This window comes from Phalangium opilio, unplaced genomic scaffold, assembly GCF_054372755.1.
Source record: "Phalangium opilio isolate 3A_F unplaced genomic scaffold, DU_Popi_V2 ptg000037l_1, whole genome shotgun sequence".
Lineage (NCBI taxonomy): Eukaryota > Metazoa > Arthropoda > Arachnida > Opiliones > Phalangiidae > Phalangium > Phalangium opilio.
The window spans coordinates 3,564,647-3,636,735 of NW_028324160.1; the positions used below are offsets into that span (position 1 = coordinate 3,564,647).

Here is a 72,089-nt window from a genome sequence, read left to right on the forward strand (position 1 = left end):
GGTCAGAGGTAATAAAGAATTACGTATTTTTCGCCGTCTCCGTCAGCAACGTCTTCAAAACGTAGTTTTAGTGAACCAATAAGATAATTTAAACTTTTGGTTACGTGTGGAGGGAGGGGCTTTTTACTGGGCTATGAGTCGGACTGAAGTAAATACTAACCGTTCCCCATTCCTACTTCTAAAATTAAATCTATCCCTGATCGAAACAAGTGTGTGATTTTAAGAATAAAGCTGGCAATTTTGGCAAGAAAGAAGGCCTAAATAGGAACTGTTTCTCTGGACCCTGAGTGTTATCTTGTTCATATAAATTAACGAACGCAACCTGAGGAATATGATTTTCAAATCAAGAGATATTGATTGCTTAACAATTTGGTTCTTAGTATGACTTCAAAGCATAGTCCCCAAATTCTGCTTACTAACTTCAGCAGGGTTGTGCTCAGAGTTCACATTCTTTGAAGGTTGCACGCTTGGGCTCTTTCGAACCCTCTTTCATCGATATTTCGCAAAAAAATCGAAGAATTCTGTGGCACTGCGTATCAGTCAAGTCGTGCGAATTAGGGTCACGGTTGTTCCAATCGTTCCAATTTTTATTTTCGTCACCACGCAATGGCACGCATCGCGCCGAAATCTTGAAATTCGTTATATCTTGGTCGAATTCTCCTACCGTATTTCTACACCACATTTCTTGGAATTGCTCATTAGTAACCCTGGTTCCGTCCAAGTATCGCCAGTCGCCTTCCTTATTTATATCGCTTGACGCGATATAAACATGGGCGTGCCTTGTATCTCCAATTAGAATCTGGAGTTTGTCTTTAATCTCCTTCGTGTTAACTTTAGCCAAGTGAGCGTTGGGATTCAATCTGTTGCATTTGCCTTCGGCTTTGATCCAACTCGTTCTATCACCTTCGAGCGAGTAACATTTGCCTTTCACTATCACACCCTTTCTCTTTTTGCAAATTTCTTCCGGCGGTGTGTGCTATTGAACGTAATTATATTTGGATACTCGCGAACGAGTGTTCCTTGTGACAATCGAAATCCGCTATCCGGTAACCCGTTTGGTAATTTTGAGAAATGGTCCCGCAGTTATCTTTACCACCTCCATTAGGTTCATTTGTGGCCCAAAGGCTTTCGTGGAACCCATTCCCGTCGATGTTCTTCCATCCGTCCCGCGTGTTATCTGACTTCGAGAATCGTATTAATCCGACGAACATTGTTTCAGCGTCACTTTCCTTGGCAAGGTCGATCAGATGATTTCCTGTTTCCCGGTTATGGACTACGGCTAATTGCGCGTGGGGTTTTGTCGTACACATTCTTGATCCGCCATTAGCCAAGTTGCAACGTCGCGTTCAACCCAGTAGCATTTGTCACCGAGAATCTTACATGGAAGAGCGCTTCCGTCCATTGAACTTTTTCGTATTCAACCCAGTATCACGTGTCCTTTAAATAGACTCCTTTGTCGCAAACGGAAGGCATGTCATTTCCGTCGTATAGTGATGAAACGATGTTCTACATTCTACGGGGATGAAAGGTTTCCTCGGATCTTCATTGGCAGGTACTTCGCAAAAGAATGGGACTATTAGGCGTGTCGCAATTCGCGTCAATCAATTCAACTTCTCCGTCACCGCGCATTGCCGCGCAATTTTCAGCCCGCCCTCCGTTAAAACGACCCTTATACCATAGTTTTCCCAATTGATCCGACGTAACATCTGATTGGTCAAGGTATGATCGCCACTCACCTTCCTCGTCTAAGTCGCTCGCTCCCATAAAAAAAACGCTTAAAGGAATAGCGCTTCTTTCAGACTAATTTCATGAGACCCTTTAGAATCTCCGGCGTGTTTATTTTAGCTGAGCGAGATTTACTATTCCTCCTGACGCATCGGCCCTAAACCAGTTCAACATACTAGTTTCGAGCCAGTAACATTTCCTGTATACACGGACGCCGTTCTCGCAAAGTGTTTTGAATGAATAGCTACAAGAAGAGTCAACGTTGTTTCCTCTCGCACTCAAATTTCAAGGGTAATGATTCAACGTGGTTAACCTTGGATATAACGGAACCAAATAAAACTATTCTGTTCGGAAAACACCCCTCTGCGCTTTAGTGATTATTTGCAACAGTTATACGTAAAAATTATTTTCACGAGGTCACTATCTTCATGATTTCAACAAAGACATGATGACGACAAAGTTTTGGAGGGGCCCTTGGCCACCTCTAAATGTTTTGGAGGGGCTTGGGCCCCACGGGCCTATAGAACTCTATGCCAATGTAACTTGCGGTAAAAGTTGTCGGCCGCTACGAAGTTAACGCATGTTTTTCTCGAAGTTTGTGGCGTTGGATCCGTAAAGGCGCTGGGCCATTGGACGAGGTTCGGAGGGCATTCCATAGCTATGACATTGGGTGCCGCTAGGACATTCGGAGCTTGGTATATTCCGTCCGACCATAACCAAGTCTTCAAATTACCACGATTTAAGTAAGAGGACGGGTCGCTCATCATTTTAATCCCGGAACGAAGAGGCGAAACCTGCGTACCATTGGGGTACGTGGAGTTTCCTGTTTTCACTTCGTCACCTAAAGCCTGGTTTTCACAGGCCCAAAACGAAGGAAAAACCGCGTTCTGCGCCGCTTTTTCAGAGATAACTTGCCGCAAAATTTTGCGTTTTCTGGGCGGCAAGGAATAGAGGAATGCGTGACGTCATAGGCTTGGTTTTGATCAGCTCGCGAGAGGTTTATTTTCGACGCCATTTTTTTAATTGAAGGCGTTTGTGTGGTCGAGTTAAATGTATAGTTAACGATTTGTTAAAGGACTTTGGCTTAGTTGTTATTTATATGATAAAAAAGATCGTTTTTACAAAGACAATAAATTCTAAGTAAATTGATAGGTAGCTATTGGTGCATTTTCGACATAACTGGTAAGCCTTGGTCTCTACGAGCTCTCACTTCTTCGATATTACAAGTTTTAGTGCAAACGTTTTGTCGCGTGTTTTTAAGGAATTTTCCGCAAAATTTTGTGGATTATTTTTTACTGTTCCGTGAAATTTTCGGCAGTGAAAACCAGGCTTAAGGCCCTCAAGGGTTTTAACGTCTGGCCCGAACGGCCCAAGGATAGGGAGGAACCCAATGAAGTGCAGGGGTTGAAGGCCTCCACTATTTTCTGTCATTAATCAAACTGTTGCGATGCCCGTCAAAGTATAGCGAAAACCATTTTGGCAAAACAAAAGGCCCTTTGAACAGAAATTCAAAAAATACATTGGGGGAAAGAGAAAAAACTGTTATAATCAAATTTAAAAGGTATCTTCTTTATTGGCTTCGAGAATTCTATACTGAAATTTTTTACAACGAATGATTAACACGGAAAATTTATGTAATGCGCGTATTTTGGTTTCATTATTTAGATTTCTTGCGTGATGATAACTAGATGGTTAATTTGCGCTGACGTAACTAGGGTACTGGATTTAATTTTGAAGTGTCATGCATTTCTTGAGGAAATAAGTCGCACCCTTTTTAACCATTCTGTCATTGTTCTAATAAGTTGCGTGTTTGCTGACTAAACTTTTGATGGACTGTATCATACCTTTTTATTACCAAAATCGACTGAGAGCGCTGTTGCGTCAACTGCGCACAGGGAAGTATAGGTCAAGGTACATCTTTCATCCCCGAGCAAGAACTTCTATCGCTTGCCGAAAATGGCACCACAGTTTTTGGTACGACCTCCGTTGGGTTCGCCTTTCAACCCTAGTTTCTCAACATCTAAGGTGTCGTCGGAGTATCTCCAAACACCCTCTATTTCACTGTCGTTCATGACCAACCACGTTGAACCTGATACCTTGTTGGCCCTGACTACCCTGGTGTAACACCCGTATTTGGCTCCCCTCCCCAAGCAATGTAAAAGTATCGAAAAGGTATTTTTCCTACTGAAAAATACCTCTTAGTCATCTCAAGAGAGATGCCCCAAAAAACCCACGGGTCCCGCGCTTTGCGCGCTGACCACGTGATGTAAAGTTTTTTTGCCTATGGTTCTCCCAAAACCCCTTTTGTCCGCGAGAGGCGTTAAGCCGGGGTTGATGGAGAGGAAAGGACAGTTCTAACCAAGAGATGGTTGAGAGAGGTTAAAAGGTTTTCTTTTACTTAACTCATATAAATAAACTTATGTTTTTTTTCTTATATCCTCAACGTGCGGTTGGACTCAATTATTTTGCAGTTTTATGGCAAATAACCCCCTTGCGCTGCTCAATACGCGATTGCCAGCTACACTGGATAATATTTCCAGTATCTTGGCGTTGTGTACCATGGCTAACCGAACGGGCGATTGCTTCTCCGTTCTGCAACTCCTATCCGCGTCCGCGTACGTCACGCGTTCGGAATGCATCCAAAAGCAAACTGGTCATTGTGGCAGAATACCTGTTTCGCAACCTGGTAGTATAAAGTAAAAGTGTTTAGCTGTTAGGGTTAGTTGACTTACGAGGCATAAAAGAAGATTTAGGCCTACCTGGTTTTCGACAGACTATCGCCGATTCTTTGTTACAAGGGTTATTAAATGCTCTGGATATACCTATGGGAAAATTGATGGCTTTCCAGTTGAACTTATCCGTGGATTGAACCCAAATGGGAGTCAACGGAGTTTGACTCTGCCCCTTTTTTGCAAAAGATCCAAGTATAGTTGACCGTATCATTCCTGGTATAGTCCGCCAAACCGGCGTTCATCTTCTGACAAAGGTTTAGGGTCGAGGTGTTTCTCAATGTACCTCGTGTTCTTTCGGGATTGAATGGGCTTCTAACCGCTATAGTGTTGTCAAAGTTCTTTAGAGTTGACGAATCGAATACATCAATTGCCACTTGTCCCGCGACAGGTAACAGCAACGCTAATTTCTGTGAGTCTGACCTTGGTTTGGCTGCAGACGCTTCCTCGAACAAGAGAAACCTTGGTTTGAACGATCTCTAATTTTGATCCACATTTCCGCTAAGGCGCAACTAATCCTCCCATCCTTCGGAGTGAGCGAAGAAAATATAAAAGCGTATAGATTCGTCAGTCTGACACCATGTAACATTTCTTATAGACCTTTTCACCGGTAGAGCGGGGATGAAAAGGGGGGAATTTCGAGAGGTGAGCATGCGTAGAAAGAATGTTTGGGGGCAGTGCAGTACTTTTAACCATTCCTTTTGCCTTATTCGAGTTTATTTTTATAAAACAGTGTTGTATTACTTGTTGTAAAAGTATTAATTGAACTTCCGAGGTAAAATTTTATCAAATTCAATTGATAGACGTAAAATTAGGGCATTTAATGAAATTCTACTCACTAAATTGGGCGCCAGGGCTTACGGGCATTTATACACAGCGCTCTCGGCACGGCATCGGCGGACATCGCCGTCTATTCGCCGATGAAGCGATGATCCCGTACCGTCGCCAAGGCTTAGTGAGTTATAGCGGCCTACTAATATCAATGCACCGTTTCCATTAGAACTTAAACACTTTATTTCTTAACATGGTTTTAATTGTACTATCTCGGTTTTAAATACTAGGCATTTTATTTTAATATTAAATTTCAAAAGCTCTCCCATACGTCCATCGTAGTTTAGTTTACACGTTTAACTCCATAGAAGCGCTATAACTCATGCCCCCAAACATAGCAACTTCTCATGCGCGGCCCTTAATGTGAATAGGTCTATTCGTTCTGACTGCTTGCATATTAATTACAACCCAGTCTCATTAATAACGACTCTTAGCAGGAGCAGATGACAAAGGAGTCTCGGACGCTAGCTTCCACAATATAGAGGGCAATGGGACCCGCGTACGTCACAGCTGTAGCGGTATCGTTTGCCATAGAGGCGCTATCAGACATTATAGCAGACGATGCTTTTGGTGGATTATATCTGGCACCAAAGTCTGCTGGGAATTTGTTTTGTAATAACGGACTAACGGTGGCTACTGAGGTTCGTCTTATCCGATCGCGACATAAATATACACAATATAATTACTTTATTCAAACAGCCGTAATCGTTGGTATTAAGATAAAGATAAGACTACATTTTGTGACCTTAAAGGTAGGAATTAATTGACTACTACAAGAGGTTGGAAACGAAATCACTGTCTCTTAATTTTTGGGTTTTAAAAGATCATGAGTGATTTCTTTTCCCAACCTCTTGTAGCTATCATTTAATTCAAGAATACATTTATAAAAATAAAAATTTGGCACTGAAACACATTTTAGTTTTTTAATAGTGTACATACGTTACTCGCTGGGCTTTTCATTATCAACTTTAGTCTAAAAAAAGATTAAAAAGCCGTTGAAATCCATTTTTTAACTCTAATACTCGTTAAGCCTAGGCTAATTATAAGCAGACGATACGTATTTTGTAAAGAGAGGCTCCAGACGCGATTTCCCACATCTCCTTTCGAGACTTTGCAGCCACGCTATTGGTTGGAAGATAAAGCTCTAATTTCCTACGAGAGGTGGCACTGGCGTAATGATTTTGGTTAATAACCGTGACGTTCGCGGATCCCATTGCCCTCTACATTATGGAAGCTAGCGTCCGAGACTCCTTTGTCATCTGCTCCTGCTCTTAGTGACAGCCAAAGAACTTGGAACATATAGCCCCCTAGAATTACACATCCACGCTCGAATTTTTCAATTTCCAAGCCCACTTTTTTTTAAACGATAACTTTATCATTCGTTGGTAACGCCATCTATAATGCTTGAGACGAAATAATTATCTGTCGTCTGCTTTGCTGAAGCTGAATTTTTCTCATTTGCTTTAATTGCTTATGAATTTGGGCGCATAGACGCGGTAGTGAAAATGTTTTTAAATATTGTTTTGATATTATTTATTGTGAAAAGTAGGCCTATAATATTAAATATGTTTTGAAGCAATTGTAGGCTTAGCTGTTGTTATTAATGTCCTTAAAATAATATCAATTTGGTAAGCTTTTTTCTAACAGCTTCCATTTTCATTTTTTCATTAAAGGGTTTTAGGGTGAGGCTATTGCCACACATTGTGTGGCAATAGTCACCGTGCTATTGACACACATTTTCTGTGTGGCAATAGCCAAAGGACTATTGCCACACAATGTGTGTCAATAGTCACCGTGCTATTGCCACACACACACAAAATGTGTAAGGGAGTATGTGTGGCAGTAGCACGGTGATTATTGCCACACAATGTGTGTCAATAGTCACCGTGCTATTGCCACACTCACACAAAATGTGTAAGGGAGTATGTGTGGCAATAGCACGGTGATTATTGCCACACAATGTGTCAATAGTAACCGTGCTATTGCCACACTCACACAAAACGTGTAAGGGAGTGTATGTATGGCAATGGACAAAGTACTATCATGCATAAAGAATGCGCGTGAGGAAATTTGTTTTCACGCTATAGGATCGGCAACTCCCTATCTCGAGCGACAGCTTATTCTGTATATACTCTGTTACAACATCGGTTGTCAGCACGCGCAAAGCTAGGTGTGTTTATTAACCTAGCCTTGCGCCTGCTGACAAGAGACAAAAAACTTCAGGATATTTTAAACGATTTTAAATCCTGAAGTTTTTTGTCTCTTGTCAGCACGCGCAAGGCTAGATTACATAGAAACCTAGCTTTGCGCGTGCTGACAACTGATTTTGTAACAGAGAATAAGCTGTCGTTCGAGATAGGGAGTTGCCGATCCTATAGCGTGAAAACAAATTTCCTCACGCGCATTCTTTATCCATGGTACTATTGCCACACACACACACAAAATGAGTAAGGGAGTGTGTCAATCCTAACAGTGCTATACTATTGGCACACAAAATACAAGCGCGGGTACTATTGACACACACATTTGTACCTTGACAAGTTAATTAAATTTTTCCATTTACATAAAAGTCTACAGGTTCTAGGGTCCTGTATAATTATTTCAGATGTCTGGGGTCACTATTTTCAAGGCGGATTCGGAAATGTCCAATAAAATTGTTTGCGTATTTCCGTCCCTTATCCAATTAACTTTGACAGGCGTGCTACCGTACTGATAGGCCCATCACTATTAACACACACAAAATGTGACCTTCTATCTTAATGTAAAAATTTAATTAACTTGTTCATGGGGTACAAGTGAATGTGTGGGAATAGTTGATTGGCTACTGCCACACATTGCGTGGGAATAGGTGATTGGCTACTGCCACACATTGTGTGGGAATAGGTGATTGGCTATTGCCACACATTGTGTGGGAATAGGTGGTTGGCCTCAGCACTGCTGCCACACATTGTGTGGCAATAGTCACTCCCTTCGTTAAAAATACGAATAACTTTGGAAACTAGAAAGTTCAGATAATGTTTTCAACTTTTCATCCAATTTCTTGGGGAAAATGTTTTCACGCATCAGACACCTTTTTACGAGGGATTAAATTTTGAGAGCAATTGTTTTAGAAGCAGTACGACCATCATTTTCAAGGTTTTGCATCCGCAGGAATTTTTTGGTGAGATCAAGAATTTTCACTACACTCTCCGAAGGATATATTAAACTACCGTGATCTCTAACAATTAATCCTCTGGTCGACGTGGTCGTAATGCAGTAGTCGTGAAAACTCTTGCGATTAAGAGGAGGTTTTTCTTGTGCAAGTTTGCATTGATTGCATTTGAGGACTTTGCGCAGTTTCCGTACACAAATCCAGCCAAAATAGTGAATGATGGTGTCTCTCAATAGGTTTGACCCATCAAAATATAAATGTCCTCTGTTAGCTTGGAGAAAATTTGTTGATACCTCAGAAAAATTTGGTGACTCAGTATTATCACGAGCCAAGACATTTGCACAACCAGAAAGGGGTTCTTATAAGCTGCTTTAAATTTTAAAATCGTGGGATTGTTGTTCCATCCACCTTTTTGTCTTACTACTCCGAAAAAATATCTAAATGGTTTTGAGACAGTTTGTACGTTGGAAGGTAATTTTTGTTTTGATTAAACAATATATTAGTAGATATCAACAGATTTTGATGACCCTAAACTATCGCTCTTTTTGCTAGCCCGACTATGTTTTCCATAATTAATGATTAAAAGTGTGAAAACACCGTTGGAGTCTAAAATTTCTTTGATAAAATATAATTCCATCTCTTAGGCGTGGGTTTGTGGGTACACGCAAAGGTAATGTAGAATAGCGGTTTTGCCCAAGTGACAAAAAACTTATTTTGGTGACTTTCCGATAGTCAGATATTTGAAAATGATTGCTAACAGGGTTGCCACAGTACCTGGAAAACCTGGAAAAGTCAGGGAATTTAAAAATGGGTTGAAAAGTCAGGGAAATTGATTTAAGTGAGTAAAATTTCTGGGGATAAGTCTTTATTGAAAGAGTAATGAAAGTTTTCTCCTCATCCTCTCTTCTTAACACAGAGTGAACTCTTGAGCAATCCTTAAAAATGCTATCTAGAATTGTTTTTATGTCAAGTAAATGCCTTTAAAAAACCTCTTACACTGTTATGTTTCTTAATCATTTTAAGGTAACAAATACATGGGAAAACTCTATGTAGAGGGTTTATTTAATTAAAAGCACTTAAAACGTGGTGAAAAAATTTACGTTTTCGGCCTAAAAAGGTCAGGGAAAATCTAAGAAAAATGTCAGGGAAAACCTGGAAAGGTCAGGGAATTTGGTTCTGAAAATTCTGTGGCAACCCTGTACAAATCGCGGTATTTTTCCCTGGAGACCAATTTGATTTTCCAATGGCATTGAGCCATTTTACTAACAAACTGGGCTGATCAACCGGATATCTTTATTTGAGTTGCAGTTAGTAATAAAAATAATTTGAAATTGTGGAACAATTTTCGCGCTTTGCTTACTTATGCCAGGAGGACTGTTCCCATCTGGAACTCCAACTCAAAATACGTAAGTTCCTAAAACTTTAACTCGGATGGAGGGAAAGAAATCCACCAATCCCTATCTCTTTAACAACCTTTTTACTATATTATCAGTGTATAAGTTCAAGTTGGAGCTGTAAGGCTTCACAGCCCTAGCTCGTCAATTGAATGGAGCAAAAAAAAAGAAACATTTTTATTTCTACGTGTATTTTTACATTCCTCAATTGAACATTTTTTGCCCATTTTATACTTGCACACTTTGAAATTAGCGCAAGAAAGTGTTTTTCTCAATAATAAATCGTTTTATTATGTTATTAAACGTTTAAAAACAATATTTAAACATGTAGTGTATTAAACTAAAAGCACTTTGAAATCGCGCTATTTCCCGCCAAAAAGTTTGAAAATGTTTCATTTTCGCGCAAAAAATAAAATATAGAAAATTTTAGTTATGCGCCACACACATAGATGGCGCTACCGACGAATGATAAAGTATACTTGTTGAAAAAACCGGGCGCGCGAAGCGTAGATTTGATGTGTAATTCTAGGGGGCTTATATGTTCCAAGTTCTTTGGTGACAGCTAACATGTTTCTGTTCGGCGTCGTACTACAAACTGCCTGGTTCGTGTTGGAACCGGCTAACAACAAATACAGAAATATGGTAATTTAAGTTATTTTACGCGGTGCTATGACTATTATTATTTATTACTAATCAACAACAATTATTACATTACTTTATGAAATTTTAGGTAAAAGATTGATGCAAAATTGCGGAAGTTTATAGCAATTATCATAAGTTCGTACGATATGATCCATAAGTTTGTCACTGGTTACTGAGAGATTGACATGAAGTGACGTAGGTAAAACGTAAGACCTGTAAGTCTCAAGCATTTCGTAGTAGAATAAGTAGTGTCATACTTATGGAACATATATTATAAACTTGCAATGTAAAGGCGTTAGATAAGTGGCAATAAGTCGCAAGATGACTTGGTCCATTTAGCTAGCTGAACTTATGCAATTAGATGATCACTGTGCCTTTTAATAACGTGGTAAAACGAGATACATTCTTCAGGTGTGGTCATTTAAGCATCTTTAAGCATCTGGAGAAGAGGTTAGAGAGTCTCTCTGCCAGAAAGACGAGTAAAGCCAGAGCGTGTCCGATGGTCAAGATGGCGAACGCACCTTGCAGGTCCACTATGACCAAAGGTCTTGTCCCACTCTTTTCCTGGAGGTGGTCCGTGTCAAACATGCCCTAAATCCTTTCCCACTCAATCGTGTCCTTACGGAACTTTTCCAGGATACCGCAATCCTGCAGACGAAGTACTCTAAATCATAAACAATAAGAATTAAGTTTTCTATTTAATGTAATTGTTGGCCTTTTAAAACCGTAGTAGAGAACGCGTGTGGTCGCTTGTTTCCGCACAGTTTTTTTTTCACATCTTAAAAACCTATAGCCCGTTTCCGCACAGTTTTTCATAACCCATTTCCGCACAGTTTGCAAAACATTTTAAAAACCTTAAACTTATGATGCTGACCCATTGGACCGAAAATAGCCAAAATGTGAGGTTTTATGATTATAAAATTTTCGATGCTATTTAACAATACATTAATTTTTAATGCACATTTAACAAACCGAATTAAAAAAATGCTCCTTTTACTTCTATTTTTTTTAACAAAAACACACTTGGTTTAACGCTTACGTCTCAATACACTTTTTTATCGATAGTGATATTGCAATGGTCAAATCACAAGTTTAATAGCATGCCCCTATTGTAGCCTAACCTAACCTAACCCGAACCGAACCAAACCAAATCAACAAAAAAATAAAAGAAAAATTTATTTGCAAACTGTGCGGAAATGGCCCATTAAAAGTATGCTGAATTGGGCTATGATTCTCGAAAATTTTGCGGAAATGGGCATCCTCGAGAAAGCGAATCAATTAGCAAGCTGACAGCGTAGCAAATTCTTAGGTTCATTAATAAAAAGTGTCTTTGAAAAGAATTTGAAAGGAAAATGATCAAAATTAGTTATCTAACAGATATTGGTTTGAAGTGACAGATATTTTAAAATTAAAATTCGTTTGAAATTTCATGGAGAATACATAAAATTAAAATTGCCTACAGCCTACTACACGTATTTGAAACTCAAGCCGTGCACTCTTGCTTAAGGTACGTCCGCACTAGGCCACGCACGCCGAGAAAAACCACTGTCCGCACTTGGCAAATTTTCGCGCCAACCGCGCTGGGCGAAGGAGGCGTAGAGAGAAAAAATGTTCGCCATGTTGAACTTTTTACGTCGGTCTCGCCGGCGTTGGTGGCGTACATCCAATCAGCGAGCGTCTCTGGCTCACGTGCGAATGTCGTCTGCTTGAAAAAATATATACGGTGTTTATTTGAATAGTCTATCGTCGTGAGTGACTTAAATATGGCCATGTCCTTAATTACCCTCGATATTAATGACAAATAGTCAAATTGGGTTGGTGTATATCGACAGTATTCCACAAAAAGATAATCCCTGTATCTTTGGAAATTAGGTTTTTGATATCGCCATCTATTTCCCTATCCTTAAAAACTTCTCTAATCCGTATTCTTCGTTTATTTACGTTTTGTTTACGTTTCTGAATTAAAAGCAGTGAAACTATTTAATTAACTGCGTGAGCTAATCGTTCTACTTTGCTACAAACAGGCGCTATTTTAATATAGAAGGCAGACAATATTCTCACGTGAGCCAGAGACGCTCGCCGATTGGATGTACGCCACCAACGCCGGCGAGACCGACGTAAAAAGTTCAGCTTGGCGAACATTTTTTCTCTCTTCGCCTCCTTCGCCCAGCGCGGTTGGCGCGAAAATTTGCCAAGTGTGGACAGTGATTTTTCTCGGCGTGCGTGGCGAGCGAAAATTTACGCCAAGTGCGGACATACAAACTAGCGGATATTTTAAATCCTGAAAATCCTTAAGTTTTTCGTCTCTTGACAGAAAGCACAAAGCTAGGTGACATAGAGACCTAGCTTTGCGCGTGCTGACAATCGATGTTCTAACAAGGTATATACAGAATAAGCTGTCGTCCTATAGCTTGAAAAAGAAATTTTAACTTAAGGTTTTTAGCAAGCATATGGTGTATTTTTAGAATAAAAAATTAAAATAACATTGTGCATTAATTAAGAGCTTACACCATATTGAGGGGATCTCGAAGAGGAGAGCCTTTTGGCACTTTAAAGATTGAAAGAAAAGTATTACTTCACTATTAACCAATCACAGCTCTAAAAGGGAAGTACTCATGTTTTTCACCATCAATTGACAGCAAGAATTGATCACTCCATTCAAGCAGAAGTTTATGACTATTTCCCAGGGAAAATGGAAGACTCGCGGAGTTTATATTCGAAACCGTCAAGCTCTGGTACCGATCAACTTTCTACCTAATATTATCTCGCCAGATACGGTTAAGCGTGGTCTGTAATTGTGTAAGAAAATAGAGACGATCCAAGAACTGTTTCATTAGATCTTCCCAGATATTTTGATAATAAGGATATTGTGGGGGGGATGGTGAGTGAGATTGGTCATGGCCCACTTGATCACGCACCCACGGACGCTAGCTTTTCGAGATATAGAACCCCTTCAAAGAATTCTATTACCATGGATAAGCGCGAGTTACTTGATGTTAATTTCGTATTCCTTTGAATTCAAAGGAACCAAAAATTAACATTAAGTTTTATGGGAGATTGTACGTTTTTGGGATAAGTCCTCTGCCCTAAAGATCAAAATGATCTTAGTCTTATACTTTCCAGGATAAGAGTGATCAACTCACGCGTCAATGAGTGCTATCAGAAGTAAGATAAGAGACAAGAAGTATCGAGGTAACCGAATTCTTCACTTGGCAAAAGTGAATATTCTTGATAACACACCAACGGTTGCCCCTCTGGTAGCGGGTTCTGAATTTTCCCCAAACCCGTGAGACGCTCGCGGCGGTAGACGACCGAACTAGATTCAAGCAGCCGCGTCCGTGTTCCGCGGCTTTTGGTTGAGGCAGAAGTCCATTAAACTAGCCTAGGAAGTAAACAATTACAACAGCTGGTATAGCGTACATCTCAGCTGGGGTAAGAATTCCTTTTAACTCCATGGATGGGGGTTTAGGGCGTGCCAACTACGGGGGCAGCGGGGGCGAAGGCCCCCGCTCAAATTTTCAACTCTATGGGACTTTAACATTAGGCAGCCATTTTGCCCCCGCTCCAGTGGGAAATTTTGGCTCATGTTGGCACGCCCCTTTAATTTTCCCCCTTTTTCTTAAGCCTGTTTGAAATCTCGAGCTGGCTTGGTCTCGTCGCCATCTAAGGGATAGGATCACGTGACTAACATAGTTGATTGTAGTGTCATCTGTCGTTGAGCGACGAAAATAAATCTTTCATTTTTCTGTCTGGATTAGAGTCTGCCCCTTGGGGTAAAACGGGTTACGCGCATGGCAAAATCAAGCCAATCAGGTTATGCCTTTCTCGCCTCCAACCCGAGCACGAGATCTGAGCTGTTATAAAAATTTAAAAGATTTGTTGGTTGGGTCTATGGCGTTGGCTGTTCCCAAATTCACAGCCCCCATCCCTTCCCCTTCTATGCTAGAGAGGGCACAGTTTTATTGAACTCCTCTCTAGGAAGTCTTTCTTGACGTGAGCGGGCGTGACTTCTTCAGTCCATGAACGCTGAATCTCTAAAAGGTAGATTTTGCTTTATATATATATAAAAAAAAGGAACGGCCACGGTCGTGAAATATTTTTTGGTTCAATAGGTTTATGAAGAGTCATGAAAAACCGAATGGCCTTGACTGTTCCCAAATTCACAGCCCCATCCCTTCCCCTGATTCTAGGCTAGTGAGGGCTTGGTTTTGCAGTGGAAGGGGGGCTTTTTCCGGTCCCTTTAGAGATCCAGCGTTCATTTTCAGCCAATTACCGTGTCTCTCCCAATAGTTCAAATTTTGGCAAACGAGTCGCGCCTAAACCGGAGGTCTGAATAAAGTTATCGCGAGGTGGCGAATGTGTCGCCCTTCTTCAGTATTGCAACACAAGAGAGGGGAGTCCCAACCCCCCCTCTTTTGGTTACTTCCTAGGCTAATTTAATGGACTTCTGGTTGAGGGGAAGGGGGTAGGCGCGATGGAAGCGGCATAAAATCCTCAAATTTGTGCCAGGATCTATTACCAATGCTAGAGCACTTTACTTCTACTCCCTTATCTTACTTCTGGTACTATCGCCAATTTCATCTTTACATGGCAGCTTAAATTTAACTACGGTATATTACCAGAAGGGGTTAATAGAAGAAGAATGACACTTTGTTTCCTCTTAATACTTCAGTTATGTAACGTCATTCTTCTCAGGCTCATGCACCTTTTAGTTTGCTTTACCGCTCATCAAACTTCAGATGGGCATCGCAACTATTCTACATGTTTGGCACTAAATCCCCAGCAAGCAATCAACCCACAAACCTTGATTGTCTTGACGTTTGACAAAAATCCACAAGCGCATGCGTCTGACCAAATAGTTAAAGGCTAATAGAGTAATGATGAGGGAACTATTTATCGCGTAAGTGATTCGGTTTAGTAACTTTGCTCCAAATGTTACGATGTTGGGAAGAATGGCGTTACAATTACCCCGATTTGTGGTGCACTTCTCTCGAAGAGAAGTATTATATACTTCTGGTAATACCAGATCCCCAGGATAGACAATAATAATTTCTGAAAATTGATAGCGAAGTTACATGTTTGCTTACCAGCGTGTCCCAAAAAAAGTGTTAAAGAGTTGGTCACTAAGAAAGTGAAAATTATGTTCTCCCAAGCGAGCGAGCGACCCTTGCATGTTCTCTCGGCCCCAACCGAAGGCATACTTCTCGTGCAAGACCTTCAAGACACCCGAAGGTACCGATGTCGCCCCGGAACTGATCGGGTCTCGTCTGACTCCGTCGCCCAAATGACCCAAACGGCCGGTACTGATCGCCTACAAGTATACGAAAAGCATTTTAAGCCTGGCGTCGGCTGCTTTAACAAATCCTAACGGAGTCCAATTTTTTTGGTTCAAAGCTGTTTTCCGGTTGTCACGTGACGTTTTTAATCGAACCGTCAACGAATCAAATGGCAAGGGAGTACGTTATATCTTAGTGCATCCGTTTCGTAATGGCGACAAAAGCATGGTTTTCACTCGACCGAATAAACAACTTTGCAGCTGGACGTCAAACGTCAGACTGGTTTTTTACGTTGTCGCCCATCGTTAAAGCGTTTTCACTTAGCGTAGTTCTCGCAAATAATGGAACCAAGGTTTAAAAGATAAACTGAACATTGCACCAATTGCGGCCCATCTTTCATTTTTGGTCTTTGCAATCTTTGTGGCTAATATCATAAAGATATGGATTTCGTTTAGCCACTCATGACTTAGCGTGGCCAAAATAACCGCAAACGGAGAGTGACCGTATTTTTCCAGTTGCAGGTAGTTGAACCTTAAAGCACTAAACATTTCTGGTTATAACCACACTTAAAAGATAGTTTTAGGTGATGTTAAAAATGGGCCCTTTGCGGCCGTATTCTGCAGAAAAGTTAAGCTCCTCCTTCTGCCCTTGGCTCGCTGGTTTGACCGTCAACCACTGCCCTTGGCCTTTTCATTGGCTATGTCTACCGATGACGTTCCATGCATTGGCTCAGTGATTGGTGCAAATTCCGCGCAGACTCAGATGTAAACTATCAAATTTATACACCAAATTCAAAATGTTTTTTCATAAACTGACAAATGAGTTACCGGTTAAACACCGGTTTTAATGGTTGCTTCGGTAACGCTTTGTGCTGAACGCACTTACAATAGACGACATTTCAACACTTTCTATCAACCTCCCGACGTTGATCAACGTGTCGAGTAAAGTGGTGAGTGTAATTTATGAAGGATTAATTAATTTATGAAGTGAGGTGCGGGAGTGCGGTCGAGTGGAAGGGAACCGAATATTTAAGTTCGGTAATTTACATCAATTCAAATTCTTGGTGATAGAATGATATAAATTTAATCTTGTTCTTGCACTTTACTCTCCCGGTAATTTAACTTATGATCTTGAGCATTATATGTCACGTACTGGGACCAATAAAATTGTAACGAAATTATAATTTTAATCTTAAATTGCATGATGAAGAAGGGGAACTAACTTTCGCTATAAACATAAAGTCATAAGCCCGGGTAAATCTCACGTAACTTTCACTATTGGGGTTAGTGAGTTGGTCAATCGGTTGTCTAGGGGTTTTGGTAAAAATTAAGATATGGGAAACAGATTTGGAGTTTGCCAACAAATCATTTAATAACAATAATAATCACTTAAAAATAAGAATAAGACTTTTCAACTTAATACTAAAAATATAAACATGCATACTTCTTAAGGTTCTGGTACTTAATTATAACATGCAAAATAACATGCACACTTCATGCAAAATACAAACTTTAAATAATCAAATTAAATTAACGTTCCTAACATAACGGTTTTACATTTAACTAACATTAGAAAATAACCACATAAGGGTTTTACTTTAAACCTAAAATAATTTTAACCACATAAGGGTTTTACAATTAAACCTAAAATATTTTTAACCACATAAGGGTTTTAATCTCATTGTTCAAGAGTTCTAATAAATAGTCATAACCTCCAATGGAGTAATGGTAAGTAGCCTCAGGAGGCGAATTAAATGTTTGGGGTACTTCTCGCATGGTTGATTTCACAACGGAGTAGCGTGGGCTGATACGGGCCCTGGGTCCCCGGTAACGGCGTACGGCAATTGACGGCATGGAGCGGTTAGGTAGTGCGTCCTCGGCTGGTATACAGGAACGACAGCATGGAGCGGTTAAATACGTCCTCGGCTTAGTTAGCGGTAACGGCAGCACGGAACGGGCGATAACGTTCTAGGGCACGAGCCCAACCAAGATAACTTTGATGCTGCTTACAGGTTCCATCAACCGAACTTAAATGTTTTCGCGCTAAGTCTTTTACCGCGTTAGGGCCTAAGTATTAAAGTACTTGGCATAGTTTCGGGACCGTCTTTCTCGTTCACCACGCGTTACGATTCTCTTCCTTTATTGTCCCAGTTCGGCTTTTATAAGATTTTGATGTCTTCAGGAGATGTTTTCTGCACCAATCACCGTTCGACTTTCTAGGCCCTTTTGGGACCCACGTCACCCAATCTTATTTCGACAATTTTGAGTCTTTGGTTTAGCTCCGTTTTTCGTAGCCCTGGTGATCAGGAATTATTTTCGCACACACCTTCTCTTTTTGAGAGTCGGTAACGATACACTTTTAAAAATAACATGTTTACAACTAAAACTTGAGGTTAACAAAAATGTATTGGCAAAATAGGGTTGATTAACTCCGTTTTCTGGATCATAAAAACTAATATAAAAGGGGTAGGCTCATATGGGCTCTCACTAACTCGAACAGATTCGTTAGGCGAGAGAATTGTATAGGTGTGGTGGACGTCATGGCCATTGACATTCCACAGGGAAAATTCAAATCTACCCATCGAATGCAGGTGTGCGACCAGCGCTTTACCTTGCTTTCGAGGGGTTTTCTTAAAGGGAAGATGGATTATTCAAGGGAGGGTGAAATAATAAATTTTGTCGTTACAATTATTAGATTATTAGATACTAGGCTTGGACGTCAGTAACTGTTTTAATATTAATAAAAGTGTGTGACTCTCATTTTTGATATTTTGCTTTTGTAGACCTTTGAATTCATATGTCATTCATATATCACTGTTACAATGTTTTTAATGGAGTAAGTAGTGTAAATCTGCTAGTGTATATGATCATTTAAACTATTATCACCTTTTATCGAAGCATATTTTAACCTCTTTATTGAATCTCTAAAGTTAAGCAAATTGAAGTTAATTCAAGCTTCAGCCCTAAAAACAAGTGCGTACCCCATCTTTTTAGCCACATCCTTGTATACGATAGGGTCTTAGTTTGACCCGAGCCGTAAAACTTGTAGTAGGCCTAGCTCTCTTTGTTGTGGCCGAAGTTTTCGCTTTAGTACCTCAACTCACCCATAGGTGGACCTGAGTTTCGTTACAGATCTTATTTTACTTAAAATATTTCTTTGTCACAGCCGGGAATCGAACCCGGGTCACTCGAGCAGCAGTAATACTCTCTACAATTGTACCACAAGGGCTTGATAGAAGCGAGTTTTTCTTTGTTTAATTTATCTCTTAAGGGTCGGAATTAAGGGAGGTCTTTTGGTCTTTATATTTATTTTCTTTTTATTTATCTTCTAATTAAATATATAACGATGTGGCTACTATTAAGGCTCAGCCCTTGGGCCATCTTGTTTATGATGTTTCGCCTTATTTCTATTTTATTTGATGTTTTGAATTCCGGATCACATATTTCTGGTGTTAGAATATATGATTTTGAGGGAGTGTTTTCAGAATAAAGAAGATACCCCGACACAATACGATAGTAAATTATTTCTAATATTGAGATTGAAAATGGATTTGGACCAAAACAACGGACTCAATAAGTTATTTGCCTGAAAAAACAAACTCATTTCGTTGCTCGCTTGACTAAATAAAGTTCTTTCGAAATTGCTCTTTATGGCGTTATAATTGAAATATTAACTTTTGGGAAAGGTTCCCAGGAATGATTTAAATCACGCAATTGCGTTCACTAAAGCGGAACTCAAGAGTTTAACTTCTTTCTAAATAAATCACGTCCAACCACAACAGCTAGATTTTTGTTCTTAATTGCGAGGCATAAAAGCGGACAAAGAAACGTTTTTGCGTCACGCGAAATTATTGAATAAAGCTTTACCTTTTCAAGTATAGAAACATAAATCGAATACTGCACTTTTTCTGACCCACGGTTTTCGTCATAGCGCGCTGAAATATATCACGAACGAATGGTGAAGCTTGTTCGTGGCCTGTCATCTATCCATAAATTTTATGTTTAATTCCCGAAAGCAGCGTCGTTTAGCATATGAAGCCTAAGGAAAAACCGAAAAATTTTAGGTGTTTATTTTTGTATATTGTAATTAAAGAATTCCATGCCACTCTTTTAAATTCTAGAGCGTTTACGCGAGTGGTATGATTAACAAAGAATTTTCTGTGATCTAACAAGTGCTGTGTATACCAGTCGCCACAACTTCACTTATTTTTATCAAGAGGACAAAATATAAGGTAATTCAAGAATTGATTAACCATAAGCACGGTTGAATGATGCGCAAAAAAGAACTCAAACTATGCAAGTGATTTTATGATAAACGTTATCAAAAGTCAATTGTAACCTATTTGAAGTGTGTTATAATCCCAATTAAGTCTTAAGATGATTCACATTTCCCAATTAAGTCTTTAGATGATTCACGTGTCGCAATTAAGTCTTGAGATGATTCACGTGTCGCAATTAAGTCTTGAGATGATTCACGTGTCCCAATTAAGTCTTGGGGGATTCACGTGTCCCAATTAAGTCTTGGGGTGATTCACGTGTCCCAATTAAATCTTGGGGGATTCACGCGTCCCAATTAAGTTTCGGGTTGATTCATGTGTCCCAATTAAGTCTCGGGTTGATTCACGTGTCCCAATTAAGTTTCGGGATTATTCACGTGTCCCAATTCAGTCTCGGGATGATTCACGTGTCCCAATTTAGACTTGAGATGGTTCACGTGTCCCAATTCAGTCTCGGGATGATTCACGTGTCCCAATTCAGTCTCGGGATGATTCACGTGTCCCAATTTAGACTTGAGATGGTTCACGTGTCCCAATTTAGACTTGAGATGGTTCACGTGTCCCAATTAAGTCTTAAGACGGAGCCTCCGAGATATCTAGGCTCGTGCCTATCGCGAAGCTAGAATAGTTTTTATCTAATTTAGTTCGCCGAGTTTTCTCACTTGGGGACGCTTTTAGTATCATAAAAAGTACAGCCTTGTTACCCCGTCGACTGCTACAATATTAGGGCAAGGCATAGACGTAGAGCGGTAAAACCGAGGTCGCGGATAGTAGAAAATTGTTTTAAAAAATTTCCGAAGACCTTTATTAAACAACCATGGCAAAGGATAAAAAAGTTAATGTTAAAAAAAATTAAAGGTTACGAGGGAGTAAAAATTGCTCTTATGGTATAATAAAACTGTGAATTAGCAACTTCAAGAAGTTTTGTTTTACTAAAAGACAACATGTTAAAATCTCATAATTAATTTTGTTGTCCACACAATCTGACCAAAAGATTCAATAAAAAATAAATAGTCCCTTAAACAATTACGTTAATTTATAGGAATAGTACCGTTGTTTAAAAATTATCTCAAATCTAAAGAAAACCTTACTTTTTTGACAGTTTAAACTCTTCTGCATTCCAAAAACATGCTTGGATCAATATTTATATATGAGGAAAAACACAGAAAAAGCTTTTCGAAAACTTGAAATTTGGGGGGCAAAAGCAAATTTGCGGAGGCTTAACGCGGCGACACTACACTAACAGGCGTCACGTGAGCGACATCTAGAGAGAAAATTTCTCCTTACTACGTCATCAAACGAAACAAAATTTAACTAGGCTTTTTCTAAACACAAAACTTTGATTGCAATTTTATCAATTGCTACGAAACCAAATACAAAAGTAAACATATCATAATAAACTAGATTTTTCAAGGATTTTTTTCACATTTTAAGTTTGTGGATGACGAAAATTATGGCACTAACACAACGGTGTGAATAGATAGATACATAGATACATTATACTTTTTTATATCAAATCCCGTTTTAGTGACCAAGTCTTATAAGAATGACTTAAGAAGCCTTCAATAGTCTATCGGCCTTGAAATAGGATTAGTTTGGTGAGTTTATATCAAATTGATGTCTTTTTCATTTCAATTTTGAAGTCTGATTATTTTCTTCAAGGGAATATTTGTGTGAAAATTGATGATTGACATTTACAAAACATTTGATGCAAAAACAGTTTAATTTTCTTTATTTTTTAATTTTATTAAAACGAAATTAATTTACGAAAGCTTTAATTTGCGTTAGACACTACAATGTTAAGCCTCATTTATATTTTGAAAGTTTTAAAAACAATTTGATTTATATAGATATAGATTATCAAACAAGGTTGGGCCGGCAGGCCATAATATTTTTGCACACCTAATCAATTTCGGAACAGGAAAATATGGTCTCACTGAATTGGTCGCGGGACTAATTGGTCTCACCGATTTGGTCGCGGGACTAATTGGTCTCACCGATCTGGTCGCGGGACTAATTGGTCTCACCGATTTGGTCGCGGGACTAATTGGTCTCACCGATTTGGTCGCGGGACTAATTGGTCTCACCGATTTGGTCGCGGGACTAATTGGTCTCACCGATTTGGTCTTGGGACTATTTGATATTGTGATTATTTGGTCTCGGGACTATTTGATATCGTGATTATTTGGTCTCGGGACTATTTGATATCGTGATTATTTGGTCTCGGGACTATTTGATATCGTGATGATTTGGTTGCCACCTTTTCAAAAACAATGGTTCCAATAATTCGTTGCCACCTTTTCCAAAACAATGGTTCCAATAATTCGTTGCCACCTTTTCCTAAATATTCTCCAATTAATTAGCTGCCATCTTTTCCAAAATATTCTGCTACTAATTAGCTGCCACCTTTTCCAAAATATTCTGCTAATAGTTAGCTGCCACCTTTTCCAAAGTAAGCTCTTATTAATTAGCTGCCACCTTTTCCAAAATATTCTCCTATAGGGAGTCAGCACAAGCTCGGTCTTGACGTCATAATTTTTGAAAATTAAATATCGCGGGGCGAATGAAAGTGCCATCTAGTAGATTTTATTTATCATTTTTATCCTTTACGAGGTCCGCCATGATTGCGGAGCGAAGCTATTTGTTAACTGGGGAGAAATCCGAGTTACTCGCGTTAAAATGGTTAGGACGTGTTGTTTAAAAAGTTTTACAAGTATTAGCACGAAAGAGAAACTAAGTTTCTTCAGCATACCATGTGTGATAACTAACCAAGGTGAAAATATCAAAGAATTATCCTTGAAACGGCGTCATCTGTGGCTGAAAAAGCTAAGCCTTGGACCCGATTCAATATCGAAACATTCAAGAGTTTGTGCTAAACATTTCCTCTCTGGTTTGAAAACTTTGTCTAATTTGAATCTTAATTAATATTATGTGGGTAAATCATTTAAATTTTTAATTTAGGCGCACCTTCCCAGCTATATGATGAAACGAATCCAGACTTAATTCTTGGGGCCCTTTTGAAATTGTGCTTACAGCATGCTTACAGACTGATTGTCCCATATAAAATGTCCTATAATTTTTCAAATCGTCCAATAAAGTCCTATATTTTCAAGATTTCAAAGTAATTAGTTATAATCCCAGCTGCATGACGTTTTAAACGCAGAATTAGTGCTATCACGTTTGGTCAGATAAAAAAATCGCGGACCTCGCTCCGCTCGCTCAAAAGTTTTTTATCTTTAGTTCTCACATAATTGAATTTATACGATTTTCTAAGGTTTTTATATTAAATGATAACAATTACTTTGCATTCTGAACTGCACTCAAAAATAGCACAATTGAATGTCGCCTCAGACTTTTCATTTAAATATCGAAGCCCACAGATTGAACCGAATTATAGCACAGACCTTTAAAATATTTTTCATTATAAAAGAGAGTTTTGAAAATCTGTCATCTCTGAAAAACATTTCTTCCTACCTGACCCTTTTAAATAACTTGATTTGGTCATTTTCACTCACTTGGGTGTCTTTCTGCCGAGGGGTCGGACTTTTTTGTATTTAATCAACAATAAATAGTAAACAAAAAATTGACTTGACTTGGCCCAAAAATTAAAAATTGACTTGAAGTAGTAAACAAAAAATTAAAAATTGACTTGAAGTAGTAAACAAAAAATTAAAAATTGACTTGAAGTAGTAAACAAAACATTAAAAATTGACTTGAAGTAGTAAACAAAAAATTAAAAATTGACTTGGCCCAAAAATTAATTTTAAATTAACATTTAAGTGCTTTTGGCTTTCTTTGATCGAGTGACCTTCGTTTTACATTTCTCAGCGCGAACGATTTTTCTGCACTATTTTGACCATTCAAATAAGTAAAATCTTTTTTCTTAAGAAGGGCCAATTTTCTTAATAAAATTTATCTTTTCTCTGTATCTTTTCTTAACTTCTTCATTTAAACTCTCATAATAGCTTAACTAGCCCGACTTTGCATTCAAAGTAGCGACCTCCAATATGATCACGCCGCTCCACAAAGATGGCGGCTCAAAAGAAATTCAAATTTCGGCAAATTTGTAGCACTGCTTTAAGAGATGGCGCTAGCGTACTCTTAAACTATGACGTAGGCCGAATTTTTTTTAGTCTATAAGTGCTGACTCCCTATTAATAATCTGACACCTTTTCCTAAATATTTCTATTATTGCCAATAAATTGTTCGTGGTAAGAGGCGGGCTTTTAATTCTCATATAAATAATCTTCTTACCTCCAAACAAGGTTGGGTTGGGTTGGTTTAGTTAGGTTTAGTTAGTTTAGGTTCGGTTAGGTTTTGTTAGGTTCGGTTCGGTTCGGTTCGGTTAGGTAAGGTTTGGTTCGGTTCGGTTAGGTAAGGTTTGGTTCGGTTAGCTTAGTTAAGGTTTGGTTCGGTTAAATTTGGGTGTTTTAAAAAATTCAGAAGGGGTGATATTTTTTTTAAAAACGAGACTTTCGTGTCCCGAGACCCATTTGCGCCAAGACCCAATTGTCCCGAGACCAATTTGTCCCGGGATCCATTTGTCCCAAGACCAAATCGACGAGACCAATTTGTCCCGGGACCCATTTGTCCCAAGACCAAATCGACGAGACCAATTTGTCCCAAGACTAAATCGACGAGACCAAAGCGGCGAGACCAAATTGTGGCGTACCGTGACCCCTATTGGTGTCTCAAAGTCATATTATTTCCGTTCCTGCTTAAAATATAACCGACATAAAAACTCACAGCAAGATAAGGGTGAAAAGGACCGTAAATAATCAAAACACTTCCAAGGTATCCAAGGACACTATTCTCTAAACATTTAAATGATTAGAACCCCAAATCCAAATTTAAACAATAGGGTTGGTTCCGCATGGAGAGGGTGCTTATAACCGTATTCTCTGTTTTCTCTAACCCAAATCCAAATCCCCATTTGAATCGACCGCCAAACATTTACCCATCCCAAATGTACGTCATTTCCTCTTTCATTGCGTAATTTTATTTCAGCATAAATTACACTAAGGCAATAAATTAATTATCTACAATTATCTACGATAATTATTATTATTTTAATTATTATTAATTTAAATTTATTAATTTAAATTTAGAATTTTACTCATTACAAAACCAGGGATAGATTTAATTTTAGAAGTAGGAATGGAGAATAGTAGGGGTGTGCGAATACCACTTTTTGGGTATCGAACCGGTTATCGAATACCCAAAAATTTTCCTTATCAAATACCGAATCGAATAGTTTATTCCGAATCGAATACCGAATAGTTGGGCCTTGGTAATTTTTTCCTTCCCGATTAATCGCGAATAGTTAAGCCTAGTAACTGCGATTATTTAACCCTAATATTCGCGAATATTAGGCCAACTATTCGCGGTTAATCGGGTAGTAACGCTAATATTCGCCAATAGTCAATACAAAGCAAGGAGAAGAACATTTAGATTCTAGTGATGCCACGAATATTCGGTTACTATTCGGTATTCGGCCTATTCGGCCATTTTTTTCATATTCGGTATTCGGCCGAATCTCCAATCATGAAGGAATAAAACGGAAAAATGACTCAAAATTTTTTTATTTCAATTACAATTTTTACTTTAATATTTTTAATCTACCAGTGGCAAGTTGTGATGAATAAAACAAGACGGCCCAAGGGCTCGTAATAGTAGCCATATCGTACGAGTGAATAGCCCCTCTATACCCTACCCTAATGAGTGGATAACCCCTCTATACCTTACCCTAATGAGTGAATAGCGCTATCTTTTGCTATGCTTAATTGATTTACAGTGCATAAAATCAGAGATAATAGCCCCTCGATTCCCTACTCTAAACAGTGCTTAAATTATAACCGTATAAATTTACTTATGCTGTAATTCTAATAATCCGGCGAATCGAAGAACAGATAGTTTTAGTGATTATCCCCTCGATCAGTTTACAATATAGACTTATGCCGATGCACACTTATCGCATCTTATAAATTTCTAACAAGGACTTATGCCCAGAAACTTTTGAAAGAGAAAGTTTAGTTATAGTGATTACGCATTTTAGTGATTATCCCCTCGAATTACCTTTATCAATGCTAAAATGATCAAACACATAACACTCATTTAACACTATGTTAGCTAAACGCACATTTGAATTAACCGCCAAAACGTTCCAGTCAAACATAACATAGATGACGATAGGTACCGAACGAGAACGAAACACATGAGGAGCGCGGTAGGAAACGGGGAAAATCGTTATCTATTTAATTAGCACATACATTAAAAGAAAATAAATATAAAAACCCCAAACATACAAATTCATAAGTATCCGACCCCACAGATAAAAATTCAAAAGTATCCGACCCCACAGATTAAGAGGTACCCCACCCCACATCACCCCGACATTTTAGAGATAAAAATAAATGAAAAAAACTCGGGGTTTCTATCAAGTCTCTATGGTTCAGCGGTAGCATGTCTGTTTACTGCGCCAGCGACCCAGGTTCGATTCCGGGATCTGACCTGAAAAAATTGTAATTAAAATTAAATCTCTAACCGAGCCCAGTTCCCCCTATGGGTGGGTTGTGGTAATATAAAGTTTCTTTTAAGCTAAAATCTGTCGATAACGAAAGCGACAACCCCAGCCACAAGTACTACTACTACTATTACGGCGAGGGTCAAACTAAGAGCCTATCATATACTACGATATGGCTAAAAAAGCATATAGTGACACGATCTACTCGCAAATGAACCAAAAACCTAAAGACGCTATAGACGGGTCCTATAGTGTTAAAGAGAGCGCGTTGGAAAATCGTAACTTCCCCCTTTTCATTCCCTCCTTCCCGAGTTTATCACCAACGTTGAAAGCTTCCGCGCAGGTGCGCTGTAGCAGAGGCGGTAGAGAGCGGATCTAAACAGTGTATCCCTTTCTCTGCTTGCGCGCCAATATTGCGCAGAGCAGTAATCGCGTTGAAGCTAGTGCCGAGAGGAGAGGAGAGTTTTCCCACGTGACCCTACATTTCGCGTAGCCGTCTGCCTATTCACCTCACCATTCCATACCCTTCTTCTTCCATGATGAGACATGTCCAATTGCAGTACGTGCGGGGGATGTACGTATTTCGCGGAACGGGTTACAGCTCATAACCGGTTTCGCGCGAGTTGCACATATCTCACGGCCGAGAGCATGACCGAATATTCGGTATTCGGCAAAATCAATATTCGCGGCATCACTAATTTAGAAGCTCCTAAATTTCAAAATACCTTTCCTCATTGGTGGTCAAGTATTCCTTAAAATTTTCCTATGCACATGCTGGTAGTTTTTGATGGGAGACAAATAAAATCGGGATGATATTTTTTAAATAAGGTGGGTCGCTCTAGTGCCAAGGACCTAAATTTATGGTAGTCGAACTTTAACCGAATAGTCAGTTCGGTATTCGATATTCGAATCGAATAGTGATAATGGGCTTATCGAATACCGAATCGAATAATTCGGTTCGGTATTCGATCGAGTTATTCGATTGAAACGGTTAACCGCACACCTCTAAAGAATAGGGTAATCTGGGCGCGCGTCAAAGTCCCGGACCCTCTTCTCCGGGAACGGGGGGTATGAAAGAAGAGGCGGGTCAGAGCGACAGAGGTAAAAACGAAATAGGTATTTTTCGCCGTTCCCGTCAGCAACGTCTTCAAAACGTATTTTAAGTGAGTCAATATGATAATTTAAACTTTTCGTTAAGTGTTGGAGTGAGGGGCTCTGTAACGGGCTATGAGTCGGACTGAAGTAAATACTAACCGTTCTCCATTCCTACTTTTAAAATTAAATCTATCCCTGATAAAACTAAGCTTTTCCTAAGGATTTTGAACCGTTTAATTGAAATGATTTAAACCATTAGTAATTATCAATTGGCATGTATCGTATATTAACCAATGCGAATACCAATTTTTTTAAATCAACGAAACTAAAATATCAATATCAAACAATTATCTACTGGAAAAGATATCAAGCTATTCTTTAATTTAAACTTGTCATGCTATGTTATTTTCTGGTGCAAAAATGGGTAGCTTCTTTGCATAATTCCCGAAGTTTTTCAACTCCAAATTAAAAATATTAACGTTTTGTGATATTAAAGGAGAAACATAAACATAATTTTCGTTTCTTTTGAACTAGTTTCTATATAGGAACTTTAATAAAATGGCCATTTGTCTGAGTACACTTACCAGTAATGGGTTTTACTAATCGAGACAATTACTTCGTCTTTTTATTAATATTTCATAAATACTACCTGAATATTTTTTAAATATTATTATATAGATTATATTGTTATTTCAGATTCATTGAGTTAAAAAAATTATTATCAGTATTTCAGTTAAGCTTCGATATGGACATCGGTTAATTTGCGATATCAGCTAACGATGCTAGTCTCTTTATATCTTTGAATCGGAACTTCAAGAGTCACTAGACAGTATATAACTTCAAAATCGAGAGTTAGCAGCTTTAAAGCAATCTCAACATGATATCCGAGGTTAAATTTATCATTATATCTGATAAAGTAAGATAATGTGACGAAGAGGCTCAGTCAACGTGGGGCAAAGGCCTCACACAGTTTTTCTTGACTATCGCCGTCAATGGTCAAGCTAAAATTCCTCTTAAAGTAGTAAATAAACAACACTTGACGCAATCTTCTAAGGAGCTATTAATAACAGAATATAATATGAACAATAATGGTCTCAATTAGATCACAAAAATTATACTTAGCTTGAAAAATTAATATTTAAATCAAAGTAGAATATTCAGTTAAGCTTCGATATTTACGATAAAGGCTTACGATGCTAGTCTCTCACTAAAAATAACATCCATAATTCAATAGGCTCCAAGACTTTGCTTACTAAACCACACTAATGTTTTTAAAGGGTAAACAACACTAAAATAATCACATCACATTGATTCTCAGTAACCTCTCAAGCTGAAAATACGAGGGACCCACAGTACATAATATCGAGTCGCCGTGATAGCGAGGCGTCTATGCGAACGTCAACAAAACCGCACGTCGCGATATGCGGGCGATATGCCTACAATCCGTTCTAACATTGAAATCCCGAGTGTATTTCCGCGTTGTACCGCTTCCCGCCTTACACCCTCAGAAAGAATTTATTACAGAGTGGCTTACCCCTCGTCGAATTTTCCGTAGTAATATTTTTGAAAAAGCCATCTGTATTAATTTTGAGTTGAGAAACAAGATTATCTTAAATACTAAAATTGTTTTATAAATAATATTATGTAATTTCTTCGTTAGTTAAAGGGAATGAGAAGCTTCGTTTGAAAAACTTGATTTATATATCGAAAAATTTATAATTTCTGTCAATTCAAAAATATCAAGCTTTTAATTCTCCGATTTCTGGTTATTTGGCAATATGCATTTGAAAATGCTTCATATGAAATTATTTGAAATCCTCTTTTTATGAAAAACTAAAACATTTCCCGTAGGCCGACGCCACAGATAGCTTTTTGGTATAGTCCCTTTCAACCGAATTCCCAATGGACCGAAATCCCATTCGACCGAATATCACGCAATGATTTTAGATTTCCAGCCCAATGGCTATATTCCCGATGGACCGAAATCCCAATCGTCCGAATATGCCTCTAAAAAATACATGAATATAACATGAAACACTGTAGCTGTCAGAAATTCGGTGGTGTAGTGGATACGATGTTGGACTGCGAAGCGATAGGTTGTTGGATCGAATCTCTGAAAGGTATGTTAATAATATTAAAAGTAATATTAATTAAAACGCTCACAATCATTCCTTTCAAGGCAAGAGATATATAGAATTAATAAACAAATTGTGCTTAAAATGAAGTACAGTCTTAATGGTAGTTCCATCAATGTCTGTAAGTTTTAAATTAAAATTTCAATATTTTGGTTTCGGGTGGTTTAGGTTAGGTTAGGTTAGATTTGGTTTGGTTTGGTTCCAATAATTCGTTGACACCTTTTCCAAAATATGCTCCTTTTAATTAGCTACCACCTTTTCCAAAATATTCTCCTATTAAATAGCTACCACCTTTTCCAAAACATTCTCCTATTAATTAGCTGCCACATTTTCCAAAAGATTTTCCAATTAATAAGCCGCCACCTTTTCCAAAATATTATCCTATTAATTAGCTGCAACGTTTTCCAAAACATTCTCCTACTAATTAGCTGCCACATTTTCCAAAATATTCTCCTTTAAATTAGCTACCACATTTTCAAAAATATTCTCCTTTTAATCAGTACCACCTATTCCAAAACATTCTCCTATTAATTAGCTGCACCTTTTCCAAAATATTCTCCTACTAATTAGCTGCAACCTTTTCCAAAACATTCTCCTACTAATTAGCTGCCACATTTTCCAAAACATTCTCCTTTTAATTAGCTGCCACATTTTCCAAAAAATTCTCCTTTTAATTAGCTACCACCTTTTCCAAAATATTCTCCTTTTAATTAGCTACCACCTATTCCAAAACATTCTCCTATTAATTAGCTGCCACCTTTTCCAAAAAATTCTCCTACTAATTAGCTGCAACCTTTTCCAAAACATTCTACTAATTAGCTGCCACATTTTCAAAAAATTCTCCTTTTAATAAGCTACCACCTTTTCTAAAATATTCTCCTATTAGTTAGCTGCCACCTTTTCCAAATGATTTTACTATTAATTGGCTGCCACCTTTTCCAAAAAATTCTCCTATTAATTAGCTGCCACCTTTTCCAAAATATTCTCCTACTAATTAGCTGCAACCTTTTCCAAAACATTCTCCTACTAATTAGCTGCCACATTTTCCAAAAAATTCTCCTTTTAATTAGCTACCACCTTTTCTAAAATATTCTCCTATTAGTTAGCTGCCACCTTTTCCAAATGATTTTCCTATTAATTGGCTGCCACCTTTTCCAAAATATTCTCCTATTAATTAGCTGCCACCTTTTCCAAAATATTTCTATTATTGCTAATAAATTTTTCGTGGTAAGAGGCGGGCTTTTAATACTCATATAAATAATCTTTTTACCTCCAAACAAGGCTGGGTTGGGTTAGGTTAGGTTAGGTTAGGTTACGTTTGGTTAGGTTAGGCTAGGGTAGGTGAGGTTCGCCGTAATTAAAACGTAGTTAAAATAAGTGCAGTAATACATTTTCAACTCACATTTATTTTAACAATAATAAGTTGTGAAATTAAAAATATATTTAATGCAACACCACACAGTATATCTTCTTCCAGTTCAATAGAATTTCGGTCCAATGGGACTATAATAAAATCGCACCTTTTGGCTACGTTCGGTCGAATGGGACACCACAAAAAAGCCGTTCTGTCGAATGGGAATTCGGTTCAATGGGACCAAAGCATATTTTTCACGTGGGGTGGTGCCACTCTCTCTGCTATCAGACCCAGAGTTTAGACTGGCGCGAAGCTCGAGATGCTTATAGGATTCCCGCGCTATTTTTCCTCAACGTCATGGTGATGTCATGAAACGGGCAAACAAGCTCGATAAGACAAAATTGTTGATATATCGAAACTGAGTTTTCGTGATTTTTCAATGGATTTTAAAAAATAGAATCTTTGGTTCAATTATATTAAAAACTTGATATTTTGAAAGTAGAGACTTGAGAGTGTAACATATGAAATTGTAAATTCGCCTAGCCTTTAATATTATTCACCTTATTGAGCGTTACATCGTTTTAAAAGAGAACAATTAAACATTCTTGAGAGATTTGACTAATATTGACGTTTGAAATTAAGCACACACCTGTTGTTTTGTCTTACTCACATCGGTAGTATATAAAAGTTTCGAATCTCAGTTGTGGATAAGAACAGCGCAATTGCGTGAACCTTTGATGGAAGCCCCACCATTGGGACGCTAGACGTTTCTCGTAACCCTAGCCGATCGCCCCGTATGTCTTAACCTTAACGATGATGATGGAGATAGAACCGAGTATGTACAGACTGGTGTCCATGTGGGATGGACAAAAGATGGTGGTGTTTAGAAGCCAGTAAGTGCAGACTAGTGTCCATGTGGGATGGACAAAAGATGGTGGTGCTCAGATTTGCAAACTGCGAACGCGGTCCCCTGGGGTGTAACAACAGACAGACAGACACGTCGAAATTACAACCTCTCCGTGACATACGGTACTCGGAGAGGTAAACAAGATGGTCTAGCCCATAATTAAGCCACATTGTTTTCGTAATCTTGCTATCTTTACGACAGTAAATATACTTCTAGTGAAATATCCCCTAATATACCTGTCAGAGAGAATGATTTTTCAATGGCTGCTTGGCAAAGAGAATCAAATATCGCCAACGACCATTACTAAATTTCTAATACTACTATCACTACCACTAATACTCAGGTAAAACTATTACTCCCATCGATACCTTGTAGCTAAGAAGAAACCAAAAAATTTCCAAAGCGCGCTTCTAGAATTCTCGCCCGCTCGGACCGGTTCTACATCCATCCCATTCCTCTCTCCCTCTCTCTCTCTCTTAGAGGCTCACTTAGCACATCTCGTAGATACTTTCGTTCTCTCTCCAATCTCTGCAACCCTCTTTCAACAAGCGACTATAGAGAAGGCAGTTTAGTATCAGGCTGGCATGCCATAGGCCCCGGGTTCGGTTCCCGGTGGCGGTGGAGAAGAAAATAACTATTATAAATTATAAATCGTTCACATGAAAAATATGGAGCCAGCGCCACCTAGAAGTGAATTTTCGAAGTACTATTTAAAAATAGTGAACGACACATCATCATCATCTTCTTCTTCATCTTCATCTTCTTTTTCTTCTACACACCAAGTCAAACTAATAGCCCATCGAATATACGATGTGGCTAAAAACGGCGTGATGGGCTATTAGTTTGATCTGGTGTAGAAGAAGATGATGATGATTCGTTCGTTATTTTTGCCTCTCCGAGTGACTATGACGTCACGGAGAGGCATTACACTGCACGTGTCTGTCTGTCTGTCTGTGTCACCGAGTTCGCAGTTGGCAAATCAGAGCAAACGTGTACGCAGAAAGCAATATTAGCTTCTACTCTATTATCATCGTTAGGGTAAAATTTACGCGGCGATCGGCTAGGGTTTAGAGAAACGTTTAGCCTCTCAATGGTAGGGCTTCCACCAAAGGTTCACGAAAATGCGAGTTTTCTTATCATTTATAGCTAAGCAATCGCTTTATATGCCCAAAATTTCCAAAAATTGTAAAAGAGGCATACGCTTGAATTCAATAGCTATTCTGAGTGAGCGGTAGCTCTCTTAAATAAGACTTCATACTGCCTTTAATGTATAAGAGTGGTTTTTTAATTGGATGTAACTTTTTCCTTTAATGGTTACTGTTTTGAAAAATATCCACTGAACTAAAATCCGGGCCCATAATATGTGGTTAAAATTTCAAAGAAATCCTTGCAATACTTTTTCTTATAGAAAATAAAGTTGCTAAGGGTGGTTTTTATTTCCCACAAAATTTCTCAAAAAAAGGTTAATTTTCCCATAGGAATAACATGGGAAAATTTTTGCTGTGATAGCGAAACTTTCTCGACCATTTTTTGAAGGCTATATTCTAGGAGAGCGGTCGCTCTCTTAGATAAGACTTGATACCGCCTCTAATGCTAAAGGAGGGTTTTTTGATTGACCGTAACTTTTTTCGTATTGTGTTTGCTGCTTTGAAATTTTGCCAGTGAACTAAAATTTGGGCCCTAATTATGTGGTTAAAATTTCAAAGAGATCCAACTAACAGTTAACTCTATAAGGAAAAAAGTTGTTAAGGGTGGTTTTAGAATCCATAAAATGAATCAGACAATTGGTGAAAAATAAAATATTCATCCATAGAGGTAACATGGGATTTTTTTGAAAAATGACCTTAATTGGGATCGTGTATAAAGAAAACTATTCATTCGTTACGTTTGGGAACCATCTTAAATGAAAGATAACAGTACATAGATGTGCCTTCCCTTAGTCTCATTATGAAAAATTAAGTTTAAGTATTGATTTTTATCATTAAAAACACTTACTATGACTTATGTTGTTTTGGGTTTAGGAGTTACGGCGTTTTACCACTGTTAGAGACACGCATTTTAGCCCTCATTTTTTTATATTGGACTTACGACGCTTTTTTTATTATTTTCATAACAAAAAACGTCTTTGAAATTTACTTAAATTAATTTTAAATTTAAAAGTCAACAGAATATTTTATTATTAAACAAATAAAACAATTTCGCTAAGCCTCGATCAAGGTAGCGTTATGTAGTGTTGATTTTCTACTTGTCTAATTTGTCTTCTCGTCATCAACTTCGGTTATTTGGGATAAAAGAATACTGTCGGTAGGTTCAAATAAATTATAAACGAATTAATTATTAATCAATTACTACATTGTTATCTGTGAGAGCTGCGAGATATTAATAATCAAAAATGTCTTGATTAGAACCAAGCTTAATGATGAAACCTCCGTTCATTAAACGTTAGTGATAACTTTCAAGGGAAGTAATGACGAACAGAACTGTACAGATTCTTTCATTTAACAAGTTTTTACATTTATATTATTTAAATTCAAATTCTGTATTAAAGGTGAAAACGATTGGTGATTATTCGATCTTTAACATGCATTCCCATTTTTGACATACGAACGTAGCTCTTGTGGTTTTAGGTTGCATTCTTTAAAGACGTTAGTAACACTATTTTGATTAATTAAGGGATATTAATTTTGGTTAATGTTTAATATGTAACACACTATTCAGTGTTGCAGTGGTTTTGCTACTAAGCCTATTGAATGAAGTAAAAATTTCTGAAATTATCGTTGGTAAATAACATTTCCCATCCTGGTTGCCATCGTCCTTGCTCATATCCTCTGTTTTCGAAGTCTGCTCTGTATTATGCTATGATTTTATGCTACCTTATTGGTCTCGTAATCATAGGTAACAGTAGCGCTAGTTAATTAAGGATACCGTTATCCAATTTACTCAAATCAGGGTAAATATAGTAATAGAGAATAACACTGTCACTTAAAGTTACAGTTTTTACAATGTAGTAGTGTTCTTTAGTACATATGTGCTTTTATCCGTTACCGCTATTTCGATCTCTCGATTGTACTAATAGAAAATCACATTTCTACCCAAATGATTAAAATTTTTAATTAGGTAATGCTTTGTAGAGATGGGCCGATACCAGTTTAAACCGATACCGATATGATCCGATACTTCGGAAACCGATAGTACCGATATCGATATTTTACCCGATCCTTCGATTAAACCGATATCAAACCGATACCGATATGGCATCGGTATCGGCCCATCTCTATAGATGATTCTCGATCCAATTTCTGTACTTGAAACTATAAAACTGGCTTATCATACGACAAACCCATTTTGAACACTAGTAACGTTATCAAAAATAGATGAAAATCTGTGCTAACTCAGAGTTTAGGTCTTATGGCGCCATCTACTCTCAACATAAGTATTTATTTTCTTTAAAAAATATCGGGTAGAAATATCGGTTCATTTATAACCGATACCGATATATCGGTTAAAGCCAAATATCGGTACCGATAACGATATGGCATCGGCATCGCCCCATCTCTAATGCTTTGTGAAAGACCACGCTTACTAAGGAAGATATACACATATTCCTTACCAACATAACATCTTTTTTTACCTATGCATAGTCACGATGCTTTAATTCAACCAGAAGAAATTGTTCCTACGCATAGCCCTGATATGATAGAACCAGAACAGAAGTTTCCTGCACATCTACCAGATAAAAGTATTCAAACTAAGGAAAATGTTCCTGCACACGTACCTGATGAAAATATGCAAACCAAACAAAATTTTCTAATACATGTACCTGATGAAAATATTGTAACTAATGAAAAAGTTCCTGAATATGAACCTGATGAAAATATTGTAACTAACGAAAAAGTTCCTGAATATGAACCTGATGAAAATATTCTAATCAAAGAAGAAGTTCCTGAACATGAATCTGATGAAAATATTCTAACCAAAGAAAAAGTTCCTGAATATGTACCTGATGAAAATATTCTAACCCAAGAAAATGTTCCTATGTTTATTCCTCTTATTAAAAAGTATGCTACAACTCAAGCGTCAACATATACTCGCAAGAGAGTATGTAAATATTCCAAGGGAAAACTCACTAGGAACATTTTTAAATTGAAGACGCAAATTAAAATAATCCGTAAACAAATTTCAACCCTAAAAGCGACATTAAAAAACCTCAAAGAAGATAATCGAAAGAAGGAAGTAATTCAAATCAATAAAATTGTGGAAAATGCTAAGAATTCCGATGATGTAAAAGCTAAGTTCTTAATGGAACAAGTTCTTGTATATGAAAAAAAAAACCATTCCGTATCACGAGTCCACCTTGAGGATTTGCTGTTTGATTTTCAAGAAATCTGCATCAGCTTACAACTACATTAGGGAATTGGAAGTCTTACATTTGCCACACAGGACCACTCTTAAGAGATTTATTGAGGATGGCATAACCTCTTTAGTTAAAGAAAGGCTCTCGAGCGAGTTTGCAAAAATAACAAACGAGAAGGAGATTTTAGAGTCTTTAATGTTTGACGAGATGAAAATAAAAGCAAAGTTACTCTACGATCGCAACCTTGATACATTTTTTGGCAAACCAACTACAAGCATCCCACTGAAAAATAACAGTAGTGATCATGAATAGAGCCCGGCATTATCTATCCATTATCCAAGTTATTTTATCTTCATTCATACTCGAAAATTATCCACATAACTCACATGCTAAATCGTATTATAATCCACAACTTTGTTTATAAACAATCGGTTATCCACCAATTTGTGGATAATGGTTAGATAATGCCGAGCTCTAATCATGAAGAGAAACTAGCTACTGATGTTCTCTGTTTCATCTTTCAAGGACTGTGCACAAATTTTAAACTCCCAGTTGCATATTTCTTCACGGCAAACTTGGATGGAGAACAATTACATCAACTAGTTCTAAAGGTCATAAAAGCTGTTGAAGATAGTGGGTTTCGAGTAATAAGGCTGGTATCAGATAATGCGAAGACGAACACATCCGCGTTTAAGAAATTCAGCAATGGAATTTTAAAGCATGAGATTTTTCATCCTTTGGATGCTGAACAAAAATTGTTTATTGCGTTTGACGAGAGTCATTTAATTAACAAGTTGGGAAAACCAAAATATTACCTCTCCGTGTCGAGAAGATTATATAAACTTAAGTATCCAATGAAAACGTCGAACTTTTTGCCCTCATCCTTTCCCGCACTTTGCGCTTCCGCATTTCATCCTTACTCTCAACATTATCTTCCTCCATTTTACATACAAAAATCAAATACTCACAAAAAGAAGCGGGAAAAACTTGCTGGCTCTTTACAACCACTTAATTTGGCTTAATATCCAACTTCCAAACACAAAAATATACTGGTAGATAAACTGACAACCCACAAGCAAAGAAAAATTCTCAAGAATGGCTCCCGCAAATTTAAAAGGTCTATTTTCAACTAGGTGGGCGTATCTGATTAGATTTCAAATATATATTTTTGAAATTTTTGGTCTGACTGTTATCTACACCTAGATGGTTTTCAGTCAGACAAACAAGGAGCATAAACACAATAGTGGAAGCTTCAGTCTTATTTAAAACATGTAAAACAATTATCATCTCCGCAAATAGCTTACACATTTCTTTTTTACCAATGCCTAACCGTTTCGATTTTTCTAAAGCAATTTTAGCACCAAAAAATATTTTTTGACACAAAATAAATGTTTTATATTCTTATGAAGAATAAAACAAGAGGATAAAAAAGGTCTGTCCTCTCGTAATTTTTTAAGCTTTTATCAGTAACAAGGAGTATAAACCCATTAGTGGAAGCAGTATTTTTTTTTTTCGAAACAATCTCGCTTATGTTTATTCTCTCTAGACTTCGCTAAAAACGTATTACTGTTACGTAAAATATTAATAGACCGGCAAGGATTCATACCATTAAAGAAGGAGCGCAATATTATCCATATTTTCATTTCATATACAGAGAAAAGAAATTATTATGTTTCTGGGAGGAGCTTCCCGTTTTTGTTGTTGTTTTGAAAAATATATCGCAATGCACGGGCCTTGGTAGATATAGGAGGCGATGATAATCTCTCTCTTTGCACGAGAGGTTTATCTTTAATATTTAAATAAATATAATTATTATTAATTATTTTAATCTTCAATAATTAACATTATTAATAGTTAAATCGCTTAAAATAAAGTTATACCTATTATCTTCTCAAACTTTGCTAATATTGACGTTTAAATTGATGCGTATTCCTCCTACCTGATTCTTTCAAAATTTTGGTTTATATATAGAAATCGTTTCCCTTATAATAGTAAGGAAAAAGCGCGATTGCGAAAACCTTTGGTGGCGATCCCACCTTAGGGAGGCTAGACGTTTCTCGTAACCCTAGCTGATCGCCGCGTACATCCTAAAACCAAACGATGATAATGGAGTAGAAGCCAATGATACAGATTGGTGTCTATGTGGAATAGACGGAAGACCAGTGGATGGTGGTGTTAGAAGCCAATGATACAGATTGGTGTCTATGTGGAATAGACGGAAGACCAGTGGATGGTGGTGTTAGAAGCCAGTGTAAGTGCAGACTGGTGTCAATGTGGGATTGACAAAGAACAGAAGATGGTGGTGATTAGAAGCCAGTATGTACAGACTGGTGTCCAAGTGGAATGGACGAAGACCAGAAGATGGTGGTGATTAGAAGCCAGTATGCACAGACTGGTGTCCATGTGGGATGGACGAAGACCAAAAGATGGTGGTGATTAGAAGGCAGTAAGAACAGACTGGTGTCCGTGTGGGATGGACAAAGACCAGAAGATAGTGGGTTGAGAACTCAAGTAGAGGAGCCATTTCCGTGACTGTGAGAGCAGTTCGGAAATGGCGAACACGTTTGCTCCGAATCGCAAACTGCGAACGCGGTCTCGTGGGTGTAACAACGGACAGACAGACAGACACACAGACACGGCCGTTACAGTACCTCTCCTGGACTACGTCACACGGAGAGGTAAAAACATTCGGTCACAGTTTCTGGAAAGGTTTATGCTGTACATCGGCATTGTAATTTCTTCGCACTTTCTCGTTCAGCTTTACAACAAGCAAGAAGGCATGTTTGTCAAACCAGTAAGGTTTTTAACCCGAAAGATCATAATCAATAATCATAGATCTTTCCAATCATTAAAAATTAATAATAATAATCATAGATCTTTCCAATCATAAAAAATTAATAAGAATAATCACAGATCTCTCAAATCATAATAAATAAATAAGAATAATCATAGATCTTTCTAATCATAATAATAATTATAAATCTTTCTAGTCATAATAATGATAATTATTAATCTTTCTAATCATAATAATCATAATAAAAATAATAATAATTATAAATCTAACTAATAATAAAAATATATAATATTAGAATATTTGAATAATAATTACGTATTATTAGCATTGAAACGCTGAAAATATTATTAAAAAATTTGGCCCATCAAATTTATGCACGGTCCCTCCAATTTCAAATAAATGGAAGATCCCTTAAAATGGGATTGCTACGAGTGCCGTCTTCGAAGAGAAAAGAGCAAAAAACAAGGTGGCGCGTTCCTTAAAAGTCCCACTAGCCAGAAGAGCGTACTCGGGCCTTGATATAGCGTAGGCAACGCTCGAACGATAAGCCTGAAGACGATGATGCTCGAGTTCTACCTTGGTTTTGATAAGGTCCTACACTAAAGCTGTTGTGTATGTAGGTAATAATAATAGGGATGCTATTTTATTACCAATTACCAATTACCAACTTATTTATTTACGAGTTATAAATTAAAGAATTACAATATGTATAACCTAATGCCTACGGCATCCTAGAGCAGAGTGATCCAAACGTCCCCCTGGCTATGCGCTATTGGTCTGCTTAGTAGCGCCATCTATATATGGTGTACATATATAACAATACCTTCCCCCTGTTTTTTGTGTTGTTTCTTTTGGAAGACATGGGGTTTATGAATATTTAATAGAGTTCATGAGTCTGTGTGGCGAAATCTAGCTAGTGGTCTTCTGGTCCGTGCCGGCTGGATACGCTTGCTTGGCGGTGGTGCTTGTGATGATTTCGGAAGGTTTGAACTGCTTGACGTTTCCGAGGATGGGGTGTCCTCAGGTGGGAGAAAGTCGAGCCAAGGGTTTATTGTATTAGGCTTCTCTTTTCCCGTTGCGTGACTTGCTGCCTTCGCAGTTTCCTCAGTTAATGTCACTTCACTTGGTGCTGACCTAAATGCTATAAGATTCTCCGGTTCACTAACCAGTGTGGGATGTCCTGCGTGTGCAGGTCATCATTTTGTACTTCAAGGCCCGTGTTGGTCGTTTAAACAAATCTTCGGTGGGTATGTTCGGTGCGAATTTTGGCTAGCTCTTGGGCACCTGGCGCTTTCTGCTTTTCTTCGGATTGTCTCCTTCTGATTTGGTTTTTGTGCCGCCGGAGCATTCAGAATTCCGTGTTTATTTCGTTCATTGTTTGACCAAGGTACTTTCCTATACTTGCCTTGAACCAAAGTTCCGGACATATACTGGGTCAGAAATTTAATAGTGGTTCTTTGGTGGATTGTCTTCCGTGTCTTGCGGATTTTCGTGACTTGTTTGAAGTTTGGGTTGAAAAGATCCAGTTTTGAATATATTTGCCTACACAGCATTAGCTCTGCTGGGGATTTTCCTTCAGCGTTTGGCGTTCTCCGGTAGTTGAGAAGAATCTTGGCTAGTCTTGTCTCAAGAGTGCCTGAGCGGAAACTTTTTAAACCTTCATTTATTGATTTGATTGCTACATTTTCTCCCTCGCTAACTTTCGTAAGTGTTTCTTTTATCGTTCTGACCGTTCTTTCGGCCTGGCCGTTGCTAGCTGGATGATAAGGTGCTGTCCGGAGATGCGTATTGAGTGATGAAGTTTTGAAAACCGGAGCTGGTAAAGCATGTTCCGTTATATGTGACTAATGTGGGCATTATTCTAAATCGAGCAATGTGTTGCCGTAGCGAGCGCGTTACGGCCTCTGTTGATGTGGTTGAGGTTATCTTCAGTTCGATCCACTTACTGTAAGCATCCACGATGGCTAGAATGTATTTATTCTCGTTCGGGCCGGCGAAATCTGCATGTACCCTTTGCCATGGCTTCTTAGGGTCTGGCCAGGCGTGACAGTTTGTTTTCGGCATGGGCGCCGCGTTCTGACAAGTGTGGTAGGATCTGACTACTCCTTCAATGTGGGCGTCAATTTCTGGCCACCATATCTTGGATCTTGCAGTGTTTTTCATTGCTACTATGCCCTGGTGTGTACTGTGGAGTTCCGCTTGTATTTCCTGTTGGCATGATTTTGGCATTATTAATTTATTACCCCGCAGCAGAATCTCGTGGAAATTTGATAGCTCTGATCTAAGCCGTTGGTAAGGTTGCAGGCTGGCTTTGAGTTTACGTGTAGGCCATCCTCCTTTTATGTGTTTTGAGATGAGTTGTAGATCGAGTTCCTGTCGTGTGGCTTCGACGAGAGCCTTGACGTTTAATGGTCCGCGATCCATGTCTGGAGAAGAAGGACATATTCCATGGGCACTGGCGTGTTTGAAGCGGGTGTAGGGAGTGGCAAGCGGCTAAGAGCATCTGCGTTGCCGTTCAACGACCCTTTTCGAAATTTTATTTCATAGCTGAAAGCTGAGAGAAATAGCGCCCAGCGCTGAATACGAGCTGCTGCCATGGCTGGTACTGGTTTGTCTGCACCTAAGAGTGTAACCAACGGTTGATGATCAGTGTGGAGTACGAATTTCTTGCCGTAGAGATAATCTCTGAATTTTGTGACGCCAAAGATTATCGCGAGAGCTTCTTTTTCCAATTGTGAATAGTTTTTTTCAGCCTTGGTGAGGCTACGCGAAGCAAAAGCTACAGGTTGTTCTATACCATCGTCGTTGATATGCGAAATGACGGCTCCGAGGCCGACTGGAGAAGCGTCGGTGGCTAGATGAACAGTTTTCGAAGTGTCGTAGTGCCCGCTTGGAGGGAATAAAAAGAAGGCTACGTCATATATGCCACTTCAGCCAAGTTAAATGGCGAAACCGTGTCGATTCAGCGAGCTACATTTTTACACGTATTAGGCCCTGTCGGCAGAAGAATCTACAATACGCTTTAAGTGTTCTAAATTAGGGCTGCTGACCCCAGTCCCAAAGATTTAGTTGAAAAAGTTTGGCTTAATCATTATTCATATTGTACAAAAACGAGTTTTAATTGCTTCGCAGTCCTTAAAAACAGCATTTATACACAATCCTCGGCAACACTTTTTCAAACCCACTAAGGGCCAGAAATTAGAAATTATTTTATGTATTACAATTTGAAAGTAAGTTTAATCGATATGAGAAATTTGGTTTTAATTGTGTAGTTCAAACACTTGTTATGATTAGAAATCTTACAACAAAAAAGGTGCCTTGTTAATATGAACGGTAAGCCTTGGTCTCTACAATGGAGCTCCAGCTCTCGAATATTACAAGTTTCAATAAAAACGGCTTGCCCCGTTTTTGAGGAATTATTCGAAAAATTACGCATAATTATTTATTACGGATCTGTGAAACTTTGGTTGGTGAAAACAGGCTTACGTGGACATTATGGAACTGTTTGCGTAACTACAAAAAAGGGAAAAAATGGAGCATCGCAAGACCTCCAATATTCGCTTTCTGCAAGTCCATATTGAAAGCCGCTTGAAATGTCACTCGTATGAAGTGTCAATTTTGATTTTAATTTTTTTTCAAAGGCTATCAGAAATGAACGACAGCGCGATTTCAGACTACCTGAAAACACATCCGATGTGAGTATAGACGTGCTTTTTGAGTTTTTGACGTGATAACCATGTCGTTTCCTTGAGGATGTCGCCATATAATTTAAATGAAATGTTAAGGGGATTTTCCATTTATTTTCAATGCGAAATCGTAATATTAGTGTCTATGAAGCTTGCCATTACGAGGTCAATAAAATTTTTCCAGTTAGACCCAAGGTTTCGCGACCGAGGGGGTACACTTTTTGATCAATTAACCCAACTTTACAGCACTAGCAAAGCCAGAAAAGGTATATAGTGCTGTAAAGTTTGGTTGTTTAAAAAGTGTACCCCCTTGGTCGCGAAACCTTGGGTCTAACTTGAAAAAATATATTGACCTCGTAATGTTAAGCTCCATGGACACTAATATTACGATTTCGGATTGAGTATAGAAAACCCCTGTAAAGAGCAACCGCTCATTTTTAATTAAATTTTTTTTAGGTTTGACCAATTCACGGATCATCTCTTTTCCTTTGTAAGGCAAGTTTAAGTTTTACCATAAAGAACTCGTAATCCACGCATTTCATATTGATAATGCTTCATTCGAAGGGAGGCAGTTGCTGAACTCAAAAATTGTTGCTCTCTAGTTTTTTATTTTTTTTTTCAGAAATTCGCTGGTACTACACGTTACAAAGACGAGGATTTGAACTGTACATCACTTCCGATTCGATACATATATTTAACAACGTTGACAGGACATCCGTATATGACAGAAGTTAGTTCTGATGTATATGGGGCTTTTACTCCAAAGGTGAGTTTTTAGCTATAGGTGTGGTTATGTGAAAACCAATTTTGCGTAACTAATATGTGTGTGTCTGTGAACACATTTTACGCCAAAAACAAGCATTGTAAAAACGGAATAAGACAAGATCCACTACCACATTCCAGCTCTTATTGCGAAAGAGTTGTGAAAGAAAATACGTCACCAGTAGCAAAAACTAGTCGGCTTGACACCAAAACCTGATCAATCGGCCCGATCATGAACGAAATAGTGAACATCCAGGACATGCCTTTAAGGAAAAACGTCGTCCAATATGTGTAACAATTAAAGCGACTAATATTTCCCCTGATGAGACAAATGCGCGCTAGGCCGCTAGCGGAACTACATCATTCTAGGGACAGAATTAAGGTCACGAGAGAGGGTGGCCATCTAAGGCGGAAAACATGAAATAGAGAATTAGGTTTATTTAAACAGGTATGATCTAAATACCGGCAGTTATACCCTATGTTTCCCGACCAAAGGGGCATACCTTTTCACAACCTAAAGGATACGCGTGTGGAAATTTGTGTTCACGCTATAGGATAGGTTACTCCCTATCTCAGACGGTAGCACCAGCAAATGCTGAAAAGGTATGGTATCTCATTATACGAAAAAGAGTTTTACTTCTCAGTCCCTAAGAAAATTGCATTTATGCACAATCCTTGGCGAAACAAGGACAGTTTTTCAAACCCAGGAAGGGCCAGAAATTAGAAATAAATATATGTATTGCAATTTGAAATTAAGTTTAATCGATATGAGAAATTTAGTTTTAATTGCGTGGTTCAAACATTTGTTATGATTTGAAATTTTACAACAAAAACGGGCACAAGAAAAAGAAGTCCCCCCCCCCCCAAAAAAAACCCCAACTACAACAACAATGGCACCAAGAAAGGTTACTACGGTTTTCTATACAGTGTTGCAATTTTTTCAGATATAACCGTGGCTATGATATTGCATTTAATCTGCCATCTTGAAAAAGGAAATGGTGGAGCGCTTCAAACTATTGTAGATATCAATCATGACAACTTTGTCAAATAATAGGAAGTCTAAAGACATAATTTCTTTGCGTTTTTAGCCACATCGATAGCCACATCGTAGTATACGATGAGGCTCTTAGTTTGACCCGAGCCGTAGTAGAAGTAGTAGTAGTAGTAGTAGTGGTAGTAACAGTAGTTGTGGCCGGGGTTGTCGCTTTCGTTATCGTTAGATTTTAGCTTAAAAGGAACTCGATAGTACCTCAACCCACCAATAGGGGTAACTGAGCACAGTTAGAGATTTTATTTTAATTAAAAAATTTTCACGTCGCACCCGAGAATTGAACCCGGGTCGCTCACGTGGTAGACAGACATTCTACCACTGAGCCATAGGGACTTGATAGAAACTTCGAGATTTTATCGTTAAGTTTTATCTCTAAAGTAGTGTCGGGGATGGGGGGTAGGGTACCTCTATCTGCGGGGTCGGATTTTATATTTATTTTCTTTTAATTTATGTGCTAATTAAATAGATAACGATTTTCCCCGTTTCCTACCGCGCTCCTCATGTGTTTGGTTCTCGTTCGTTAGCTATCGCCATCTATGTTATGTTTGACTGGAACGTTTTCGCGGTTAATTCAAATGTGGGTTTAGATAAGCTAACATAGTGTTAAATAAGCGTTATGCGTTTGATCATTTTAGCATTGCTAAAGGTAATTCGAGGGGATAATCACTTCTGAACTTGTATCTTTGGGGTCGGATGCTCTGACATACTTCTGAACTTGTATCCTAGGGGTCGGATACTCAGACATACTTCTGAACTTGTATCTTTGGGGTCGGATACTCTGACATACTTCTGAACTTGTATCTTTAGGGTCGGATACTTCTGAACTTGTATCTTTGGGGTCGGATACTCTGACATACTTCGGAACTTGTATCTTTAGGGTCGGATACTCTGAGCGCTCCAAGAGGGAGGGATACACAGTCTACACCGCCTCTCCCCGTCCAGCGAATGTCCCCTAGCTCAGGATGACACTACCCTTCTCTGCCTGTATTGGGGCTTTTGGCAAGTTAACATGACTGACGGAGACTCCGCTCTGCCTAGTTTGTCTCTGCCTGTATTACGGCTTTTGGCAAGTTAACGTGGGATGACACTACCCTTCTCTGCCTGTAATTAGGCTTTTGGCAAGTTAACATGACTGACGGAGGCTCCGCTCTGCCTAGTTTGTCTCTGCCTGTATTACGGCTTTTGGCAAGTTAACGTGGGATGACACTACCCTTCTCTGCCTGTATAAGGGCTTTCGGCAAGTTAACATGGGATCACACTACTGCGAATGTCCCCTAGCTCAGGATGACACTACCCTTCTCTGCCTGTATAAGGGCTTTTGGCAAGTTAACGTGAATGACGGAGACTCCGCTCTGCCTAGACTGCCTCTGCCTGTATTACGGCTTTTGGCAAGTTAAAGATGCGATGACACTACCCTTCTCTGCCTGTAAATGGGCTTTCGGCAAGTTAACAAGTGATCACACTACCAGAGAGAATTAAGTAGGGAGCGGAAGCTACAGCGTTTAATAGTGCTAAAGGGAATGTAGCGCTAAACAAGCAGGCTACGTTGCTATTCTGTACAATCTCATTTCCGGTCACATGATATTTCTATAAAAACAAATTTTACGCTCGATTGTTATTGGTTCTAAGGTGTCGGGGCGGTTTCTGAGTGTAAACCAACCAGCGGTTCGGTTTCTGGCGTCTGCTGGAGTAAACAGTAAAGTGAGTAAACCGTATAAATAGTTACACTTTTAGGCGCGCTATAAAAACCCTTAAAAATACGGCAAAACCAAATGTTTCAAGATTAATCGTGACAATTATTATTGGAATATTAAAAGGTAAATGTAAAATTCCCCACATTATTTAAATATGAATTCAAAATGTGTAATAACGCTACTTTTAACGTTTCAAGGTGAAGGTCCAAGGCTTAGGGAGAGAGTGGCAAAGAACCAAACTCACTCCTTTGTTGGAACTGTTTCGATATTTAGCAAGAATAATGCCCCGAATTGTTTGTAAATATGGATCCTGCGCGTCAAAACAAACGTCGGGCAGTCGGCAAATTAGAGGAGCACCCGGTATTTTTTTTGTAAAGTTTCCATCAGTAAAGGAGGAAAAAGAGAAGTGTCAAAGATGGGTTGATGCCTGTAGCAGAAAGGATTTCACTATAGAAAACGTTTCTCGTGGTACCTACATCTGTTCAAGACATTTTCACGGCTTAAGAGGTCCAAGTCAAGAACATCCTGATCCTATTCCTCTATGTAGTATTTGGAAATCTGTTGAAGTAAGCTATTTTATACAACTGTTTCTTTTAAATACTAATGTTTGAAACTTCGGAAACCATTTTTGCAGGCAGAAACAGGAATTACCACAGGTGCAGAAGAAATACGTCTTGACGTTACAGATACAAAAGAGCCATTTAATAGAGGAAACGGAAAAATCGATGTAAGTCTGATTTATGAAAATACAAACTAATGTAAAAGATATATGCGTAACAAAGCGACTTTTTTTAGGTCTATGAGGAGATTAAATCTAAAGATGTGTTGGACCTCAATATCTTATCGCCACCTGTTTCATGGTCGATGGAGAAAACTAATCAAGGGGTTATGTTTACGAAGCACACTAATGGAAAGATTGTTCTATCTTGTTCTTTCTTGGAAAATGGACCTGTGACTGTGGCAATTAAGGCATTGGATAAAGACATAGCTAATGAAAAAATTGAGAATAATTTGATGATTAAGAGCAATATTGATGTATACAACTGCCTATCAAAACTTGATAAGTTTAAAATCTGCCCGGGAAATCATGATGAAGACCTTGTTAGACTTTATATTGAGAGACGTCCAAACCAGCATAAACGAATTGGCAATTATTCAAGTGATTTAAAAACCATTTATAGCAACAGATGTGAAGGCCTCATTCCCGTTAATAAGAATCGATGTGTTGCGTGTCTGAAATATCGGTCAAGTTTACGAACTCTGCGTTGTCGTTATAAAGCCATGAGCAAACAATTGGCCAAAGATGTTAGAATGAAAGCCAAGCAGAAAAAGGCTTCCAAGCCCAAACACGTTTTATCAGAGAAAGGGAAACAAGACTGGTCAAGATTAAAGCTGATTTTTAAAGAGAAACTTAAGCAAGAGGCGCCTGGATCATTCATGTCCCTATTTATTAAACAACAGTTACTTGCATTGGAGAGGTCGAAATACGGCATGAGATGGGACTCTTTCTTCCTTAAATGGTGCTCTTACATAAAAAACAAATCAAAATCAGCCTACAAAGCTTTGGAAATATCTGGAATAATTAAACTACCCACAACAAGAACATTATATAATCACGAACATACGATAACAAATAAATCTGGATTTAACGAAGACGCTATCACCGAAATTATTAAGATTACAGACATTGATAACCTTCCAGAACACAAAAAGTACTTTGTACTTCTTTTGGATGAAATAACTGTCAAGCCAGACTTAATTTGTCATAAAGATACTGGTTACATCACGGGTTTTATTGATGTCTTTGACCAACATAACACTCTTAACGATATTGAGATGAGAGAAAAGGGAACTACTGCACCACCTCTCGCAACAAGTATCCTTCAGCTCATGCTTCGTGGCATCACAAGCAACATTAAGATTCCATTTGCCCATTTCCCCACAAAAGGAGCTACAAGCGGCGAATTATATTCAATTATTTGGGAAGCAGTTAGTATTTTGGAAAATAATGGATTCCGTATTTTAGCGGTCGTTGGCGACGGAGCTTCAACAAATCGAAAGGTTTTTCGTATGTGCGCTGATAATGAAGGAACCACATTTGTACCTTTTAGGACTAAAAACATTCACGCATTTGATGAAGAAAGGGACTTATTCTTCCTTTCAGATGCTCCGCATTTGATAAAAACAGTACGAAACTGCTTTAGTAATAGCGGTGCCAATTCAAATTCTCGCGGGTTGTGGAAAAACGACCAGGATATATCCTGGAAAATAATCTTGCGCCTATATTACACTCAATTAAGAATGAAAGGACAATTTAAAAATGCTTCTAAGCTGACATATAATCACGTTTTCTTGAACGCATATTCTAAGATGAAAGTTAATTTGGCTTGCCAAGTTATGAGCGAAACTGTGGCTTCGGCAATTGAAGTTCTTTTCGGAGATGAAAAATACCAGGAAACAGTCACATTTATAAGGACATTTGACAAGTTTTTTGACATATGTAACGTCGGGAATTCCATTGAAGCCCTAAAAAAGAGAAAACCTAACAAACTTGTTTTCGAACATGAAAATGATGAACGATTAAAGGTAAGGAAAGTGAATATGAAGGTTTTGATAACATAATAATCGTATTTCTTGAATTTAGTGGCTAGAAGAGGACTTTTTAAAGTACTTAAATGATTGGGAGAAAGACGTTGCAAATCGTCCAGGAGAATTTTCAAAAACTGAAAGGAGCAAGATGCTTTTGAGCGCAGAAACAATTGAAGGGCTGCGAATGACAGGTATACACACTCTGAAGCGTTATATAAGCCACAATTAACTAAAGTAAAACCCTTCAAATATAGCCCTTTCAACGGTGCACATCGTAAAATTTCTTCTTAATAAAGGAGCAAAATATGTTTTGACCCGCCACTTGAACCAAGACCCCCTGGAACAGTACTTTGGCAGGCAGCGATGTTCTGGAGGTCGAAACTGCAATCCCTCAGTTCGCCTCTTTGAAGCCAACATGGATAAGCTAAAAGCCTTAAAAGGTCTCGTTGTAGAAGCGATTAATGGAAATACTACCATTTCTGAAAAAACTGTTATTTAAAAATGTTATTATCAAACGCTTTTTACTCTTTTGGGAAAATAATTTAAAATTTGAAACAAATTTGCCATCAGCAGTAATAACACTGGTCCTGGTGTTAATCAAAGTTATTGCACAGTATTTTATTTCAGTTTATCAATGAAATCTTTGGCAAATGAAAACATAAAGCAATATCACTTATTTGCAAAATAAAAAACGAAATCCGTTACTCTCACTAAATTATCACATTTGTTTTTCTAATATATAGCTTGGTATATATAAAACTTTGGCAATTATTTTAAAGTGTTACCTTCTTTGAAATAAGGTAATATTTTAAAGTAATGAGAAATAAATACTAAAACACGTTTCACATATGATTTTAGGCACATTTTGATAAGACCTAATGTTGGGGAATGTGATATCACATTTCGTACTGAGGTATAAATTGTTGAAAGAGATCGAAGTCAGGGTCACCATTTAAAAAATCGTAGTCAGGATTTTCATTGATGTTACCCAATGTTTGAGATGAGATGCCAATTTTAGGACTGGATGCCACTTGACTTTGAGGCGGTTTAAATTGTTCAAATAGATCGAGATCAGGATCACCATTTAGGAAACTGTATTCTGAATTGTCATTGACTGTTATCAATTTCTGTGGTGACCTTTTATTATCTGGAATATGAATCACAGGGATGGTTTTTAATGGTTTTGTTGGGGACGGTAATTGTTTATGGTTAGTATTAGCTTTGCGTTTTTTCGATGTTTTGTTTTCTTGTTTAGAGGGTTGAATTTTGGACTCAAGGCTCTTTTCAAGTAACCCTTTTCTTAACGACTTTTTAGCTTTGAGGGCTTCCCTAGTTTCGTATTGATATTGCTCCAACAAGTCACGAATTAAAACCTTTCCCCTGGTGTTTAAAAAACAATCCAAAAGTTTTAGAAGCCATTTCTTAGCATCAGTTTGACTATAAATAGAATGCCAACGTTCATTAATTTCAGAATTTTGAAGAATATGTCGTAAAGCCGTGGTTTTTAAATTTTGATGTCTAATTTTAGAAACATCAGTCACATAGATTAAGTCTGATATTTGTTTTATTAATTTGATGAGATTGAAGTATTGGTCTGTTACTGTGATTAATCCTCCTCTAGATAATTTTAGAGTCCACGCCTCTGTTTCATCAGGTTCTTTAAAATCACCAATAGGAGTTTTGTCCTTCATAATCCTTTTAGCTAATTCTGGAGGGCATTTCTTCTTTTTAATCAAAGAAAATGCGGTGTAGCCCGCAACATATCTTGTAACTGAAGTATTTTCAGTTATTTTGTTGCAATTGGTGATAGTGGTCAAGGCGTTGCGTTTCCGAGGCGACAGTCCAAGAAGGTCAACCTTTTTCCTTTGACGTTCTACTTTAGCATTTTCCTTAGAAACTGCGTTTTCAACTCCAACCTCCATTTTCACCATCACTTCAAGAAAGAAATATTGTACTATGCGACTTACTAGGTTTTTTTGCATTTGTTGTGACACATTTTTAAATGTAGCGCAAGAAGTACGTAAATGATTGACCATTCCTTGCTCATGTCTTTCAGTTTTAAGTATACCATGCGTTTGTTTCAAAAAATCTTCCCTTGTAGAATTTAATTGTAGGCACTGAACCTTCGCTAAAAGGTATGGTGTAATTGCATCTCTAATAGCAACGCTCTCGAGATCCAAAAGAAATTTCATAATATGTTCTTTTTCGAAGCGAAATACAAAACTCAGGGTCCGTATCTTCTTCACAGTTAATTGAAGGCAGTAGTTAACAACCCCTAAGAAATACAACAGTTATACACATTACAATTATACTTTAGTAGTGAAATTAATTAAAGTAAGGACTAAAATATTCACCTTTTAACTGCAAAGTGTTCTGGAAAGACATGCTGCCACCAGCTCTAGCGCCAGAAATTTGAAATTTTACCCCTCGCGTTCCACAACGGCTTTCCTTTAGGCCCGCCCACGAAGGAGGGAGTTACCAACGTCATACCGGAAGACAGATTGTACTACAATTTCAGTCACGTGACCTTTAGAGCTACATTTTTCAGTCGACCTTCCGCTCCCTACTTAATTCTCTCTGACACTACTATATATCTTTTGTATTCGTTAGCTTTTCGCCAAAAAACATGAAGTGGGCTTATCTAAAAAGAGATAAGGTTTCCTTGCGTTGGTATGTTAAAGGGAGGGTGAAGTGGAAAATCAAGTAAATTTTTTATCAATTCTTCCACTAATCATAAGACCAGTCTGTATAGTGAAACATTCAGGAAATACCTCCGAATCATTTTAAAATTTAAATTAGGTTCAAATTTTAAGGATAATTTAAAATATGGATCTCTGAACAATCGAGTTTTATCTACTTCACCCTCCCTTTAACCAATCCCTGTTTTTTACGTTGGATGTTGTCCCTTTGCTGCCTGCAACTAAATCCTCTTCATTTCTGGACTGAAATTTCAATGCCGAGGTGTATATTTTTCAGTCTCAACTCTCTGAGTATTTTTGTGTATAAAAACGAGAGTTAAGTTACACCATATAGTTTTTCTACTTTTTAAAGTGAAAGACTGGTGCAGTTAATCTTTGAAGATTTCAAGTATGATATATAATTTTTTCATTACTTATATATTCCATATTCGAAAATAGTTCTTTGTGATAAACTCATAAAAAGAAATGTCTGGTCGCGAAAAAAGGGACGATGTACATGATGGTGAAAGTACCACGGAAGAGAATGCTTGTGGTAAAAAGAGGAGAGATACTGTGGATCATGAGGTTCGAGCAAAACTAAATGCTAGACGCAGAGAATTATATAGACGTAAGCGAGAAAAAGAGATAATTGCCAAAGCCGAGGGAAGGCAAAACCCAAAAAATAGAGAAAGTACTGGATGTAATATCGAGGGAGGGCAAAATTCAAAAAAATAGAGAGAGAACTAGAATTTATATGGCGGAGCGAAGGCATGAACCCGATTTCCTGGAAAAAGAGAAAACTTGCAAAACTAAAAGAAGGCAAGAGGAAGGAAGTAGGAAAAGGTATGCAGCTTATATGGCTGAGCGAAGGGAAGAACCTCAATTTCTTGAAAAGAAGAGGGCTAAGGTGGCGGAGCGAAGGGAAGACCCCGAATTTCGGGAAATGGAGAGGACCCGTATGGCGGAGCGAAGGGAAGACCCTGAATTTAGGGAAAAGGAGAGGGCCAGTATGGCGGAGCGAAGGGATAACTCTGAATTTCGGGAAAAGAAGAGGGCTAAGGTAGCGGAGCAAAGGGAAGACCCGGAATTTCGGGAAAAGGAGAGGGCCAGTATGGCGGAGCGAAGGTAAGAATCCTGAATTCCGGGAAAAGGAGAAGACCAGTATGGCGGAGCGAAGGGAAGACCCTGAATTTCGGGGAAAGGGTAGGGCCCATATGGCGGAACGAAGGGAAGACCCTGAATTTCGGGTGAGAAGAAGGGCCAATATGGCAGAACGAAGGCAAAAACGTGAATTTCGGGAAAGGGAGAAGGCCGATATTTCAAAACGAAGGGAAGACCCTGAATTTCGGTAAAGGGAGAAGGCCGGTATGGCGGAACGAAGGGAAGACCCTGAATTTCGGGAAAAGGAAAGGGCCAATATGGCGGAACGAAGGGATGAACATGAATTCATTTGAATGAAGAATGAAAATTTTGCTACCTGTTTTAGGAGGGCTATTAAAATTCTATCTATTTCTATCTATTCTTCAAAATTTTGATAATACACAAGTAAAACGTTCTTGATTGCTGGAGCCTTACGAACGATGGGGCTCAAATCTGGCCGGGGCCGTCTTGTTACTATCATCAATGCTTTACGAAAAGAGAAAAAATGTATGCTAAACTGTATTTCGCGTGTATTGAATTGGGCAGGCATTTCTCAAGTTTATGTGGCACTCTTCGTAACTTTAAAGTGTATGCGAGATACTAAACAGCCTTAGATCGGTGTTCGGTGCTGTACAACCTAAGCACATTGGAAACCAAACGGAGTATTGCAAAATGATTTTTACCCTTGTTAGGGATTGTGCTTAAGCGGTAGTAAACCCGGAATTATATTTATATATTATATTTTCTTATAGAGTTACCTGTTGACGGGTATTTTATTTGTTATTTTCACATTAGAATTGTGCGTGTTGGCCATTGTCATCAAGCGTGAATACTCCGTTCACCGGACTGACCACGTCATTCTCTTGATGCTTACGAAATATACCGAAGTTCTGGGTACTTTTTCACAAAAATGTAAGAAAATTTTTTTTATTCTATGAGAGCGGTAGCTCTCTTAGATAAGACTTCTTAATGACTTTAATGTATAAGGAAGAGTTTTTGATTGGATTTAACTTTTTTTGTATTGTATTTATTGTTTTGAAAAAAATCACAGAACTACAATTAAGGCCCTCATTTTATGGTTAAAATTTCAAAGAGATCCATTTAATAGTTTATTTTATAAAAGATGAAGTTGCTAAGGGTGGTTTTCATTTCAATAAAAAGAATCAAAGATTTTGACGAAAATCTCAAACTTTTTCCATAGATATAACATGAGAAAATATTTTACAAATAACCATTTTGTGGTAGCCGTAATGCAATAACTATTGGTTTGTTTGACTAGAAAACGGTTTTAAACGAAAGCCTGGTATTTAGATTTTCCGCTTTCCAACTTTCATTGATTAAATTTAAGTTTAAGTATGTTTAATTTCAAATTTTCCAAACCATTCCAATCTGCAATATTTTAGCATGGATAAGAGTCAGTTTATGATGTTAGCACGGTTAAGCCTATTTGAACCCATTTTCGTGGTGGTTAAAAAAACAAGCGGATCTAAGCTTGTGTTAGCTAACAAGTTAAGTTGGAAAAGAACCCTTACATAAATATAAAAATACCAACTGCCTTAAGGCGCGTTCACAAAGACGCGAGAAAATGAAAAAGTCGAAGGTGAAAGCTGATGGCTGAAGCTGATTTTTGAAATGATTTCTCGCGCGGGCGTTCACAAAGGCGCAAGAAGATTACTTTAGTTCGCTTTCCGCCGATAGATGACGCTGATTTTCGTTTTAAGCTCGGATCAAACTTGTTTGATTTTCTCGCAAGCTTTTTTTCTCGCACCTGTCACGTGATAGCAACAACCAATAAGAGCGGTAGATTTCTGAATAGGCGCGAAATTCGCTAAGCCTTATTTCAAACGAGTGTCAGTATCGAATACGAAAAGTCAAATAGCAGTGTTTACTATTGCCAAAGTTTTAAATAAGAAATCGATGAGAGAAATGTCTAAACAACAAAAACGGGAAGAAAAGAACAAAGAAACTGAGAGAAAAGAAAAATTAATTGAATGCGTGAGAAATAACCCTGTTATATGGAACAGATTTCTTTCCTCCCACAAAGAAAGGGATAGCGTTGAAGCTGCGTGGAATGACGTTAGCGCCCAAACCGGCATAAACAGTAAATACATGATTCATTATATTTAATGTCCAGCTAATTTTCTAACCGAACTGTCTTTGATAGAGAAAGACGCAAAGTCTGGTTGGAAGTATTTAAAAGACCAATTTCGGGTAAACTTTCATGCTATATCCGTGAAGAAATCTGGCCAAGAGTATCTAGAAGAAGGTGATATTTCACTAGTTAAATGGCCATTTTTTAAACAAATTCTTTTTTTAAAGATACAGTCACTAAGAGAAAGTAAATATAATAAATGAAATAGCTAAGAATGTGGAATAACACTAGTTCTAATTTCAGCACAACATTAAACGTGGAACCAGAACCAGAAGCAAGAAAGGTTGATGAATGTTCCAATGAAAAGACTGTGGTGGAAGATTTACTCGCGTTTCAGGTTTACATTTACATAAAAATTTAAAATTTATGGGAAAGAAAACTTTAAGAAGAGTTAAAACCAAGTTTAAACCCCCATTTCTGGCTTGAACTTTCATTATTAATACCAGTCTAGTTAGCTTAATATCTTCAGTGGTGGCTGAATGTAGATTGTTTTTTTCTTAGATTCTCTCTAATCTTGGACGAGAATTGTCTGATAATGAAGCGGAAGTAATAGATGATGATGATGAAGGGTGTGTGCAACCAAGTACGAGTGACAAGCCAACGTCCTCTAATACAACTACCCACACCAAATCCAAAAAGAGAAAAACTGCAGAACAACCAAGTGAATTGGACAAAGAAATATCAGCTGTTAAACAGTGAGTTTTGTTTTTAAAGCAAATGTCGGCTCCTGTGGAACCCATAACGTTCTAGCTGGTCTTCTACGCACAAATTTTACCTTGTCAGAACGAAAGCCAATCAGAATTCGTCCATGAGTGATGAGCTAAAACTAGCTTCTGCTAAGCTAAGAGGGCCAGTCAACTCCACCCCTCGATTTTGGAAGCATCTAGTGTCATTTGTTTTAACTAAACCACAGCCGAGACTTGCTTTAAATACACATTAATGGAAACCACAAAGATAATTGGTTGCCAAAAATAACAATGATATCTATCAATATTTGGGACTAAGTTTTCTGGTGATTGAAGTTAAATTATATTCTAGGTTATTGAAACAAAGCGTTTCAGAGGAAGATGATGAAGAAAAGTTTTCCAAGTATTTGGCTGTTCTGTTGCGACGTGTGGGGCCCAAATACAAGTCTCGTTGTGAATTTAAATTGATTCAAACTCTACATGAATTTGTAGAAAAAACTGAAAACGAAGCTGAAAACGTAGCTGCAAACATTAATAATTAATTTAAACTTATTCAAGACAACAAAATGTTTTATTAAATTATTGTTTTTATAAAAAATTCAAATTGTTGCGATTAAACTCATGGATTTGTCACTCCTGGCATTTCCCACTGCCAGGGCACTTCTCCCTCTTCACTACAAAAATATTTGGCAAATTTCTGACGAGTTAATGTAGCTTCGTAGGTTGGATTACGAGCGGGTGTGTTGAAAATATTGCCAAAACAGTTTGCAGGCTCGTCATTCCATGTTCCATAATGGTACACTCCATGTGAATCTATGAAGTCAGCGTATCCGGGTGGGCAATAAACCTGCTTGTTTTTTTCTGTCCTTTTTCCATCGTCATCAAGAAATTGTGAAGGAGAACTGTGGCTTTGACAACCCGGTCCACATTATCTGGTGCCATTGTCATGGTACGTTGATAAATCCTCCATCTGGCACCTAGTTGTCCAAATGCATTTTCACTACAACGCCTGGAAATAATTGGCAGAGTTTCAGTTGGGGAAAAAAATCCCTAAAAGAAATCACACCTAGCTCTGCTTAGCCTGTAGTTGAAAACTCTTCTTTCTGGGTTTAAATCCCTTCCTGGATAAGGTCGAAGAAAATCCGGCCTGAGCTGGAAAGCTTCGTCTCCCAATAAAACATGGTTTGCTTGAACGTTGCTTCTGGGCAATACACAAGGGCCTGGCAATCCCAGAGTTCCTTTTTCTAATGCTTGGCCAATAGCTGACGATTTGAAAACTCCCCCATCTGAGTTTGATCCATAAGCTCCAATATCTACTGCTAAAAATTTGTAGTTTGCATCGACAACAGCCATAAGAATAATGGAATTTGTGCCCTAAAGAGATGACACTTTATGTTTATTTGCTTCCATGAACAAGCAGTTTTTCATTAACAAAAATCATCTCAGTTCAACGATCATATATTCTGTCTGTTTCTACATTATACCTACTTTGTAATTATAATACATTGATCCAGATTTCGAAGGCTGTTGTATTACAACATGTTTTCCGTCAACCGCCCCACAACAATTGGGATATTGCCATTGACGACCAAATTGTTTCGAGGTTTCCTTCCAAATTAGCGTAGTTGGGGTCTTAATAGCAAAACGCTCATCACTAAAGTTTTTAAAAATTTAAAAGACTAACCAGAATCTGACTGGAAGATACAATGGTTGTAAAATAGTCCATAATGCTTCACATGTCTCTTTAATTACAGAATGCGCGGTAGATTTTCCTACGCGAAATCCATACGCGATGCTCATTAAACTGTCTCCAGTGGCTAAAAATCTGTCAGACACGTAAATATGTTAATTACGTGTGGACTAATCTTCTAAAACTATCTAAATTAGATTTTAATTACCTTAAAGTAATTGCCAAGCGATGGGCAGGTGAAAGTGGCTCCCTTGAAGGTGGACATTTTTGAAGGGAGTGACTCAGTAATTCTACTAAATTGTCAAAAACCTCCGGAGTCATCCTCAAAAAATTATGAAAATAAGAATGGTCATGCATTCTCATTTTCGAAAGCTGTAATTAAAAAACGCTACATTATCTCTAGTTTTAGATACACATTAATTGGTAATTGAATTTGATTACCAAAATAGAGAAAAATCCTTCAAGTGAGTCAAGTTTTCTCTCTTCCCAAATTGGATGAACCCACCAACGGCGAGCTTGTCTTTTACGTTTCATTCTTTTATTTTCGATTTCCCGTTTCTTTTTCAGCAAAAGTAATCTCATTTTCAACAACAGCAAGAGATGGACACGACGAGTTTTAATAGTTGACGCCATTTTGATTTTTAAAGAACAACGAGCATGCGCACCTCCGCCGCGAAACCGCGGTTTTTAAATTTCCGCGCTTTTATGTTAACGGTGGCGCGAGAAGAGGAAGCTGAAGGCTGAAAATCATCGTGCGAGAAATGGTTTCGACTTTCAGCGTCATCTTTAAGCGTGATCGGCTATTTCTCGCGTCCTTGTGAACGCGCCTTAATAGAGACAGTAACAATAAAGGTGATTTAACAAGATTACCGACGACTGGTAATTAAGCTAGACTACCGACGACTGGTAATTAAGCTAGATTACCGACGACTGGTAATTAAGCTAAATTACAGACGACTGGTAATTAAGCTAGATTACCGACGACTGGTAATTAAGCTAGATTACCGACGACTGGTAATTGAGCTAGATTACCGACGACTGGTAATTGAGCTAGGTTACCGACGTATGGTAATTGAGCTAGGTTACCGACGACTGGTAATTGAGCTAGGTTACCGACGACTGGTAATTGAGCTAGATTACTGACGACTGGTAATTGAGCTAGATTACCGACGACTGGTAATTGAGCTAGATTACCGATGACTGGTAATTGAGCTAGATTACCGACGACTGGTAATTGAGCTAGATTACCGACGACTGGTAATTGAGCTAGATTACCGACGACTGGTAATTGAGCTAGATTACCGACGACTGGTAATTGAGCTAGATTACCGACGACTGGTAATTGAGCTAGATTAACGACGACTGGTAATTGAGCTCGATTACCGACGACTGGTAATTGAGCTTGACTACCGACGACTGGTAATTGAGCTTGACTACCGACGACTAGTAATTGAGCTAGGTTACCGACGACTGGTAATTGAGCTAGATTACCGACGACTGGTAATTGAGCCAGATTACCGACGGCTGGTAATTAAGCCAGATTACCGACGGCTGGTAATTAATCCAGATTACCGACGGCTGGTAATTAAGCCAGATTACCGACGGCTGGTAATTAAGCCGGATTACCGACGGCTGGTAATTTAGCCAGATTACCGACGGCTGGTAATTAAGCCAGATTACCGATGGCTGGTAATTAAGTCAGATTACCGACGGCTGGTAATTAAGCCAGATTACCGACGGCTGGTAATTAAGCCAGATTACCGACGGCTGGTAATTAAGCCAGATTACCGACGGCTGGTAATTAAGCCAGATTACCGACGGCTGGTAATTAAGCCAGATTACCGACGGCTGGTAATTAAGCCAGATTACCGACGGCTAGTAATTAAGCCAGATTACCGATGGCTGGTAATTAAGCCAGATTACCGACGGCTGGTAATTGAACTTGATATGTTTATGACATGTGTTGGTGCTCAGGTGTACGGAATCTTTTTGTGGTATATCTATGTACAGCCCCCTCTGTATTTGCATGTGAAAATGACGGAAAAGCAATTTGAGTTCATTGTCAAGTCTAGCAGTCAGCAATGATAGTTTTATAATAGATGGTTGGTTAGTTCAAACGTGTTAACTAATGTATGCACAATGCTCTAATACTTTTACTCTCCAAAGGTTTCTGAACAATTTGAATTAATATTAAGACTGAAGTAACAGATTTTAATATAAACTGTCATTGTAGACAAAGACGGGAAAGTGTAAAAGATAAGTGTAGAAAAAGAATTTCCCGAAGTAACAGATATTAAAATTGTCACTTTTGAAGACATGATCATAAAACGTCGATTATTAGAAAAAGTTCTTATCTTAGTTTTTTTCACCAAAATTACTTTAATAGAAATATTTTGTCATGAAACATGTGCATCATTTTAAAAGTAGTACGCGTGCACATTTTATTTTATATCAAAAATTTACAATTAGTTTTGAGTATTTGGTCCTATAAGGAGAATAAAAGTCAGAAATGGTTGAAAAATAACTGTGTGAAAACTTGGCAAATCGTAGTCGTTAGTTTGAAAGTTTTAAAAGTATCAAAATTAACGTGATGTATAGCTCCCAAAATATCTTTTTGACATAAATAAGTAACTTCCCTCTTCCAAGCAAAAATAACCCAAAATTAGTAGGCTTATTGGCTGCCAACACGGACCGCTAGATGGCGCTGCTGAAGTTAGACAGACTTAAATATGGCGGGACCGTGCGTTTCAATTTTATTGTTTCTATTTTCTAATATAATTAATAATTTAGTTAATTATAATTTACTAATGCCTTCTTAACAGCCCAAAACACTTTTCCCCACTTTTAAAAAGTGGTACTGGAGTTTATGGACTCCTATGGTTGGAAAAACCACCCTATAAACATGTTTGTCTAATAGGTCGAAACCTGAAATCATAATGACTAAACTAATTCCTATGAAAGTTAATTAATTTTACAGGGGACCCTGTTTTACGTTGGTCAAAAGTTCTGAAATAAAATTTGTAATATATTCAAAAATCTTTGTTTGTTTTTGGCCTAATTATTCCTGTTCTTAATTAGAAAATTAGTAAAATAAAAATAGTATGAAGAAAAAGATGCTATAGGTTTAGCCGCCACTTAAATATGGTGTCCTGTAAGAATAATCTGGTTGCATGGAATACACGTCAAAACGCTATCAGAAATTCCACCTAAAATGGTGCAATCGCAAGAGATACGAGTCTTCCAGTTTTGCGTGGAAAATTAACTCCAGTTCTGAAATTAGAAGTGTAAGATATTCCAAAATCTTTGTTTTTGGCCTAATTATTCCTGTTCATAATTAGATAATTAGTCAAATAAAAATTATAATGAAGAAAGAAGATGCTATTCCACCTAAAATGGTGCAATCGCAAGAGATGCGAGTACAGTAATGACAATGGTCAATACGCTAGCGTCTACGTATGAAAACGTCATACCCTTCTATCTCTTAGTTCAGTGTCATCCCCTACCAGGCGCGTACAGTATCCTCTCTTACAAAAGCGCGCCTAGAGTGAGGGATACACAGTCTACTCTTGGAAGAGGGAAGTACTTACCTCTTCGAAGGTTAAAGAGGCACGCTTGAATTCAAACGTCAACAATAGCTATGTTTAAAATGATTTTACGAATATTCGATTTAACTACAAGTAAGGTAGATTAATGACGATTAAAATAGTTAATCTCAATTATATTTATATAAATATTGTTAGTATGAACAATCTAACACTCTGGAGTGTCCTCACCCTAGAATTATATAAACTTTAATTAGTATTTACTATTTAATCAACTCTTTGTATTAATATCTTCTCTGTTCTAAACTAGATGTTCCTGAAATCAAAACTACAAAGTTCAGAAAATCGGTTCGGATCACTCAACTGCAAATTTGTGTGTCTTGCTTCTTATTATCAACTCTTTTCATCTGCGGTGTTAAAACCAATTTCTTGCCCGTCAATAAGTATTTGATCAACAGAATTTCGGACCTGGAATCTTACCCGAATTCTAAAATTTTGCTGTGGTTGGGCGATACCTTGGGAAAAACTTGTTATTCTGAACGGAATGGCTTTAAGGTAAAAATAAATGCTACTTTTATTTATATTGACACCGTTATGTCATGTACGTTTATGTGTAAATAAAGCAAAAAACTCTCTAAGATAAACTTTAAACTCCAAAATTATACTTTCTCAAAATGGTAGTGTATGCCACATAACACAAATTTATGCTAATTGGCCTCTAACAACAACACCACTGGTCTTTCGTCCATACCACATACACATTAATCTGCAAAATTACTTCCTACTCCATTATCATAGTTAGGTTTAAGCAAAAGCGGATTATGCTTCACACATAAATAACGTAAGTCCCACTTTTCCATAGCTTTGGCCATGGATTTCATGACATTCCCGAAGTAAAAACTAAGGAGACGAAAAAAAATAACCAATCATGAGCCCCCTAAACGTAGATAACCGCTTTAATGCCAGACCAATCGGAGACGGCTATTACTATTTTCTTGCATGGGATCTCGACTCGACCTCTCCGTCCACATAACCGGAAAGCTCGGAAGGCAAAATACCGCAATCGTTCCTTAGTCGTTATGTTATATTCAAAGTTTTAAAGCTCAAGTTTCGAAAATTTTCGAGTCTTTTAATAAATAAGTCTTCGTCAAGTTTTCTCAGACCCCTCCCCTAAAAACTACGTCATATTTCTGTAACCCCCCCCCACCGCACTATGATTTGTCTTAAGTTACAAATTTAATTTGGTTAATTTTCGGCTGAAAATTCAAAGTTCTCTTCCGTTTTAAGCTTTTTCCCTCTGATTGACCTTTAGAATTTTAATGTCTGGATGTGCTTTTTATAAGCTTCAAAAAAGTTCCATAAAGCTTAGTTAAAGGGGCACACTTTTTAGGTTTCGACACTGTCACCGAAAACAGACTAATCGAGCTTGAGCTTTAGAAAATTTGCCAAAGAAACGAAACCATTTCAATCGGTAGGAGGATTTGATTCATCCTCACAAATAATAGGGGCGATTAAACAGAGACATAAGAGAGTTTAAGCTGTTTATTTTAAATGTGCAATTTAAATTGGCTATACAAAGCTGTAAATAGTAGATAATTGCTTAAATTTTCTACTATTTAAGCGATGATGGAATAACAGTTTTGGTAAATTATTGTAACGGTGGACTTTGGAATGTTGTGTTTCTTCTTCTATAACATAAGAGAAAATATTTTAATTTGAAACGCTTTCCAATAAATCGCCTTCGACACAGCCGTCAATCAAGTTAAATCAAACTTGAGGGTTGCCGCAATCTAACCGCGTGAATTCTTTGATAATGCCAATATTGTTTCTTTCCTATTTCTTCGAAGAACCCGAAGAACGACAAACTTGTTTTACGTCCATCCGAAGTCGGAAACTGCTGTTACCTTAAGCGAGGAGCACACATGCGTAAAGTTCGACAGAAACGTAAACTGAAACGTAAAAGTGCAAAAAACTTCGACGTAAACGTATTAGAAAAGAGAGTTGAAATCATCTCAAATTTTTCCGTCGTAAAACATTTTACGCTAAGCTCCAGCCAATCAGATGCTCGGATCAGTACGAAGTTTTGGGCAAAAATGGTAGGGAAAAAAAGCAGATCGTAGAAGAGCGCTGATTTGGGGCAATTTCAGGGAAGACTAGAAGTTTTCCATATCTTTTTGACATTTTTTTATTTTATTTTAATGACATGATTTTCGAACAAATTAATTGGCAAACCATTAGGGCACGGTACAGTTTATCAGGTTCGTAGCATTTATTTCAAAAATCGGTCTCCTCTATGAGCATATAAAAGGTCCGCGACTCGTCCTTTTTAACCGAAAGAGACTTATGATAGATGTCACTGTTTTCGAATTTCAAACCACAAATTAAATTTTTCGTTTGCGTTTGCGTTTACGTGTTCAAGTGCGATTCAGATCCAGAAACGTAAATGTAAACGGAATAGAAAATAGTTTACGTTTACGAGTTTTTAGTACGATTCCGTGAAATTTTTACGCATGTGTGTTCCTCGCTTTAGCGCTAATGTACTTCCTTTCGCATTTCTTTCTTATTAAGAGGTCCAAGGTAGTAGTGGATCTTTCTTTAATCGGTTTCTATACACGCTTGTTTTTCGAGTGTTCAGGGCCACACACACCATCAGCTCAAGTCTCAAGAAATAACAAATCACGAAAATCCTTTCGTAAAAGCTACGTGTGACGGTATTTGTGTATGAGTGCGATTTTTAAGAAAAAGTCATATTGTGAACTTTACAACGTTTTCGCAACGCTTAATTCCTATCTCTTTTAAAATCCACCAATGAAAATCCCGTCCTTTAGTGAGTAGCTCCTCGACGCGCCACCTTTATCACAATTCTTTTTAACATCGTAAATGATTACATGTAACCCAGAGGGAACCGTTAATCGTCATCTTTTTTAAAATCTTGAATGAATCCCTATCCCTTTATCGTAGATATTGAATTTCTGATCCATGGTATTTTAATATTTCGAATGTTGTTTATTTAATAAGAACTGCTACTTCATGGAGTAAATTTTTATAAGTTTATTTAAAGTTTAAAATTTTACAAATTTAGGAGCTTTCGGACCGCGGTCCTTCCTCAGCCAGTTTTAAAAATGAACTAAAATAATTTAATTTTACGAGTAACCAATTTTCATTTTTTTACATAGGTTGAAGGTGACATTGCCCCCTTTTTTATATCGTTTTTTTATATCATTTTTTATTTAAGTTAAATCCTCCCGAGTCCCCACCCGCTTATGTTTACCGAACCTTGATCTAAGTTTAAATTTCCTCTATCTTTAATATTTACTGATTCTTTAAAACATCGTTTGTACCATTTAGTTTCTTGGCATAAAACCCTAGTTAAATCCCAATCAATTTGATGGTCGTTGTTTTGTTTTATATGGGTCGCCAGTCCATTGGTTTCGTCATATTTTTTTACAGCATATTTATGTTCTGTTTGTCTTTTCTTTAGTTGTCGTTTTGTTTGACCTATGTATTTTTTATCACATTTACATCTAATTTCATATATTATACCTGTTTTAAAAAGCATCAATAAAAGTCACCAAAATGAACGAAAATTAATATTAGTGAGTCTGGTGGATGAGGGTTTGGTGGCCATCTTGGGGTGGCGGCCATCTTGGATCCATATCTATCTGTGTGGTTTCTACTACTTACGCTTACGGGACCAAAATTATTAAACAGGTAATGAATCAACGCATCTTCGAAGGTCTTTTTTGTTGTCCTTTAGTGAGTAAAACATTAGTTATGGATGTTAAAAATAGAGTAAATTTTCGTGTTTCGGGGTGTTCCATTTTAGGCAAATGATGACATATTTTCTATTCGAGTTTTCTCAATAATTTTTGGGCCTAACCTGGCGTTAAAAGTGTTAAATTTAAAGAGAAAGATCAGAAGTTTTCAATGGAATTGTTTTCGTAAGCCTATGTTTTTCCCATTGGCCGTGAAAGCTTATTTCCCGAGACCCATGGGAGAACTTTCCCTTAATTTTGGAAAAAATTAATTATGCAAAATATGAGGTTGCCAAATTACGCTTGTATCTTCTCTGGAAATTATGATAGAGTCTTGAGGCCGTGTTTTATGGATAGAGGGATGTTCATTCTTACAAATGAGTCCTTAAAATATTCATTTGAAGCTCTCAAACTGAAGTTATGACGATTTTAAGAAAAGTGTTCCAAATTAGGGCAGCTGACCCTTTATTTTCTTTAAAGGAATTTACAATTTTCAGTGGTCACCCTGCTCCAGGCAAAAGCTCGTTCAAGTGATATTCTCGCGGGCATGTGAACGGTCACGCGAGAATCAGAAGCACGGGTCAGCTTCATCTCTCATCTTTAAGCTTCATATTCTCGCGTTGTGTTAACGAGTCTTAACTCCTAATTATAAACACCACCTTAGAACCATTCCAAATATAAAGTCGGTATATAGTTCCTTTTGCTTTTAAAAACTCCCCTCGATTTCTTAGAATACAGGGGAGCGGGATAAAATGCGTGAAACCCTTATTGTTCACGGGTGACAAGAATTTTAAAGGGAATATTTAACCTCCGATTTAAATTAAGGCAATACCATAATCCTCTCTCTCTCTGGCTTTAAATATATCGAGCAAACGTAAACCACAATTCACAAAGCTTAACCTTACCTGTACAATTAAATTCAATGCTTAAACTTACTATAATAATCCCCATCCTTTTAAAATACACGAACGAAAAATATCACCTCACCACAATTCTCTCACATTCACTCTCCCATCAACGGCGAACGAAAAATTATATACTGCCAAAGGCATAAAATAACCATTTCTTCTAGAGATGGCAGATCGATACCGGTACAAACATGAAACGATACCGATATTTACTCAATATGATCCAAAACCCGATTCTTCAACCGATACCGATATGGTGTCGGTTCAACCCTAGAGTACTAGGCGCGTACTAAGAAAGATTTTCGCTCATTAGTTGTTAGATAAACTGAATTCAGGTACTTTTTATATAAATGAGAACTCGTCACGATTGAAATTCATAGAAATGAGATATTATCACCATAAATAAGTTACTAAAAGACCTAAAAATGTCATGTAGCGCCATATAACGCTTTTTAAACGAGTATCGGTTTAGTATCGTTATCGAACCAACCGATCCGATACTATCGGGAAACCCGAGTATCGGTGACGATATCAATATGGTATCGGTACCGGTTCATCCCTAATTTCTTCGGTAAGCTCTGACATAGCCATTTCTTTGGTTAGCTCTGACATGACCATTTCTTCGGTTAGCTCTGACATAACTATTTCTTTGGGCAACTCTGACCACATTCCAAATCGCGAGAAACTACTACCACCACCACCACCACCACCACAGGCTCGCGGGACAAACTAATAGCCTCATCGTATATATACGATTCATTCGAGGTTTCAGTAAGATGTTCGTGAGCATATTGGCGCGCACCGAATGCCAGTCAATATTTTATGGGAAAGTTTAAATAATTTGGTTGGTGGGTGGTAAAATAATTCACCTATGTTAGGCGCGTTGTATCTAAATTCACCATTGGCAGTTGAGTGGTAACTAAATTCACCACTGGCAGGCGAGTGGTATCTTAATTCACCACTGGTAGACGGGTGGTAACTTAGTTCACCATTGGTAGGCGCAGGGTTGGCAAAAATCCGGCAAAAAGTGGAAAAAACCGACAAAAACGGAAAAAACCGACAAAAAGTGGCAAAAATTGGCAAAAACATTTCCCCTATTAAAATGACAATTAAAAATACTAACTTTGGCTTTGTATTTGTCATTCGTGTTATTATAGGTCTTCCAACAGCTAATATGTCTCAATCTTAATCAGTTGTAAACCATTTATTTTTGTTTTAAACGTTCGAGATAAATCCACTTTAAAATTATGAAATTTTACTCACATTTGAATGATACTGTTTGCCTCTCATTTGATAGCTAAACAATAATTTTGAAGGAGTTTCTAGCTTTAACCTGTTTCGAAAATTCGAAGTGAACCCTATATTAAGGTGAAGATCAAACTGAAAATGCAAAGCTACTCGGAAGTGTTTCACTGTTACAAAATCACTACGAGTGCTAAACTGAAAATAAGCGAGCTGTAAAAAATAGTGTTGATCGAAAAATAAGAACTGATTTTTCATTTATTTGTATAGGCCAAAATTGCCACGCGGTTTTTTCCTCTATATTTATACAGATAATGTAACCCAATTCATGATTATTTAAGGATTTTGGACGTTTTATTTTATTTTCAATTCGAAAATCTTTTATTTTTAAAATTTAGTTCGTTATTTCCACATTAAGTGGAAAAAACCGTGGCAAAAAGGTTTTTGCCGCGCGGTTTTTTCCACCACTGGCAAAAACGTGCCAACCCTGGGTAGGCGTGTAGTAACTTAATTCACCATTGATAGGTGGGTGGTAACTTAGTCCACCATTGGTAGGCGTGTAGCAACTAAACTTACCATTTTAGGAGGGTGAAAGCTTAATATAATATGAAAGGGTAATGTATTAACTTAACTTGAGAGCACGCACCAGAAGTAAAATTAGGAAAGAAGCTTTGAACTAGCTAGCATCGTAAACTGACTACGAAAACCTATTAAGGGTTTTACCATGATTTATAAATTAATTATGATTTATAAATTAATTAAAGTAAAATACTTAGACTTATTTGTACTTAATGAAACTTCAGAAGTTCAACATTCTAGAGTTTCTTAATAATTCCAAAAAGCGGATAGAAATGAATTTAACTAAGTTTGTATCTAATCTGTTCAAAGTCCATAGTGGGGTACTCCCGCTTGGTTTGCTCTTGGTGTTATACAAGACGCTTTCGTAATTGAGTTTATATTTTTTTAGTTACATAAAAATGAAATTTGAAAAAGAATGAACACTAAAAATTGGGTATAAAACTTTAAATAAAATATTTTAGCGCAAAATTTGGAACAAAAGTACTCCAGCACCCTCGGTTATAGTGTCTACTATTCAAGTAGATCTAATCCAGATAAGACTAAAGGAAAATATGGGAATTGGCACAATTCCCTCTGGGCAGTCTCTCTTTTTGTTCTGGCATACGATATTTAAAACCATCTTGTTTCGAAAATCAAGTTAAATTTTCAATTAATCTTTAAATTAACAACGAAATACCTTAAATTAACACTATAAAGATAATACTAGCCCTTTAAACTTAAACCTATCCCTTTAAAATAAACTGAAAAGAAATTATTTCGTACAATAGATGAGGAACTAGCCCATCAATGTTGACAAAGAACTTTCTAGAACTATCCTATACCGCTATATCCCCAGTGCAAAATGAAATACCTACACTCTAAAAAAAAAGGTTCTACTTCGCCGAGAAAAGGGTTCTTAACGCTTGTCCCCTATTTTAAACCCTTTTTTGATCTACATAGAACCCTTTGATATGAGTTCTCTATAAAGCCTTAAAGAGTTCATCTACGATCTGAGCTCGTGTTTTTCTTTGAACCAAGTTAGTTTCTTTTGGAACCGTATTAGGTTCCTCCCTGAATCATGTGGCGTGTGCTTCAAAACCTTGTTCAGTTGTAATCGGATCCATGCGTAGTTTGACTGAGAACCGTGTTGAGTTCGACTCTGAACCTGGTTTAGTTCGACTCTGAACCCCACTTCGTACGGCTAAGAACCGTATTGCGTTAAACCCAAAACCCGGTTTATTCGACTCAGAACCCTGTTTAGTTCGACCCAGATCCCGGTTTAGTTATAATCCGTATGCTGTGTAGTTTGACTCTAAATCATGTCGAGTTCGACTCTGAACCCTGTCGAGTTTGGCTCAGAACCCTGTCGAGTTTGACTCTGAACCCTGTCGAGTTTGGCTCAGAACCCTGTCGAGTTTGGCTCAGAACCCTGTCGAGTTAGCCTAAGAACCCTGTTGAGTTAGCCTAAGAACCCTGTTTCGTACGGTAAAGAACCGTATTGAGTTAGACCCAGAACTCCATGTAGTTTGACTCTGAACCGTGTTGAGAACGCCTAAGAACCGTGTTGCAATCAACCCAGAACCCGTGTAGCTCGACTCTGAACCCGTTTTAGTTCAAATCTGAACCTGATTTATTTTGACTCAGAGCCCCCGTTTGTTTCAACTCCGTTGGAATTATATTATATCATACGACCACCTTTTAGAGGTTCTTATTTTAACAGTGTTAGGTTGCAATCATAACAATGATTTTCAATTTTTCTCTCTTGGTGACTTTTTTAAAACTCTTCACCACTATATATAAATGTAGTAAAGCTGAATTAAAGAGTAAACACCAAATTTGAAATATTAATAATAAAATAATTTCTTGGAATATTGAAATGAAACAGAGCTTTGTAGCTACAAAACTACAAAAGGAATCGTAATGCCGAAACATATTTAACAAATTTTTTATTTAATATTCAGCAATAAATAAATGTTATGATTTTGCAAGAGATTATTTCATCCTACTCGCTTTATATTAACCTTGTGTTTCTATTCATATGCAATCTCCATTACTCGTTCTATATAAAATTGCACCTTGTGTCGTTCCGTAGAATAGAAGATTATCTTAAATAACTAAATAAATATAACTGATATTAATTTTTTTAATCGTCAGTATTTTTCCTTAATTCTAGTTAAGCCGTTTTAAGAAACGTTATTCTTAAAATGAATTTAAACATAGTTATTTTTCACGTTTGACTTCTAGCGTACACCGTTTTCACAATGTTTGATAATTTAGGGTATATAAGGCGATTCATTCACAAATGAAAAGAATAAGTGTAATTGCGTGAGCATTTGGTGGAAGCCCTGCCATTGGGAAGCTAAACGTTTCTCGTAACCATAGCCGATCGCGCGTACATCTTAACCTCAACGATGATAATGGAGTAGAAGCCAATGTTGCAGATTGGCGTGTATGTGGTATATACCATATGATTGACAAGTGTGGAGATAGCGTAATGAAGTAGAATTTTCCTAATTTCTGTTAACTGCGAACGCGGTCCGGGAATTGTGAACACGGTTGCTCCGATTTGCCAACTGCGAACGTGGTGACAAACAGACAAACACACAGAAACGTCCAGTGTTATACCTCTTCGTGACGTCATCGTCACTCGGAGAGGTAAAAACCGGTGTTAAGGGAAAATTCAAGTGATTTTTATGAATTCCTCTAATTCCAAGACATTCCAGCATATTGAACTCTCCGATTATTATTTCCCAATGATTGAAAAATCAAAATAAGCATGAATCCCCGAAGGATTATAATTTTTTTTTTTGATTTTTAAAAGCTTGGGATTTTTTAGGATGTTTCACTATGCAGGGAGAATTAGTAGATGATTTCTCTCTTCACCCTTCACGCTCTAAGCTCATATCAAAAAACCTTTAACTTAAAAATACACCATGTGAGGTAAAAAAGTGTTAAGTAAAGCCCAAAGGTGTTTATCCGCACCATTAAACAACAATGCGATTCGGAATTGGTTCGATTGTAAACGGTTGTGTTTACTCGTGGTTTCAAATCGTTTCCAATGCGTTGGCAACGGTTCGTGCAAGCTCGTGTAAACGCGGCTTGTATTTCCGTTTAAAAACATTTCAATACGGGTCAATTAACACCGTGCTGTTTTCCTAAGCACCCATTGATAGAACACCTTCCAACTGAAACAGAAAACACCCTTCAGATTAAAGTACACCTGGAAGAGTTACTTAAACCTAAAGGTGTTTCTACGTACCAGTGAATCGCCATTTCCATTAAAAATACTAAAAAGAGTCAACTAGCACCTTTTTACGGAGAAAACACTATCTCAGTTACAAAACACTCTGAAAAGAGTATATAAACATCTCAAGGTATTTCCAAACACCCACGAAACACCTTTTTTTCTAACAGTGTTCTTTCACGAACCCGTATTTTTTTCATGACCCCTCATGTATCTATCGAGAACCAAAATGTTCTTTCACGAACCCTCAAGGATCTATCGAGAACTTGAATGTTCTTTCACGAACCGTGAAGGCTCTCGCAAGAACCCAAATGTTCTTTCAAGAACGTTCAAGGATCTTTCAAGAATCCGAATGGTCTTTCAAGAACCTTCAAGGATCTTTCAAGAACCCTAATGTTCTTTCAAGAACTTTCAAGGATCCATTAAAACCCCACGCGTTATTACAAGAACCATTGTAATTAGATACGATCTGCTAAGAACCTTTCTGTTCTACTGTGAACCTTCATCCACCTCTGGGAACCTTTAGCGTTCCAACAAGAACGTAAGAGTTCTATTGAAAACCCTCGAAGAACCCTTTTTTTTACCGTGTACGGGCTAAGCGGTAAGCAAGATGGCGGCGATGAATTGTTGCAGACGCGGCTCCACGGGATTTAGCTTTAGTTAGACGCTGCCAGGCCTTACGTTTAAAATTGTAACTAGCTTGAGTGCGAAGGGCAACAGAATCGACTAAACGGGGTTTAGACAACGGGGCAAAATCGCGTATACCAGAATGTAACAAGGTGGTAAGGGCAGAGCAAGTAGTGTCTAAGTCACCTTGGTATAAAAGCAACGACCAGTCAATTGTAGATAAGAAGGAGCTAAATGAGTCGTAGTCGGTTTTAAAAAATTCGGTTTAGGAACATGAATTTGACTAGAGGGAGAGAGGACAATATTAACAAGTTGGGAAAACCAAAATATTACCTCTCCGAGTCCAGAGGTCTACTACTACAAACTTATTTACCTAGATATGGAATTATTTCACTTTTTTGAAGTAAAAATTTACGAAATATTGAAGCAGTATTCCAAACATAGCGAATGTACAGTAAAGCAGACGACAATGCGCACCATAAAGAGAATAATAAGTCTGTAGCTACTACCCGTTTACCACTAGCCCTTTTACTAATCTAATTGCCACTATGACCTTTTCTTCCATTATAAAATCTTAATCTAATTATATAAGAGTGTATTTAACTTTCGGCTCACTCTGAACCGTTGATGTCTCTTCATTTCAGACACGAAAATCAAAGCCAAAAGTTTACTTCACCTCAGGCCTCAATTATTTACTCTTTGTTTCACTAAGCCTATTGCGGATAATACTTGTTATACCCGCCGGAGTCTAAGTCTTAGTTTTCTTCATGAAGTCAATAAGTCAAGGATTATTCTATATACAGATGTAGTATAGCTTAAGCAATATATAAACAGCCATTTCAAATAACAATATTAAAAAAAATCTTTTGAATATCAAAATGAAACAGAGCTTTAAAGCT

At 37.8% G+C, this 72,089-nt stretch overlaps 1 protein-coding gene and 1 long non-coding RNA gene across 3 annotated transcripts; one reads left to right on the plus strand and one right to left on the minus strand.

Annotated features, from left to right (window-relative positions):
- The first annotated feature begins 22,616 nt into the window (after window positions 1-22,616).
- Window positions 22,617-23,611, plus strand: LOC149683409 (uncharacterized). Its single transcript, XR_016384153.1, has 2 exons — window positions 22,617-22,914; window positions 22,986-23,611. It is a non-coding gene; the product is annotated as an uncharacterized LOC149683409 (long non-coding RNA).
- A 25,944-nt stretch (window positions 23,612-49,555) lies between these two features.
- LOC149683410 (uncharacterized) lies at window positions 49,556-51,549 on the minus strand. 2 transcript variants are annotated; one of them, XM_089871216.1, is made up of 3 exons: window positions 51,323-51,549; window positions 50,936-51,243; window positions 49,556-50,857 (listed from the first exon to the last, which is right to left on the minus strand). In XM_089871216.1, exons 1-3 carry the CDS (start codon window positions 51,351-51,353, stop codon window positions 49,865-49,867), a joined length of 1,332 nt encoding a protein of 443 aa, XP_089727342.1. In that variant the 5' UTR covers window positions 51,354-51,549; the 3' UTR covers window positions 49,556-49,864. The 2 variants fall into 2 exon arrangements, with proteins under 2 accessions (XP_089727342.1, XP_089727341.1); XM_089871215.1 differs by having other exon boundaries at window positions 49,556-51,243.
- Between the last annotated feature and the right edge of the window lie 20,540 nt (window positions 51,550-72,089).

What these genes read in the sequence shown, in the direction of transcription:
- LOC149683410 (XM_089871215.1), bottom strand. Translation starts at nt 51,353, where the DNA reads ATGTCTTTCCAGAACACTTTGCAGTTAAAAG. An exon ending in GAACACTTTGCAGTTAAAAG is followed by an intron (nt 51,244 to 51,322) that starts GTGAATATTTTA and finishes TGTATTTCTTAG; the next exon opens with GGGTTGTTAACTACTGCCTT.